At 39.1% G+C, this 60948-nt stretch overlaps 1 protein-coding gene and 2 long non-coding RNA genes across 5 annotated transcripts; 1 reads left to right on the forward strand and 2 right to left on the reverse strand.

Moving 5' to 3' along the window:
• Window positions 1-2568: 2568 nt before the first annotated feature.
• LOC132326413 (uncharacterized) lies at window positions 2569-10191 on the reverse strand. Its single transcript, XR_009486228.1, has 3 exons — window positions 9016-10191; window positions 7545-7725; window positions 2569-3597 (listed from the first exon to the last, which is right to left on the reverse strand). It is a non-coding gene; the product is annotated as an uncharacterized LOC132326413 (long non-coding RNA).
• A 3229-nt stretch (window positions 10192-13420) lies between these two features.
• LOC132326422 (uncharacterized) lies at window positions 13421-32253 on the reverse strand. Of its 3 annotated transcripts, none has more exons than XR_009486236.1 (4): window positions 32042-32253; window positions 26977-27068; window positions 16956-26597; window positions 13421-15985 (listed from the first exon to the last, which is right to left on the reverse strand). It is a non-coding gene; the product is annotated as an uncharacterized LOC132326422 (long non-coding RNA). The 3 variants fall into 3 exon arrangements; XR_009486230.1 differs by having other exon boundaries at window positions 16956-26619; XR_009486238.1 differs by lacking the exon at window positions 26977-27068.
• On the forward strand, window positions 31549-59333 carry SP4 (Sp4 transcription factor). The gene is made up of 6 exons (XM_059844531.1): window positions 31549-31907; window positions 32583-32683; window positions 33184-34732; window positions 53947-54175; window positions 54410-54609; window positions 55692-59333. Exons 1-6 carry the CDS (start codon window positions 31901-31903, stop codon window positions 55937-55939), a joined length of 2334 nt encoding a protein of 777 aa, XP_059700514.1. The 5' UTR covers window positions 31549-31900; the 3' UTR covers window positions 55940-59333.
• Window positions 59334-60948: the final 1615 nt, after the last annotated feature.

Genomic DNA, 60948 nt, shown 5'->3' on the forward strand with positions numbered 1-60948 from the left:
AGTCTGCTCCCACATCCTCCTCCCTACACCAATTTCAAGTACACCATGCCCACTGGCAGTACACAAAGTGGAGCAGGTGCTGACTGAATGAAAAAAAAAAGAAGTTGCCTTCCCAGCTGGTCACAATAGAGCTGAACAAAAACACACCCATAACAAGGAGAGTGACATCTTTACCCCTGCTATGTACTGCTGGCCTTTGGAGGAAGTGCTTGTGTGTCACAGAAGGACTGGTTTGATCCCACTTTTTCCCTCTCTGGCATACACCCATGGAAGATTTAAGTTAAATGCTCAAGAATATGGTCTGAGCAAAAAGTAATCAGAGCATTATATGTAGAAAGAATAATTAATTTTATGTGGGGTTTGCCTCATTTGTAAGAATCATAGTGAAAAAATGCAGAATCAGCACTGCCTGATCAAGACATGGTTCCTTCATCCAGGTTTTCCTTACTGCTGCTGTGGAGTGGTTCAGCTGTGCATTTGGAAAGTATTCTGGATTCCCCCATGGATGGGGGAATCCAGAATACTTTACATTATGGCAAATGCTCTGCAGTCCCATTGCCAGGCACTGTATTGCCAGAGAGAAACTCACTCCAAAATTCCTAATGCAAGGCATGGAATGTAATTTATGTTAGGCAACCTACATATTGTGTTAAAAGGAGACCATGAGAACAAGGGCCAAAAGTTGAGAGATTTTTGTGATAAAAGACTGGGACCAAGGCAGCTGCTAGAAAATGAACTGCATGAAGAGGCACATCTGTATTTGTCTAATAATTTTACAGTGTACAAAAGAATATTTATAAAATGTGCAAGAGTGATGTGAATGCAGAGCACTGAGTGCTTCTAACACATTGATTTATTATAACATTTGACAATAGTTTCCCAGTAATGGATCCTAACTGTTAGTGACGATTTTAGAATTCAATTGGAATGAAAACAGGCCTTTGTCTCTTTATTCCCTTATGAGTTACACACCACATTGGAAGGGATCACCTGTGTCGTGGTATTCTGCAGCTGGCCAGTGGCACAGCATGGTTTATACAAGGAATGCATAGACCAAAGTTATTTCACACTCTCTAGCTTTCCAGCTGTGTTCACAAGTCTTACATTTATATGTACATATTCTTTTTTAGTGGTACTAATTCCTTGATTTTTTTTTCCTGAGCAATTAATGCCACTAATTAAACACAAAAAAGAAAGCTTTATCCAGCACATTTATAATTAATGACAGTTTAGGTAACTTTAAAAATATTACCCCACATTTTGTCTAGTTAAAAACTACTTCACACAGACAGAAGTTGCAAATGAGTCTTTCAAAATGTTTAATGAAAGGCATCTGAGTCATCTACTCAGTGAACAGAGTGCAGTTCTTAGGAAATTTGGGGCTCTCAGACTCAGGTGTACTGAAGAGGCTGTCAGTTGTTAGGCCCATGCAAGTGATGTTGGATAATGAGAGATGAAGGTCAGGAAACAATTGCTGCACACAGAGGGTTAGTTCTATTTTCTCAACTTCTATCTCCAAGCCTTGCATAAAAGCTGAGGAGGAAATCATAGAATCATAGGCTTGTTAGGGTTGGAAAAGACCTTTGAAATTGCTAAGTCCAGCCATTAATCCAGCACTGCCAAGCCTGGCACTAAGTTATACACCTAAACACCTCATATACACATTTTTTAAGTAACCTTCAGGGACAATCAATTCACCAGTTCCCTGGGCAGTCCATTCCTTTGCTTGGAGCCCTTTCAGTGAAGAAATTTTTCCTAATATCCAGTCAAAACCTCCCTTGGTGCAATTCCTTTCATCTGATCTCTTGTTACATGGGAGAACACACTGACCCCCACCTGGCCACAACCTCCTCCCATGCAGTTGAGGAGACCAACAAGGTCTCCCTGAAGTGTCCCTTGCTCCAGGCTAAAACCTCCCAGTTCCCTCAGCTGCTCCTCAAAGGACTTTTGCTCCAGACCCTTCCCAAGTCTCCATTGCCCTTCTCTGGACTCATTCTTGCACCTCAATGTCTTTTTGAAGTGAGGAGCCCCAAACTGAACACAGGATTTGAGGTTTGGTCTCATCTGTGCTGAGTACAGGGAGATGTACTCTGCCCTTGTCCTGCTGGCCACACTATTGCTGATACAGGCCCCATTGGTATTGGCCTTTTTGGCCACAAGGGCACACTGGGAACTCATATTCCTCAAAGAACCACTGATGGGAGAGAGGAGAGGATAACATTTTTAGGAAAACTAGATTCCAAGTTCAAAGATCCTTGGAATAGCATTACTTTTTATTTCCAATGCTAGAAAGGACTTTCAGATATTTCAATTTGTCTTTCTTGTAACAAACACTAGCCTAGAAGAAGCTGGAGAATTTACCTTCTATATGTAAAAAAGGTAGTAAGGTCTAAAAAAGTAGAGTTATATATATAAATATTCACCCCAAAACTCAGCTCCACCTTCTACTTTCCATCATCAACCCCTAAAATTCATACTTTAAAAACATTCCTTTGCATGAAAACAAAGATCAACTTTAGCAAAGTTGATGGCAGTAGAGATCAGCAGAAGAGGAGATGGGGCACAGTATACTGGACACAGAATTTTATTCAGAAAATGAGAAAAGGTATTTCCTTTGGGAATTAACGTGGCACACAACCAAATTGCAATAGAAAGAAAGCATCTCATCCACTCACATCTTTCCTGGCATAATTTTGGTAGCTATTTTGTTAAATAGGTCCAACTCTTTTTTTGCTGGTTTTAGCTCATTTTCAGAGCAGAAGCCAATGATTTCTCCACAGTTCAATTTTACATCCACAGTCACCAGTCACAAGAGAAAGAGCTCATCTGCCTTGGGATATACCAGGTATTAGTTCCTCTAGTTAAATTATTTTGTTGAATAAAGAAGAAATATGTTCAAATGAAAGTCTCCCATTTGGTGTGCAGGGGTGAACATTAGTACATTACACCCAAATCTCTGCTCACTTCCTCATTCAGAAAGAGGGTGACCTTCTTTTCTGTGTTAAATTGTCCAATTGTAGTTTGAACTCCCATTTCACAGATTTGCAGATCAGATCCACTGCTTTGTCTGTTCTCATTTGTTTCAGTTTCCTTAGCTAGTTTTCCTTATGTGCAATTCATATCTCATAAAGCAGGGGGTTTTTTGTGGTGAGAGAACCCGTTCCCAAGTGCTAATGTACAACTGATTAGAAATGAGCCATATGCTCCCTTAAATTAATAATTCTTCTTACTAAAGAGAAAAGCAGAAACAGTGTTGAGGTCTCTTGGTGAAAGCCTCGTACTTCTGCAGTCATCTGTGAAGTCAGAGCGATGATCTTGTTCCATGATCCTGACCCAACCCAGTCAGCAGCGCTGCCGAGCCTTCAGTCCAGGACCCTGGAGAGTGCCACCCCCGTCCCCGCGGGACCGCCCGCTGCTCCCGGGGCTTCGGGGGAAAGATGGCAAGAAAACACCTCTTTTCAGTGTATGGGTTCGGCTATCCATCCTGTTAAGCGGGAGACAAGGAAGATATGTGTGCTGGTGTTTTACGTGAGAAATTTCCCTCAGGGAATGTTTTCTTTGTTCAGCATACATTCCACACTTCTGCCTGTTCTTTGCCTGCAATGGGAAAATAGTTTGTTTAAGGATATTTTGTACACACAGTCCTTATTTTTTTTTTTAAGTTGTCTGTTGAAATAGGACTTTTAAATCTTTTGATAGCATAGAAATGTCTCTGAATCCTTCCTTCCTCCCTCTGAGAACTGCATAGAGACACTTTACCTGTCACTTACCTTTGCCTGCATTGTTTACATCCCTCAACCGCAGTCACACAACTTTCTTGAGACAGCAATAACAGCTGCACACATGGGCAGAGTTTTACAGAAAGTACAATGTGTTTTTACCTGGCAGCTACACTGGAGAACGCTCCTCTCCAAGGATGGTCTGCACTCTGCAGATAACAGGGTGAAAACTTTGAAGTTGAGTTTAAGTATGATTGACTTTGAAGATAGAGTCTAGAGCCTATTCTGGTTTTGGAGTCTCTTTCTCTAAGTGATTTTCCTGATAGGGATTTTACTAAAAATCTCTTCATTGGAATGACTTGATAGAATCCTAAAAATAGGTGACTGAGTGGATGTTAGCATACATGTTTGGAAATATGTGCTCAGTTTTTAAATTGAAAAGTAGAATTCAGATCACTTTTCATCTCACAGTTTCATTGTGATGATCAGCTGGGAGAACCGAAGTGTCTCCTGCTTTTTAATGTCTTAGGAGAATAAACTATGCAGAGAAAAGAATGCACAATGGGATTCCTTTTATTACTTAATCAGAAAACAAACCCACACTATTCCCTACGAGAGGTGTTATTCTTCACCAATACAAAGCACAGAAATTGCTTTAGGCATTCTCATAAAAGCAATTTCAGTTATAAAGAGAAACACGAGGTAAGGAGGAAATGTTCAAGAGCTGATGTTTTCTCTTATTTAACTGACAGGTTTCTTGATCACTTGGCTGGCTTTTTATTTCATATCTGTCAGAAAATTTATTCCAGCAGGTAAGATTCCTGAACAAAAAGAAATTTGAGCAGAATATTTGTTTACTAATTAGGTGCCAAATGGCTGACTACTTATTCTTGCACATGGATAACATACATCAATATAGTGCACATGAAAACACACATATTATACATATCAGTAAGCATGTGGGTGGAGGATCAGATGATCACTTTACATCAGTTCCAGCATTCCTTTTTGGTGACTCTGTCTGTGAGAGTGCACACATCCATGCATAAAACTCTCTTGTTGATGAAGGATAGGACATGACAGGCATTTAGTTACAGGTTATTAGTGATTTGAAAGAGTGGGTGTAAAATGGGGCTCTAAGAACAGCTGCAGAAAAGATTTTTTTATTTTTGTATAGAAAAAAGAGAATGCTTCATAGTACTATAAAACAACAGATTTGAAAATGTTCCAAAAGAATATCTGAAATTCCAGATCCTTTTCTAAGACCTTGAGCAAAAACCTCTTTGTGGTTGCTGGCATTAAAGACATGCTATACAGCTTGAGCAAACCTAATGCTTCTATTCAAGACTGTCTCAAAGGAATGAAGCCAACTAAAAGATTAGATGGAATCTGAGTTTTAGATCAGAGATTCATTTGTAACAGGATTCCCTTTAATAACAAATGCTATTTAATATTATTGATGTGGGCGTTACGGTCCCCAGAAGCATGTCATCTCCTTGAAGGGCTCTGTATTTCCTTTGGTAAGATGACTGTACAGAAGTCCCCTTCCCTTTTGATAACTGACCCAGAGGGCATTTACTGAGTTCAAAGAAAAGGTATATTTTTTTCGCCTTGCAAAGGCAATCTATACAGAAGAGAGAGCACAAAGAATTTCACTTTTTTCCCCTCCTATGGACACTTTATTTAATATGCATACTCATGAATGTTTCTTTTTCTAAACTGTTGACTCATCTTTACTTAGGTGTATATTACCATACAGCATTCTGAGCAAGTGATGGCATAATCTTATCTGTTATATAGGCTTACCCCAAATAACATTCTTTTTGAGTCAGCTGCCCAAGAGAACAAAACTAATGGCATAATAAAAGATGCAGACAATATAGGTGCTGACTTGCAGGCAAACATAACTAAAAATTAATACAACACTGCATGGAATTCAGTACAGCCATTTCTTGTGATTCTGTGATTTTAGCCCCAAGAAAAACACAGGACTAAACCCTTGAAAATCAGAATGAATCTGTGATTTTTTTTCTTTTTCTTGATTCCTGAGTATTGGTTAAATCTCTGATATGTTCAGATGTCCTGCTCTCCACAGGGATAAGGTTGATTTTTTTTCCTAATAGCTGGTACAGGGCTGTGTTTTGGATTTAGCATGAGAATAATGTTGATAACACACAGATGTTTAGCTGTTTCTCAGCAGTGCTCATACTTCTTCAAGGACTTCTCAGCTTCCAGTTCTCTGCCTGAGAGGAGGTGCAAAAGAGGCTGTGAGAGAACACAACCAGGACAGCTGGACCAAACTGGCTGAAGGGATATTCCACACCATGCCTGGGATATAAACTGGGCAGGAGCTGGGCTGGAGGGTCTAATGAATGCTTAGGGCTGGGTTGGGCAGCAGTCAGATGCAGTGGTGAGCAATTATACAGTGCATTATTTCTCTTCCTTGAGTTTTATTCCTGTCTCTCTTTTTGTTGTCTTCTCTTTTTGATTACAATAATTATTAATGTTATGTTTTACTTTATTTCAAATATTACACTGCTTTAATTATGTTATTTATTTTAATTTTTAAAAATAATTTAAATAATTTAAAAATATGTTGTGATTATTTCTCTTTGAAGGGAAAATCTAAACTTTATCTCTTAGTTATAATCCCCCCATACCTAAAGTTTTTATGGCAAATCTAACACTGTGAGGCAAGAACTGCAGCATGTGTTAATCCATTTATTTTTTCTTCATACTGTCCTGTGGCATATTCATCACATATGCAAGCAGAATTTGAATGGAATTAATTAAATTTAAAGGTAAAAAATTTCTCCTTACAATTCAAGAACAGTACACAATTTCAGGTTATTAATCTCATATTTCAGGTTTTAATTTTTAAATTTCCAAAGATCTCATTCCAGATTTATGCTGGAGATTAATTGCAAAGAGGCAGCATAAGTAATTTTCAGTTATTAATATATTTTGTTTCTTATCCTCTTCATAAATACTATATTCAACATATGTAACTGTTGAAAGTACACAGGCAGTAAATTTTTCTGTGTCGAAATGCATTAAAACTCTTCCTGGATACCTCTTTTTTTACAGGCAAATTAGTAAGACTTTTTACTACTAGACTGTCAAATAGTGCCACAAAGACCAAAGCCACTTCAGGAAAGAAGACATTATTTCAAAAGGTCATAATTGCCATTTTGCCAAATACTACAGATTTTATGGACATTATGTTACCATTCATGAATTTACCATTCATCTGCATTAAGAGGGACAATTCTCAGCTGAGAGATCTCGGCTGCCACTGTGGTTGTGTCAGATTTAATGGGAACTGGTGGTGTTCATCACCATCCTGGGGTAAGATTTGGAGAGAACAAAACATAAATCACTGCATTTCACTATGAACTCTGTAACCTGTCTGGGTTTTGAATCAGATACCACATAATCTAAGGTAGGAAAACATTTCAATTACCTTTAAAAAGTAGGTTCTAACAAATAACCAAGCAAAAAGGCCACAGTAGTCTCAGCTGCTAAAAGGAGTCTGATGCTCAGCTCCTGATCTGTGCTTAAGAACGTCCTGAAATGGATCAGCACGTTCCTAATGTAAAATTTCCTGGAGTAAAATAATCACCTTCTAGAGGTGCTAAATTAGTCTGTACAGGTCACTAGCTTCCCCAGTGCATACAGAAACATCAGGTACTAAAGACCAGAGAGCTGTACAGTTACACAGTTACTTATCACCTGTCTATCCATAGGTGGAGACATAGATCTTCCAGGGATCTCTCCAACTCTGCTGCTGTAACTTGGTTTTTGTAAAGCAGAGGTCACACATACCCTCAATAAAGCTCATTTTCTCCTTTCCCATAGCAACAACAGATCAGGTAAAATGGGGAGCATGGACCAACTTCCCCTGCTTCTTCAGAGAATTCACTGCACAGGCTGATAAGGAAAATGCTGGTGCCCAGACATGTCTATCACTATCCTGGTCCTGTTTCCCATCCATTCTGTGAATTTTCTAGAAAAGAAAAAGGCAATAGATTTTTATCATATCGCTTTCATATCTTCTTCACCTTTGCAAGATTTTCTATGGTCTTCCCAGCCTTACTTCGTGCTCCTACCCCTTTTCTGCTGTCCCACCTTGACATCAGCAAGCTTTTTTTTCAGCAAGATGATGATATTTACTTCAATATTGGAAGCAAATGCTTTAATAACAAATTAAGCAGTAAGAGTAAAGTTAAAGATGCATGCTAAAGACACAGAAATATTTAGATGACTAAACTGAAACTAATGCGTGTGGGTGGTTCATGAGTGATATGCCCTCTCAGACTGGAGGACAGTTGTTGGAAAGAGCTGTCATTCTCTCCTGCTACAGCCTGAAGTAAGCCAGTTCATTTTTCTGCCTTCAGAGCTTGATAAGGACTGAAAGGTTGCAGAAAAAGCAAAAAGTTTGGGATTCAATGAGGAAACCAATCGTTTCTATTTTCCCAGTTTTACAGTCAAATGTAGACCCTTTGATCTAGGCTACTAGAAGATAGTAACTCTTTGAAGAAGACATTAGAAATTTATAAAGTATCTCAGAGATTTGATGTCAAATAACAGATAGCATTTATGCAGCAATTTTAAAACAAATAATCTTTCGTTTTCTTACAAGCTTCCTTTAGAAATTAACCCCATTGCTACTAAATTTTTAAGCACATTTGAGTAGCTTGTGTACCTTCTTGTACATCTATGTTTTCACATTAGTCAAATGAAATATTTAGGATAAATATTTATCACATAGTAAATACTAGCAAAATAGGCCCAAGTAACCTTTCAGTTTGATATATCTTGTTTCTTATCCTGATCATAAATACTATATTCAACCATTTAGCTTTATATATAGTTGTGCTGTGCTAAGGTTAGCACAGACATGAGGATTATAAAACCAACATCTTTATACACAATTAATTTTAGCCAAGTTTGCTCTGTTAGGATGAAAATAACTATTAAAAAGAAAATTGTTAAAAGACAGATCATTATTTCTCTAACTTGAATAAATATTGTTTGGGGGTTTTTTTGCATTCTGAAGGGCAAAAATTGAGATAAAACCTAGTGTAATGTATGCAGAGGTGTCTGTGGCAGACTGATCAGTATAAGACAGCATGTGAACCAAGATATTTAATAATGCTAATCAATTCAGAATAAAATCCTTGCAATGCTTATGCTGCTAACACACGTGAAAAATACAGAAAATGGCAAGATTGCTTCTGCAGAGCCAACAAATAGTTGCAGTAATAATATCAATCATCTTTCATATATACATCACCTGTTTGTGACATACAGTTTTCCAGGTTGCACCCATGGTAAAATATACATTTATGAAGACCAAATGTTTTGTGTTTTGCCATGAGCTCTTTAGTTCCTTTTTCAGCTGAGACCATTTGTTACAAGATTTGATTGGGAAGGAGTTGTTTTCATCTGTGGCCTCATGGTGCCTGTGTCCATGGAAATTCCAAAGAGTTTCTGATATTCTATTCTACCAAATGGTTAAAGAAGAATAATGGATTGTTTACTTGTCTTCAATATATTTTTCTCATCTGCCTGGAATTTCCTGCAGAAGACACCTGTTTTATTTCTCTGAAATAGATGGGAACGCTGAGGCACGTCCTTCCAAGGGGATGCTGTCCTGGTTCTAGGTACTTAAAGGGGTAGGTTTAGGTTTTCTTTCACAGAAACACAGAATCACATAATGGGAAAGGCTGGAAGGGTCATCCTAGAGCATACTGCACAGAATTGCATTCAGAGAGCTCTTGAATATCTCCAGTGAGAGAGACTCCACAGCCTCTGGACAATCTGTTTCAGTGCTTAGTCACTGCACCGTGAAGTTCTTGCTCATGTTCAGGTGGAATTTCCTGTACAGCAGTTTGTGCCCATCACCTCTTATCCTAGTGCTCAGCACCCCTGAGAACAGGCTGGGTGCATCCTCTTGGCACCCTCCCTTCAGACACTGACAGACATTGGTGAGGTTCCCTCTCAGTCATCTCCTTTCGAGGCTGAAGAGATCCAGCTCCCACAGCCTTTCCTTGAAACAGAGATGCTCCAGTCCCTTAATGATCTTTGTAGCCCTCTGCTGGACCTGCTCCAGGAGCTCCATGTGTCTCTTGTGGTGAGAAGCCCAGACCTGGATAATATTACCACAGATGCAGTCTCACCAGAACTGAGAAGAAGGACAGGATCACCTCTCTCCACCTGCTGGAAATCCTCTTCCTGATGCCTTCCAGGATTCCTTTGGGCTTCTGGGCCACAAGGGCACACTGCTGTCCTTACAGAGCAGTGGCTAAGGAAAGGCTGGATAGATCACCTTGCTGTAGGACAGCTGGAGAGCCCAAGGGCACACTGTGTTTACTGAGTCCTGTGATGCATTTTCATCAATGGCAGTTTTGCAGGGTCACATCACTACATGCCTCATTCTCGCCTGACCACTTCCTTGTCTTTCAGCTTCTGCCACCTGCAATTACAACAAATGACTATGACTTCTGATGCTCCTTTGAATTTGGCTTGAGCAGTATAAACAGGTTATTAAGGAAGCTACAAGAAAGTTGTACATGCCTACTGACTCTGAACAGGTTTTACTTATGCAGCGAATCAGAGCCTGCCCCAACATCCAGGCTGTGATCAGAACTAGTTTAAGCATAAGCTACTTTGGAGAGTATGTCCCAGCTTGAATAAAGCAGGGAAGCACTAACAAAACTAAGAATTATTCTAAGTAAAAAGTCTTCATATTTGCCTTATGCAAAGAGTACAATCTGAAACTAAACACAGGTCAAGCTTGTGGTTTTTTTAACATGGTTAGCTCAATCTCTCTGTGATTAGATGTTGCTTTTATAGCCACTAAAGAAGCAACTGAAAGTGTTTTTGATATTCTCTGGAAGCATCTGCCACATAAAATTAAAACATAATGTTTCCAGAAAACATTGGTACGTTGACTTTGCTATCTGTCATTAGAGGATAATCTCTTGTGTTATTTGCAATCTGATATACTTGTAACTTTCCTCTTCTTCATAATAATTGTTCTTCTTTCCACCTTGAACTTGTCATTCTCTCTTCATTCACTCTTCCTTTCAACCAGGCACACAGAAAAATACTTCTTGTTCAATGCCAAAGTACTGGATCCTATCTTTTCAGTGCTGAAAAGAAAAACCACTGAATTTTTTCTTTTAAAAAGCCACACTTGTCATTCCTCCTGTTCAAGCCTAATCACAGATATTTAAGGCGTCTGACAGCCACAAGTGACATTGCTTACAGTCTCTTGAAACATGCACTTCTTAGCTTTAATATCCTTTCAAATAACTGTTACTTGTTACTTTCATTTAAAAGAGAAAAGTGTTCATTTTTCAACAGTATTGCATTAATGCAAAACAATTTTTTTTGGATCTGGATGAGATATCTGTCTGTAAACCCAGCTTCTTCTTGTGCCTTCTGTGCAATTGGCAGGGAAGCTAGCTGGAAGGGCAGAGCAGGCCACCTTTCCACAGCCCATTGTGCAAGGACCCAGACACACAGATGAGACTCAGATGATCAGCTGTTCCAAACTGGTGCTTTGTTTCATTTATTTTCTACTTCAGTTGGAAAGAACCTACAAAGTCCAATGGCCTGACCTCTTCAGGGCTGACCAAAACTTAGAGTATATCATTAATGGCATTGTTCAAATGCCTCATAAACACTGACAGGGATCCACCATGATGTACCACCTCCCCAGAAGGGAATAGAATAGAATAGAATAGAATAGAATAGAATAGAATAGAATAGAATAGAATAGAATAGAATAGAATAGAATAGAATAGAATAGAATAGAAATAGAATAGGTTTGTGTTGGAAGGGACCTAAAGGATCGTGTAATTCCAACCATTCTTCCATAGGCAAGGACACCTTTCACCAAACCGGATTGCTCAGAGCTCCATCCAACCTGGCCTTAAACATTTCCAAAGATAGGGCCTCCTTAACTATTCTGGAGAACGTTTCCATGTCTCATCACCCTCACAGGAAAGAATTTTTTTCTCATCTCTAATCTAAACCTACTCCCTTTCAGTCTGAATCTAGTCCCCCTTGTCCTGTCACTACATGCTTTTGTAAACAGCCCCTCTCCTTCTCTCTTGTTTGTTAACTTCAGGTCCTAGGAGACTGTAATTAGGTCACTGTGAAACCTCTTTTCCAGGCTGAATGAAGCAGAACTTTGACTCTGCTTTAGCTTGTTTTCATGCCTTCACTGATGTATAACTAATATTTATCACTGAAGTTACAAACACCTTATCATTCTGAGCAGCAATTAGAGGCTAGTTTGGGAGGAGATGAAGGAGCTGCTGTTTCTAGCACATGGGTTGGAAGGAACAAGCCATGTCATTTTATGTGGAATAGAAGCTAAAGACACTGAAAAATATCTCTGCTTCCTTGCAATTTTAATTTCCCAGTTGCTCTGAGCACCAGCTATGTAATTAGCTCAGTATTATCCAGGAACTAGGGATACAGCTTGGTAGGTGCTCACTGTGCTTTGAGCACTGCCCTTTGAATAGGTAGTCATACTTCTGGGAGAAGACTTGCTTAATCTTCAAAACTTTGTTAGGCCGCTGTGAAAAGCTGATGTTGTTAGTGTGTACATTAACAGAATCTCAGAGAGCTAAAAATCACTTCTGTTAGGAAATGTGGGACAGCCTCATTAAAAAAAAAATTGCTTGTTGTAAAAAATTCTTCATTAGAGTATCTCCAGCTAAATAATTTCAGAATAAAGCTGATCAAACAATTTCTGAAATTTCTTATTGGGTAATTCAGTACCATATTAAATGCCATATCAACACAATGCCTTCATTATTAACAACCAATGCCATGGTCGTCATTCCATTGGGAGTCTCTCGAGGGCTACAGTCCCTCTAGGGGTTTCCCTGTCTGTCTTCACAATAATTGACTCAGCAAAAAAAACATTTCCTTTTTCACTAAATGAACTTAAAGTTACATTAAGCAGGGTGAGCTGATGAAGCCACTCCTCACCATGGAAAAGGGAAAAAACACTTCTTGTGTTTCCCCTCCTCTCTGTCGCCTGCTGCCACCAAGTAGGCAGCACCGGGCACCTCTTTGTGACCTATTCAGCTCAGTAACACAGCATACAAGCACAGCAAAAGAGAACATTTTCTGTGAGCAGTGAGCTCAGTTGGCTTGGGGAGGGAGCTGATGAATATTAGAGCAAGTAGAGAAGGAGAGAGAACTCTGGAGGAGCCAACAGTGCCTGCAATGAGGCCCTGTGAGCACAGGAGGAGCAAAACCTCCCCTTCTCAAGGGACAGTGAAATGTTAGAAAAAGGGATTGTGGAAATACATGCCAGAAAATTTTACCCTCTGTTTCTTTCTCAAATGTGTCAGTGTTTACTTGTGTGAGTCTTATCAGGAATACTGGTCAGGGAAAGGAAGAAAGATGAAATGCACTGGAAACCGATCGTTATTTCTATAATCACTGGAATGGTATTAACCTGGACAATATAAGAATAAAAACTCACTGCATAATTCCAGAATGGTTTTCCTTTTTTAAAATATATTGCTGCTTTCTGACAATTTTCATGTATTCAATAATTTTGTTGTTTCAAGATTATCTAATAATATCTGTCTTTAATTCTAGCATTTAAAACTAGTTTTCAGTCATTAAATCAAATACTCTGAATATCCTGAATAGAATAATTTATTATTATAAAACATATAAAAAGCACATTTATATAGACTATAGAAGAAAATATTGTGAATAGAAAATACATTACTCATGGAACTGGTAAAATGACAACATTTGAATACTCATTTTTCTATATACAATGCATTTCATAATATCAGTTTTATTAATAAAATGTCATAAAAATTAAAACAAAATTAAAATTCAAATACTACAGTATGAAAATATAAAAAGTTCATTGAGTGAAACTGTATTCTGGAAAGTAAGACTATCTGACTAGGTCATGCACAGACCTAAAGTCCAGTTCTGTTACCAATGATACTTCAAACTTCCAGAACAAGGCAGGTCATAACAAAGTATATTCTGTCTATGCCACCTGTTGAGAATTAACCTTCTTTTCTTCCTTTAGGCTGGTCTCCCATATCAAGCATAGGAGATTAGAGGTCCCTCCAAGAATTTCTTTATGTCAGGGCAAGTTCTTTAGGAAATGCTTGCTCCTCATTTTATGCACTTAAATTTAAAATTTGCTTTCTTAGCCATAAAAATTGCAAGAAGGTCCACTAATAATATCTCAACCAAAATTACTTCATATAAAATAGAGGTACAAAATTTAGACACATGATTATATTCATAAATGATCTTAAACACTGAGAAGTAATTTAGCATCAATACACAAAACCAAGCCCATTACACAAATGCAGCATTCTTATTTCTTCACATTTAAGACATACAATTAAAATTTATTATTTTATACTTTTTTCCATGCTATACATTCTTAGTAGGTGCACAGGCTGTCAGCACAATGGCTTTCTAAGCAACAACATCTTGTTCTAGAGCAATGCTAAGTTAATCTATGGAGTACCTCCTTTATTTTTCCAGTGGGATGACTATTCTCTACTGACTTCAGTCCCTTAGGGCTTCAGTATAACCCAGTATTCCTTAATTTAAGCTTGTTTTTCATGTCATGGATAAAGTTGTTTTTTTTCCTCCAAAACATTACAGGTTTCATTTTCCTTGCCCGTAAAAGCCATCATGTGCATCAGCAGATATTCTATATCCTTTCTGCCCTCCTGTGACCTACATTCAAAACTTGCCCTAGAAGAAAATCTTTCTTCCCACTCAACAAAATACTCTAAACCCAGCTTTAAAGAACTCTTTACTGCAATCTTAGTGAGACAGTGAAGTCCAGTAGTAAGGAAGATCCTCTTGGATTTGGTAGACATAAGTTCAGTGCTTGTTACACAAAAGCTTTTCTTAGCACTCTAGGCAAGTCATCTAGTGGGATCTGTGATCTTAAATAACCTTTTTGAGTTACAGACTTGAGCATCTCTGCGCTTTGATATCCCAGCTACATCAGGAGAAATAAAACTCCTGGTTTTACCTGACAGTTGTAAACATAACAATGTAAAAATTAGAGGGCTCTTACACATCCTGGAGTAAACATTTAGTGATAAGATCCTCTTTATGAGCCTTGCAGGGATCTCACAGATTACAGACACAAGCAAATTTTCAGAATGTGTGTATACCAGAATGTACTCATTTTTTACAAACAGAAGGAAGATCTTGATTAAATACTGGTGCAAAATGGGAACTGCACACAAAAAAAGTGCTACACAAAAATACACTCTTGCATTATTAATTAAGAAATAGAAATAATAATTAAATGAAACAGAAAAATGAATACTACTACAATCAGTGCACTTTGTACTATTAAATTATTAAATACCATAAATAGCTCAAGCTTTCCTTAGTGTTCCAATTAAGTTTCAGCTGCATATTACTCCATTATCAGTGGTATACCTGCAGCAAAGACAAGCTTGAAGAGCATTACTTACCAGTTTTTGCCTTCATTAGTAATTTTAGCAACACTGTTAACCAGAGTTTATAGAACCTTATTAGTTAGCATTTTCACTGTCATTGGTTGCCAGACAGACTGTTCATCTTTGAGGGGTGGCTCCACATCTCTAGGAAGCTGACTCAAGACCCCTCCACAGCTGATGCACACACTACTACCTGCCCTTCCTTTCTGCCCCAGCACTGACCACTCACTCCTGACGCTTGCACTATGCCAGCTCCACAGCTAATGAGGTCTTTTGGGGAACCACTGTCAGCCAGCTGTGGGTCATGTCAATTCACAACAAAGCCTGTTATAACCTGAACAAGGAAGGATGGGTGCTTGAGGAGACAAGAACACGTGGATCGGGAAGGAAGGGAGTAAGGGCATGAGGAGTAAGGCTTTCTTGGGCACTGAGATCATTTACAGTCACTGCTAACTCTTGCATTCCTTCACATATAGGCTAAAAAGCTCAAGTAGGTAGGGCAGGTTCATTCATACAAAAGTGATACTTTCAGTGCTTCTTTTCTGGAGTGCATTTTGTGTTTGCTGAAGAGTCACATCCCAGGCACATTCTTCAGATATTTGGGTCTTCTTCTGCTGAAATTAGAAGATCACTTGGGCTAACACCAACAGGTTCTTCCCAAACTATGGCACAGCTAGACAGCTATTGACATAAACATCCTCTCCCCAGAAGCCAAATAGCAGAAGTGGCACCAATAGTCATTAACTTGTGACTGGGATGATCAAGAACCTTTATTTAAAAAAAAAAAAAAAAGGTTAAAAATACCTATAATAAAAAATAATTTAAAAAAAAATCTGACATAGTTTAGACCTGAAATTCTTTAAGAATATTGAATGTCCAGCCAAGGAGCTTCTCTAAATTATAGAGTACTGTGACACTTGTAAACCCAGTGAAATGGAAGGGCCTGATCATTCGGTTCAGCTTTTGGCTTAAGAGAAATGTCTAGGAGCAAGGCCAAAGAGGATACTAATACAATCTGTCTCACAGGCCATAGTAGCTCTCCAGAGGATGTTAATGTTTTGCACCAGTTAAAGCAGCATTAGCCTCTCTTTGTAAATATCTGCATCAGCAACATGATAGACAGGGGATCTACTTTCACAAGTGCTTTGAGAATGGTAACTGTTTCATCCTTCCTGCTTATTTTTAGGCTCACCCATATATTCTATGAAACTTTAATTATATGCTTTAAAATTGCTGTGAGGCCACCACATGTCCTGATGCTGCTCATATACCATGTCTCATGCTGAGTCCTTGTGAGACATTCCTCATTCTGGGCTTATTTGTTCACTTATTATAAGTGAAGTCACTTATAACTTAAGCTAACTCTGCCCCATGTGTCCTAAGGTCAGACTAATTTCTCCTGATTGCATTTCCTACTTAGGTTTTCCTTCCTAGTACATCAGTCAGCTTGTCCCTATACAGACGTTGAGGCTGAAAACCAGTGTGGATAATTGTGGAGTCTGGGCTTGAAACCTGAGCTAAGTAACAGCTATAAGGTGTTCATGTGGGCCATGCTGCCAGCAAAGGCAGCTCAGGAGTCCAAACATCATGCCTCTCTTTCCAGCTATGATGCAAGCACAGCCTCACAGCATTGCTGAGCCTCTTACAAAGGAGAGAAAGAAGAAGAGGCCTCATGAAAACAAAGTGAATAGGTGTAGAGGTGTTCTGCTAACCCCAGAGTGAAGGAAAGGTGTCACACCTCTTGTAGCTGATCTCCACTGCTGCTGAAAGGGTGCAATTCTAGCTTGTGCCTGGCCACATCTTCTCACCTTCCCTTTGTATTGGGGGTGTGCTGCTTCATCACCACAGTCAGCTGAAACAGCTTAGCTGAGAAAATATCTTTTGTGTGGCTGGACTTTCCAGCTGGGTTAAGGGAGTTTCTCCAAGTTGCTGCATGGCCACACCTGTACAACCACAAGGAAATCAGTGGTGATGCACATCTGGGCAAGAAGAATCATTCTTTTGGGAAGAGCACCTTCTCAAATTGGCTAAAGGCAGTAGTGAAGCCACACAGCTGCATATGAACCCAGCACAAGGAAGTACATTGCTGTGAATCAGCACACAAAACTAAATGCCAAACCCAGAAGACTTTAATTAGTTAGTGTAGAATTGTGTTTTCTAATGGCTAGTGCTGCAATGACCAGTGAGATCAGTATAGACCACTATGATTTGAAAGATCATGGCTTTTCTGAGACAAGCATTGTTAAGAACAACCAAACTGAGAGAAAGCACAGATGTTAAATGTTTCTGGATTCTTTCTGTAACTAAAAATGGGAGATTACAAACTCTGTCAAAACAAAAATAATTTTTTAGATAAAAGTAGAAAATAAAGAATCTACAATATGTCCTCTGATACAGAATAGCAGAAGGGATCAAACTGGAATAAGCTCCAGCGTGCCAGTTTTTTGCTTCTAGAGCTGCTACCTGCTTTGCTGTGCCATCTATCTCAGTTTTGCACAGAGACTGCAAGAACTTTGCACAAAATATTTACTGATCACATGAAACAGAAGGTGTCAGGTTTAACTTTGGTCATCCCAGTTGTTTCCCTTCTCACTCTGTTTCAACCAAGAAAAATAGCTAGTGTCAGCATTTGGATGTGGACCAGGGAATTGTACTTAGAATAAAATTTATTGCCAAACTGACAAAATAGTTTAGCTGTTCATAGCCAAATATTTCACCTGAAACTGTGTGGTTTCAGCAGCCACTGTCTGGCTGTTCTCTCTCCCTAGTGATTGAATGCATACCTTCCCAAAGAGGGAGACTTAATGGTACCCAAAGAGTTTGGCACTTCATTCATGCTCTTTAGTCATCTCAGTTAAGCACCAATGCAGAGCTTACTCGAGAGCTGTGAGGTGCCCTTGTGAAGCTTCAGGACAGATGTTACTTCAGTGAGAATATCTTCCATTTTTTAATATGTAAAATATACACATTAATCCAGGAATCTCTTTCTCTCTCTCTCTTAATTATGTTTTAGTTGTTATTTTTCAGGTAAGTAAAGAGAGAAGCAATTTCCATATTATGTTTTATGTTGACCTTTAGTCATTTGTTTGGCAAGTTTAAAGTTTCATTTTAGGAAAAAAAAGCAAAAACACGAAAAGCCAGAAGATATCTTTCACTATCTAGCAACTGAATTTAGCGGTGCTCATACGTTTGTCATTGCCAGTATATATTTCATCAGGAAACCACATGAGATGAATTAGATTTCCTGTTCAGCTTTGAGAGCAGCAGAAGGCATCTAGCCAGTGCAGAATTGTTTATCCACTGTTACAAGAGACATAACTCTGACATTACAACTCTTTAGTAGTTCTTCATGTGAAGACTAACGTGAGCAGGCTGCATGATATCATATTGGTTCTTTCCACTTCCGTGAGCTGTTTATTTCAACGTACAGTAAATTCACTGCCTAGGAAAGCTGTCTTTCATGCAAGGCAACTTTGTCTGTGCTCTAAAATATTAATTTAAATATACATATTAATTTAAACATACAGATATAAATGAAGGTGTTCTTCTAAAGCAGATGGAGAGCTGTTCATGGCCATATTCTTCTGTTAAGAAGGAAAACTCAAACTCTAAAATTTCTTAGCAACAGCTTCTTTGAGCACCACGTAGTACCAAGCAGTATCCAAAAGCAACTCCCTTTTATTAACTCCCATAATAACTGAAGCTTGATGAAAAGAGAAGAATTTTGTTATGATTTAGAATGTGACATTCAACTCTTTGGAAGTGAGTCTTGGCAATCTACATGAAGCACTTTACAAAAAAGAAATCATTTATATTTCCATCATCATAAAAAACAAGGAAAAAAGAAAACACTAAAGAAACCATAATAGTATGATCAATGTAAAATGGCACATTTTCTTCACTGTTTTTCTGATATTTTTTCCTTATAAATGAAGAAGGAACAGATTCCAGTAATCACCTCCCACAACTCATAGCATCAAATACGTGTACTTACAAGACCAGCAGCAAATGGGTGCCTTCCTCCAGAGGGGTCCAAATTTCACTAACAAAAATCATTTACAATTGAAAGGTGACAATTATTTGGTGGAAGAGGGGTGCTTTGGGTTTTTGTTGGTTTTTCCTTCTTATAATTATCTGGAGTTCTATCTGTGGCAGAAGAGCTATTCAGTTGTATGATAAACCCCACCTGCACACCACAAGGATGCTCAGAGAGACAGTGGAATTATGGGGAACTTATATTATGCCCTGTTGGGCTACACTCAGACCCATCACAGAAGCCATCAGATCACTGAGGACCAATCTCCTCAAGTCCAGAGGAATACAGGGAAGGCAGAGTAGCAGACAGGAACTTAGATGCATACAATCAAAGAATCATTTACATTGGAAAAGACCTGTAAAATCACTGAGCTCAATTTTTAATCCAACACTGACAAGTCCACCACTAAACCATGTCCTTAAGTGTCCCATCTACACACCTTTTAAATACATCCACAGATGGTGATCCACTACTTCCTTGGGCAGCCTGTTTAAAGTCCTGGAAACCTTTTCAGCAAAGATATTTTTCTTCATATTCAATCCAAACCTTCCCTGGTGCAACTTGATGCCTTTTCTTCATGTCCTGTCTCAGATTAGCTTGGAAAAGAGGCTGAACTCCACCTGGCTACAGCCTCCTCTCAGGCAGCTGTAGAGAGCAGTAAGGTTCCTGAGCCTCGCTTTCTCCAGGATAAACAACCCCAGCTCCCACATAGGACATGCACTCCAGACCCTTCCCCAGCTCCATTGCCCTTCTTGGACACTCTCTAGCACCCCTGCGTCTTTCTTGTAGTGAGGGGCCCAAAACTGAACACAGGGTTCCAGGTGTGGCCTCACCGGTGCCGAGTACAAGGGGAAAATCATTGCCCTGGTCCTGCTGGCCACAGCACAACCTGAACCAAGGACCACCAAGAAACAAACACTTTATGCAGGCCCCTCCCTGGACTGTCCTAGCAGGGACCCAGTATCCAGGTGGAAAAGACAGCATGACAAGGTGCTGCAAGAAAGCAGCTCTCTAGATCCCCTTTCAGATCAAGCAAAGGTGCTGCCTAGGAGTAGGATACATCATTCAATACAGGAGAAAAGCATTGTCAAGTTATGCAGGATTTACTACATAATGTTTAGGGGAGGATCCAGAGGCAGGAAAAGGGAGATGTTCAGGTGATTTGGGGAGGAGTAAGAGTGGGGAAATTGAGGGGTAAGGGGATAAACATGGCCAGTTGTGTGTAAATACAGTATATTTCAATATTTCTATGTCTTACTACCTCTATTCTTTTGTTCATGTTTTAATTCTTTTTGCCACTGACTTATTTCAAAGAAGCAATTTGGCAACCAGTAATTTATTATAATGCAGTTTGGATAGAGAAAATTAGTAAGTATCTAACTAGCTTCTTCTAATAAGCTTTAGCAATATTTATAAGGAAAAGTCTCTTAAAGCTACAAAGAATAATAATAAAGTAGTTAAGTAGTTATACCACTTTTCTTCTGAAAAGTTGTTTTACTTTATTTTCTGTCTTGCAAATTTTGTCTTTTAAAGTGTTTACATAAATTTCCCCTTTTGAAGCAAGTGTCAAATATTAATATCGAGAGCAGTGACACAATTTTTATGTTCACACTGTATCTAAATATTTACTTCAGATATTTTCTGTGAAATGGTCCTAGAATTAAAACATTTATAACACTGCATTGCCATCACTGCTTTCAAGAATTCTTGAACAACAGGTAGCCTGAATAGGGGAGAATAAAATATCATCTTCAGAAAGGAAAAATCAGCAGTAAACATCATTTCAACATCAAGAACAATAATTTAATAAATTATTAAATTGACACTTTTTAAGCACCTGGAGGGTCAGTGAAAAACAAACAGGCAGGAAAGATTTGTTGCAAAAAAAAGTTTGATAAACTGCTGTGTTTTCTTCTTTTAACAGTTATCTTCTTCATAGCAAAAAAGGCAGTAGAAGAGATGTGTATTGATTTATGGGAATCTTTGGGCACTACCTTACTTGACGTTCTCATTAACAGGGTACAGAAACATTTTGTTCTGGGCTAACTTGCTGCGCACAATATGTGCATAATTGCTTGCAGAAGATACTCCTAGACTTATTCATATTTTGTTTTCAAATAGAAAGGATATATAATATAGAATTCTGCTAGGGTCTGGCCAAAATCTGATCCAACACAAAATTTTCACTTAAGACTTGGTTGATGGAATGGAGAGCGCACTCAAAAAATGCCAAAGAAAAGGGGTGCAAGGAAGCCGAAAGATTGGAATTCAAAACAACTTTGAAAAATGGGAGAAGTGGTCTGTAATCAATAAGATGAAACACAATAATTACAAGGACCAGGTACTATACTGAAGCTAGAAGAAAATCAAATGCATAAATACAAAATTGAGAATACTAACAGCTCTGTAGAAAGAGACCAGGCTGTTACAATAAACCATATTCTGAATAGAATCAATGTTACCACACTGACGGAAAAAAATAGAAAAACTCATCCTGGAACATTCTAATATATATGTCATATGTAAGGCAGAATTAGTAATTGTTTTTCTCAACTCAGCTTTCAGAAGACTCTGTTTGGAGTAGTCTAATACAATAGTACATAAAGAAGAGTACTTTAAAATGGTTTAAAATAAGGAAAATTATTGAAAAAGGGAGAGGTAATATTTGCTCTAGAAAATAAAGGCTGATGGCAGGTATGGAGGTGATATCTCTACATTCCAATATGTAGAAAATTCTGAGAATCAGGGATCCCTCTTCATGGTTGTGCTTCATGACACTGAAGGCATGGCAGAACCTTGCTGGCTTTAATCACAGCTGGAAAGGTTTAGGATAAAACAGGAAAACCTTCTGACTCTATGGATAGCTACAGACAGAAATAGGTCACCAAAATGTTGAGGTATAATCTCCACCATTCAACTTTCTAAGAAGAGGTTAGAAAAATACTCCTCAGAGTTTCTCCATTCTTTTGAGGAAGAGGCAAATAAGTGGATCCTGCTGGATTTTTATTCTTGCTACTTTTATTACAGTCTCAAAGAAACAGAAAGTTGTAACTTGAATTAGCAATTTTTTTTAGTACTAAATATTTTCATGAGAGTTTCTGCCAGTGACTTGCCTTTCAGAAATTCATGCCCTGGTGTTCTGCTAGTTTTAAATGGCAACATCTGCAGAGGTTAGAGCTCTTGCTGACTTTGATTCATTCTCTCAAGACAGCTTAATGCATCTCTTGATGGCTGCAGGTCTTTGATTCCAAATATTTATCCTCTTTCTGATCACTTGAATTTTACATTTCCTCACAGAACTTCTCTGACACATCTATCAGCTACATAATTAAGATGACACTGTTCTCGATGCTTCCCCCTGACATCATGGGGGGCTGCTTTTAACCTTTATAGGCTTATTTATTACTTAAATAAACTATATAATGCAGTATGTTTGTTCTTTCAATCATTATGCTACAGTGTAGTTAAATATTTACCAGGCTGATTTTAAGGATTTTATTTTCTAAAATACTTTGCCTTTGATTTCATGGTTTTATGCCTGTGGACAGCCATTTTACAGTTAAGATTACTACACTAATCTTCACTATCTTGCAGCTACTGTGACAGATAGAGTCTGCTATAATTACTTCTTAAATCAGATCTCATTTGTTACTTAGAACTAAATCTCTTGCACACCAGCAAAGCCACCTACTGCTTAAAGCAGTCCTCTGTGGTAACAAGAATTTGCTACTCTTAGCTACATCCTTCAGTAGTATTTGAGCCATTAATCCTGGGTACTTGAAATTATCTATTAATACAAGTTTACTTCTGTCTGGATCCTTGTCAGTGAAATTCTTTTGCAAGGGTTATTCTTCTACAATAAAATGCACTGAGACTTGGAGCTAAGCAAAAATTGAGTCTATGGCTTATGTTCTCCATTCTCACTCCTCAGAAATTTCATGAAAATAAAACTGTATCCTATTGAAGAGTCAAGGTTAGAAAATATATTTAAGACTATGGAATGTGCTTGTTTCATCTGTATTCTTTTTCATTAGAGTTCAATGAGGAAAAATTCTCCCATTTCCCCCTCCATCTGCTGTATCTGCAGGCTTGAAATTCCAGGTATATTCATTGATTTTTCTCAAACAAGAACCGACACATGCCCCTCATGCAGCTTTCATCTACATTTATTAGTACAAGACCTGTGCAGAACTGGGTCACAGGTACCACATTCAAAATTTGGATTACAAACTGCAAAAAACACAAAACATAGGGCATCCTGTTTATGTCTACACTTATTACAGGCATGTTAACTAGTATCCTGGTTGAACTTCATCCCACTTTCCCATCCTCTGGTATTTTGTAAACTGCCAGCCTGGTTTCACTGCAAGGAATAGGAAAGAGAGGTCATGAGTCCATGAGTTGGACTCAATGATCCTGATGGGTCCCTTCTAATGCAGCATATTCTGTGATTCTGTCTTTGAACTGTTTAAGCTGAACAACTTTAAACAACTAATATAAAAGGCCCTGGACCTATAACCACACCTGCCATCACAGTGTCTCCATTTTTGGAAGATGAACTGAGCAAAAAACATGTATGTGGGCAGAGCAGCAGCTCTTTCGGTGGCAGCACAGATGCAGGCAGACTTCCTGAGCCAGAAGAGTTTCCTGCACACAATGGGCCACATAAAATGAGACTGCAAAGTTGGTTACATCAGACACAACTTTCTCTGTTGTCATATATTGTCAATGATGACAAAGACAAGATCCTTTTGAGCATCACATCAGGCTCTATGAGAAGAGCCCTGCAAATGCAGGTGGGGCAGATCAGCAGCAAAAAGAGATTTCTAGAATGAGAAGTACAATATTAATGAAAAGAAGTTCAGCCCTTTTTGGTGAGAGGACTAGTGTGTAAGCATGTTGTTGAGCAAGTAGAGGAAATAACTAGTCATGAAGAGACCCAAAGTAGAGTTCCCCTATCTCAGTGCCCTGTCAGCATTTTGGGACTGGAAAGTCAATAGCAAGTGAGGCTATTTAGGAAATTAAAACAACCATTTTGATAGGAAGTGGTAGTAGACTTGGATACATCCTCAGTTGTATCTGATGGGGTCACTGATGGGGAAAACATTCTCTCCGCTATCCTGGCTGCTGCTGAGATTTTATTTTTCCTAGTAGGTGGTACAATACTGTAGGGTTTGCATTTAGTATAAGAATAATATTGATAACACGTTGATGTTTTAAGTGTTGCTGAGAAATAATTACTCTAAATCAAGGACTTTCCAGTTTCCCAAGCTTTGCTAGTGAACAGGTACACAAGCAGCCAGAAAGGATCATAGCCAGGACAGCTGACCCAAACTAGACACAGTTATATTCCATACCACAGAATACCATGCCCAGTACATAAATGAGTGGAGTTGACAGGAGGAGGCAATTGCTGCGCAGGCTTGGACTGAATGTTGGTCAACAGGTGATGAGCAATTGTATTGTGAATCATTTATCTTTCTTGGGTTTTATTTTTATTTCTCTCTCTCTTTGTTGCTGATATTTTCATTATTACTATTACTATTATTATTATTATTATTATTATTTTATGTTTGATGTTTAGTGTTTTATGTTTTATTTGACTTATTAAACTGTTCTTATGTAAACCCAGATGTTTCTCCTCCCCATCACATCGGAGCCAGGAGGCAGTGGGAGAGTCACTGAGTGTTACTTATTGCTGTCTGGGGTTAACCACATCCAAGAGGTCAAATCTCCAGGCTCTAGATCAAAAGGAAGGAGTCACTGTGTTGCAAGATTTTGTAACAACCAAGGAATGCAGCTAGGGTTAGGTAATACATGAGGTGTGTGGTATCTGCACCTCCTGTGGCTCTCTCCTGGCCACACTGACACAAGAGGACTATGATCCCTCAAACTCCCAGCACACTGAGATCAACAGACTGACCCATCAGGGCCACCAAGGAATGTGCCTGCATCCTGACAGTCAAGCTCATGAGCTCATCCATTGGTAATCTTCACTAAAGCCTTTTCAGTCACTGATTTAATTACTTTGAAGTGGTCACTGGCTATGTGTACTTGTCTACCTCAAAGAAAAGTTCTTGATTTTCTGTCAGACTTTATTCTACACGTAGCTTTCCCACTTTTTCTTTTTTTTTTTTTTTTTTTTTTTTTTTTTACATATTTAGGAGTATTTATCTCCTCATCAGAAGGAATTACATCTCAAGGTTTTTCCTTCCCTACTTAATCTAGGATTGATGATGGTAGGGTATGTCATACACTTAGCCAACAGGGGCTCTCTGGCTTGGGAGAAAGAAGAAGGCAAGATGTCTGCAGAGACTTATACTAGACAGAAGCTTAGGACAGGAGGAGAGAAGCCAAAAATACTTCATAGCAATGACAAGTAGAATCAAGTAACTCCCTGAGTTCAAACATACTTCAAGCAAGACTTGATTTTAGTTTTCAAACTTGTGATAGGTTGGGCATAGAAAAGAATACAGAAGACAATTATCACTCCCTTAAGGTATGCAGATTATCTCTGTGCTGGATGACATGATCCTGGGTGTTGGAAAAACACATTTTTGACCTGGTAGGGGAAGATCCTCAGTGAATGTCCTGAAGTCAATTTCCACGCTGGGTCATTGGATATGCTGAAATCCTGGATTGCAGCTGTCACCTGTTACTGTGACAAGAAACAAAGTCTGATGTCTTGAGTAATGTCAGGTAGATTTCACTTTCCCTTTCTAAGCTAAAAAGCTCGCTTTCACAGTGTCTGATACAATGTCGTCCAATAGTCAGAGCTGATACAGTAGCAGGGTGCAGAGTGCATGGGCCCTGTCTAGAACCACATAAATCCTGTCCAGAATAAGTATTTGATTCAGTGCCTGAGACATACCTGCTTTCTCATAGTAACTGCAACACAGTAATGACATCAGAAAATCTTAGGAGAACATCAGGTGAGTAAGAAGCAGATACAATTGAATGCAGTACAAGGAAGGGAAGCTTTGTGTTTCAGACCTGGAGGAGTTAGGGCCATGGCATTCAGAACTGAAGAATTCATTTTTGCTACTTGTCCTCCTGAAGGCAGGATTCCTAATCCAGTCCTGGGCTGTCTGAGGTTCCCCAGGCTGATGCATTTGCAATGAGAGGATGCTACAAAAGAAATCATTGCTCAAGTTCCCCTGGTGTTGTCAATAGATATTTTCCACAGAATCCAAGTAGGTCAAATAACTCTTGCTTGGTTCACTTGGGATCATGTGGAACAATGCCGAAGGGGCTTGCTTGCCAAGTACACGATTTCCACTGTGGCTCTGGTCCAGGCTCTGTCTGATCAGGAAGGCTACGCCATCACCAAATTCTTCAAAGATACTGTTGATGGAGTTGAGACAGTCTACAACAAAACCACCAGAAGCAGAAGAGTAAATAGGCACCCAAACCTGCATATATTTCTTGGGAAACATTTGAGTTCCATGGCAAAGCAGCACCAAGAGCACAAAGGGAACATGAAAGAACTAGCAAAAGAGCCTTTGGGCTGGCAAATAAGCTTCACTCAGAAATATGGTTATCTGATACTTGGTCTCACACAATCCTGACAGACAAAAATTACTCATTCATATGTTTATATACATATTCTCACCACCACCCCCAGCTTCAGTCAAACAGTGTGGTCTTATAGTAGTTCAGCACCTTCTGTCTAAGGGCTACCACATTTTTAATCTAATACAAGCTCCCCTGCAACTGGACTTACAGTTTTGTGAAGCCACCATGTCATTACTGTCTCTGCTGTTAGCAGCTGCCAGCCTCTCATGTCTCTCTGTCCAAACACAACCTATGTAAGGGCTGGCAGAGTAGAGAGGGGAACCAATGAAACTGGAGCACGCAGACAGCTGTCTTTCCCTCCCCCTTCACGCCCCCTCTTTTTTTTTTCCCCCTTTGTAAAGATATTTGATGTTGTTCTGTTCAGTATTACAAGCCCCACCGTGCTTTAGAGAGTCATGCCTAAATAGGTTCAAAAATATCAGTCAGTGTGTTGGATGAAATATCAATGAATGCTAAAGTCAGCTTAAAGAGCAATCCAGAAGTGATAAAGAAGAGAGTTTGAGAGTTTAAAAAGGGGGGGGGGGGGGGAGGGGTGAAGAAAAAAAAAAAAAGAATGCAACATACAGGTGGGAATTTGGGGGGAGAGAATATTTTTGAGGTGGAGAAATGGGTGGCTATTAGAACAAGGAAAGAAAGTAGCAAAAAATAATGGGAAAAGCAAGACCCAGAGAATTTAATTCACACAGAAAAAAGAAAGTTGGAAGAAATAAAGAAAATGAAAATATTAAGAAAAAACATAGAAGAACTGACAATCAAGAGAGACAGAAAACTGCACATATGGATAGAGGGAAAAGATAATTAAAGTATCAAAACCATGGAGCTAAGCTCTTTGTTGTTAAAATATATACACACTGTGAGAAACACAAAGCAATAAAGATTAAGCATTAAGTGGATTTTCTTAGTTTGGGCTGTTGTGCAAACCAGCCACCCTCATGTGATACTATGCCTGAGCTACATCTTGCCAGGAACCTCATATTTCAGTGGGTCTCTGCTCACCCACACATTTCCATGTTGTGCTCTTTTCCTGGGTGACAACACACTTCTAAAGTTCTGAGCCTGAAAGAAAGCGGTAATGAAAGCCTTTTGCTTATTTTTTCCTGTTTCTTGATGTTTTACTCTCAGAGATCCCCATTAGCAGTTGGAACTCCTGTGCCAACAGGATATACATCCTCAGACCTGATCTTTCTTTCATATAACTCAACAGGTGACTACTGCTGACTTCAATCAAAGCCCACAGAGAACAAGCATGTCAGGGTGCAAAGGGAAGGTACTGGTTCACGTGGGAACAATGCTGAAAGGGGCAGACTCAGAAAGCTTACGCTGGCAGAAAGAATTTGAGGAAGAGTGACATTTGGAATTTGGGAAAGAGTAGGTGGTATAGGAGTAACTATGGATGGTAAAAATAAAAAATGAAAATCGTGGTGCCCCTACTGAAACCACCTACACCACCACCACCATCTTTTATCTGTCACTTCAATCACTTGCTGAGTTGAGAGAGATTTTACACTTTGCACCCTAGAGCCAATTTTTCAAAAGCACTGTACCTACAGTTTCAGATGGAAATCCAGTGAAAGTTTAGTAGATTACATAGGACTTAAAACCTCCCTTTCTCACCAAAAAAAAAAAAAAAAAAGTGACCTTGATAGCACATAGCACATTTTCCTGTTCTTCATATATCCCTTCCTTCAGGAGGTGCCCCATACTCTGCTTCCTGGAGCTGAGTGCATGCAAAAGCTCTGATGCTCTGAACAGCCTGACCATACACTGCCACACACTGCCCAGGGGCTGGAGCTCTCAGGGAGCTCAGCCCTGGCCCTGTGCTGGAGATGGCCCAGTCTCCTGCTCCTCTGATCACCACTGGATCACCAGCAGGTCCTGTCACTACCTCAAAGCTGCTTGGATGTGAAGGGTGGTGCCCTGACCAGGAGGGCACTGCCCTGCCTTGGCAGTGGACTCTTTAAGGAGGAAGCCCTAGTCTTGCTGCTCCCTGGTACTGACTAGGAGGCACTGGGATTTGGCTGAGCTATAAACTGTGATCTACTACCCTTGTTGTCTGAACACAAATAATTCAGCATTTGTAGGGTCATGATCCCTTCCCAACTGTTGTTGCTGTGAAACAAAAAGAAAAATTGCAACGAAGATAGAGCAGGAATTCAAGCAGTTTTGGGAAATTTATAGATGAAAGAATGAAATTTTAATTATGTTATTTGAAAGCACAATAGTGGGATGTCCTTAGAATCCCAGTTCACAATAACTGGGCTGGACAGTTTGGGGGAGCGAGAAGTGAAAGTACATTTTCACAGTAAAAAATTTTCTGAACTCCAGAAGAAGCAATCTTAACTAGTTATATGTGATACCTTTTTGGTGTACTTTTCTTTGGTACATTGTTAGGAAATGGGTCAATTTCAGGAACATAGTTTTTAATTTTCACTACTACAGTGGGTAAGCCTTTCAAAAGTATGGAGCAATGCTCTGAGGATAAAACCACACCACAGTGACTGACACGCAAGAAAATTGTCTCTTTAGAAAATAGAAACCTTTAGAACTACAGAATTGTGATAGAGTTCAGAAAATTACTCTGTCTAACCCTGCACTGAGATGGAATCAAATACTCCCAGAGCAGCCTGGTATATGCACATCCTAACTTCCCAAGAACTGCCTGTGAAGGAAGTTCCTTTGGCCCAACAGTTGGTCTGTTCTGGTGTCTCACCACTACAATACAACCTAAAAGAGCAGAGATTCAGATCATAGCTATGTTATGTTCATAGTAGGGACAAACATCATTCATTCACAGCTATGACAATGTAACACTTGAGTTGGATTCGATGATCCTTGTGGGTTCCCTCCAACCTAGACTATTCTGTCCTGTGATCTTCTACTTGTGACCTGTTTTTTCTGTCTGTACAATGTCTGGAAACAGCCTGCATCATGCTTATGTCTATCACTTTCTTACTCTAAAATGGTATTTCTACATTTCCTCTCTTCCAAAGGGTTTGTTGGAGGCCTGGAGTAGGGATTGAGGGGAGGGTAGCCTCTTCCCTTTGAAGGATGAAATTGTTGAACAGCTGGTAAAGAGCTTTTGGTACCTTCATCTTTGACTTATCCTAGAATTATAGAATGGCCTGCATAGGGAGGGAACTTAAAGATCATCTAGTTCCAACCCTTCTGCCATGTGAGACTCATTCCACTAGGCCAAGTTGCTAAGAACTCCATCCAGCCTAGCCTTGAACACTTCGAGGGATGGAGCATCCACAACTCCTCTGGGAAACCATTTCCAGTGTCCCATCCCCTCCACAGTAAAGATTTTTTTCCTAGTACCTAATCTAAACCTACTCTCAGACTGAAACCGTACTCTGGTGTCCTACAAATAGTTCTTGCAAAGAGTGTCTCTCCATCTTTCTTGTAGGCTCCCTTTAGGTACAGGAAGGTTGCAAAAATGTTAACCCTTAAGCCTCCTCCTTTCCAGGCTGAAAAAACCCAAATCTCTCAGCTTTCCCCTGTAGGAGAGGTGCTCTGTGCCACTAATCATTCATTTGGCTGGTGATTTTGCACTTGCCAAACAACTCGGGCATATAGTACAGAAAATTTTAACTGACAAAATTTGCACCGGTGTACCAATTTTTTTTTTCCAAATCTGAGTAAGGCTAACAGGCTTTGCCATGGAGATGGTTATTGTAGATCTACCATAGCTGCCACGACCAGCTTCGGCTTGCCCAGCTATGGCTCCAAACCAGCCAGGCTGAGGGGGGCCGAAGCCGCAGGGAACAGCGGCACAAGCTTCGAGGGAAAACAACAGCACCACGGTAATTCATCTGGTTTTAATCCAGCAACAACCAGCCTAGTCCAGCACAGCGCGCAGGGGAGTGCCTCCCGCTTTGTGAATCTACAGCGAGGCTGAGCACTGACGCCTCAGGGCTGACCCGCCCCGAACCGCGCCTGAGGCACCTGCCGCCCACCGCCGCCACGCATGCGCGCTCGTCGCCGCCGCCAGCCGAGAACTACATATCCCGGCGTGCCGGGTGAGACCACCGCTGCGGCCGAGCCAATGGCGAGAGAGAAAGCAGTTCCCGCCTCCACGCAGCAGGTGTGGACGCAATCCCCGAGCCGCCCTTCCCCCGCCCGCAGGCAGAGGGCTGGCGCGGGAGGCTGTTACAAAGGAGCACAGAGGCGGCCGAGAGAACAGGCCCTGGCTGCCGTGTGGAAGCCGCAGGGGCGTCTCCTCCCCGCTCCCTGCGCAGCCGGGGAGGAGGGCGCGGGGGCCGCGCCTCAGGGCAAGCGGCAGCTCGGGGGCTTCCCGCGCGCTGTCAGTTACAAGAGGGCCAGGAGGGCGGGCGCCACCGGGTTGGCCGGCGGCCGCGCGCGGCCCCGCCCGCCCCCTCGCCGGATTCGCTGGCGACCGGGCGCGCGCTCCGTCCATCATCGGCCCGAGCCGCGGCGGGACCTGGGGCTGAGGGCTCGGCCGGGACCCGCCCCGCCCCGCCCGAGGTTCCGCCCCCCGCCCGCCCCTCCGCCCGGCGCTGTCAAGCGAGCGGCGCGAGCGCGGAAGCCGGGGCCTGCCGCACGCCCCCGCGGAGCGCGCGCGCCTCAGCGGCCACGCCCCCTCCGCGCCGCGCGGACGGGCAGAGGGCCGGGAGGAGGAGGAGGAGGAGGAGGAGGAGGCGGCGGAGGCCGAGGGCCCTGGGCCGTGGCCCGCCTCCGGCCCGCCCCCTGTGCCTGCGGCGTGGGGAGCCGGGCTGAGGCGGAGCGGGGCGACCGAGGGGCCGGCGGCTGGGCTCGGTTTCCTGCTCAGTGGGCGTCGTTGGGGCCCCGGCGGGCCCCGCCCCCGCGCCTCCCACCCCGGGCCCCAGCTGTCACTCAAGGCGGCGGGCTGAGGCCGGCGGCAGCGGCGGGCGGAGAGAGAGGCAGCTACGCCACAGCCCAGCGGCGGCCATTCGTGGAAAAATAGGCCGTCCCGCTCCTCCCAGCTCCGGCTGCGACCGGCCTTCTCCCCGCTACCCCCACCCCACCCTCCGCCTCCTCCTCCTCCTTCTCCTCCCCCCTAGAGCGGCGCCTCAGCGGGGCATTAATGCGGGATGAGCGGTATGTAACCCCCTCCCTCTCTCCCTCCTGTGCACACCCCTCCCTCCCACTGCTCCTCCCTCCACCCTTCATCCCCCCTCTATCCCGCCCTCCCGGGTTCCCCCTTTTCTTCCCTCTGTTCTCCCCCTTCTTACCCCGGTCTTCTCTCGCTGCCCCTCCGCCCATCCGTGCTGCTTCCTCTTATGCCCCCTTTCTTCTCCTCCTATCCTGCCTGCCCCTCCGGCTTGCCTCCTCCGTACCTCCCTCCTCCATTCCCCCTTTCTTCGCTAACCCTCCCTCCTGTGCACATCCTTCCCTCCTTCATTCCTCTTTTCCTCCCTCTTTCCCTCCCATGCACAACCCTCCTCCTGCCCCCTAAAGCATCGACGGCCACTGAGTGGCCGCCGATGCTTTAGGGGGCAGGAGGAGGAGGAGGGTTGTGGGTGGTTTTTTTCCTGCTGTCTCTGGGAGAGGAAACCAAACCTCCCCTTTCTGGGTGTTAACTCTCCAGCCCCCATGGGTTGGGTTTCAAACCACGTTTCTTAGGACTCGTTCTTTTGTAATAATGATTTGTACTGTTGTTTTTATGAAGAGGCAAAAGCGGCAAGCTGGGAACCGAAAAGGATATGCTCGTAGGTTTTGTTATTGTATAAGTGAAGGTGAATAATTAACCTGTTACACTTGATATTTTTTCAGATCAAAAGAAGGAGGAAACTATGCCCACAGAGGGAGAGAAATCTCCCGAGGCTGAGAATAACAACAATAATAATAAAAAAGGGAAAACTGGAGGCTCACAGGTAAAGAACACACACCCGAATAGGGAAGTGCCCAAACTATTAGCATTTAAAATGAAATGTTCAGCTAACAGCATTTCCTGCTCAGGGCATCTTTCTTTGGGTTGGATGAAGCGCAGTTGGTTGGGTGCAGTGTTTTTACTGCCTGGACATGTTTGTTTGGTTGCATTTTGCAGCGATCAGCTGGTTTCCACGTAATAGAAGCATTTTTAATTTTTTTTCTTTATTTTGAGGGGGGAAAAAAGACTGAATTGATGATGCAGTTGAGGTCTTGGCTGTCACACAATCGTTGATAATTAAAGACTTTTAAGAGCACTATGTTTAAAGATTATTAACAGCAATTCATACTTCCTTATTCAGAGCTGTATCATTGGTCTCTGTGCAGAAGCACCTTGTTGGGTTTTTTTTTTTTGGCTTCCTGTGCAAACGTTAATGCTGACTTTTGATGCTTCATACTTGCACTCTTGTCCTGAATCCTTTCTGTTTTCTCTTTTTATGGATAGGATTCTCAGCCTTCGCCTCTCGCTTTGCTAGCAGCCACTTGCAGCAAAATAGGAACTCCTGGTGAGAATCAAGGAACTGGACAGCAGCAGATTATTATAGACCCAAATCAAGGTTTGGTGCAGCTTCAGAATCAGCCACAGCAGTTGGAATTGGTTACAACTCAGCTAGCTGGAAATGCTTGGCAGCTTGTTGCCGCTGCTCCTTCTGCTTCAAAAGAAAATAATGTTGCTCAGCAAGGATCTTCTGTTGCTTCAAGTGCAGCAAGTCCCTCCAGCAGTAACAATGGAAGTACATCTCCTTCAAAAACCAAATCAGGCAATTCTTCTACAACGACCCCTGGACAATTCCAAGTCATTCAAGTACAGAATCCAAGCGGTAGTGTCCAGTACCAAGTGATTCCACAGATTCAGACAACGGAAGGTCAAATCAATCCATCCAACACTACTGGTCTACAAGACATACAGGGTCAAATTCAGCTTATTCCTGCAGGGAATAATCAAGCTATCCTCACAACTGCAAACAGGACAGCTTCAGGAAATGTTATTGCTCAAAACCTAGCAAATCAGACCGTTCCAGTCCAAATTAGGCCCGGTGTTTCCATACCACTGCAACTGCAAACTATTCCTGGTACTCAGGCACAAGTTGTAACAACGCTACCTATAAACATTGGTGGGGTAACTCTGGCTTTGCCTGTGATTAACAACGTTGCCACTGGAGGAAGTTCAGGGCAAGTTGGCCAGTCTACTGAGAGTGGAGTTTCCAATGGAAATCAGCTGGCATCTACACCTGTCACTTCTGCCTCTGGTAGTACCATGCCAGAGTCTCCTTCCTCATCTTCCACTGCTACAACCACTGCCTCAACATCTCTGACGAGCAGTGACACACTGGTAAGCTCTGCAGAAACAGGCCAATATACAAGCACAGCTGGCAGCAGTTCAGAGCAGGCGACTGAAGAACCTCAAACAACTGCTACAGACTCCGAAGCCCAGAGCTCCAGTCAGCTTCAGTCCAATGGACTACAGAACGTCCAGGATCAGTCAGGTTCCCTTCAACAGGTCCAGATTGTAGGTCAGCCTATTCTGCAGCAAATACAGATCCAGCAGCCTCAACAGCAGATTATTCAGGCTATTCCTCCACAGTCATTTCAGCTCCAGTCAGGGCAGACTATACAGACCATCCAGCAGCAGCCTTTGCAGAATGTTCAGCTGCAGGCAGTGAGCCCAACTCAGGTGCTCATCAGGGCTCCAACTTTAACACCATCAGGACAGATCAGCTGGCAAACTGTGCAGGTTCAGAATCTGCAAAGCCTTTCAAATCTGCAAGTTCAAAATGCTGGGTTACCCCAACAACTAACCATTACTCCTGTGTCTTCAAGTGGTGGCACAACCATTGCCCAGATTGCTCCGGTGGCTGTTGCTGGTACCCCCATCACTCTGAATGCTGCCCAGCTTGCTTCAGTACCTAATCTTCAAACAGTAAGTGTTGCCAACCTGAGTGCTGCAGGTGTTCAAGTTCAAGGAGTTCCTGTTACCATTACCAGCGTTGCGGGTGAGTGGTTTGACAAAGTTTTGGAGTTTTGCTTGTTTGTATGATTGTTTTGTTTTGTTTTATTTGTGGTGGTTGTTTGTGACTTTGATTTGTTGGTTTGTTTTTTTTTTTTATTATTACAAGACTACCAGATGATTTTAGATTAGCACTCTTTCTTCAGAATTTTCTGTAATGAACATTAAACCCTTAACTGTGAGGAAATATCTCACACTTATCACTAAAATTCAGATTTTAAAATAGCTGACATTTTTACTATACATTGAATTAATATTAACCATGGTGTCAGTTGAAATGGAACTGTTTGTATTTGATAAACTATACTTAAATATTTCTGTCCTCTGTCTTACTAAAAACTTGTGGGCTCCAGAAGTGAACATGATAGAGCTTTGGTATGTTTAAAAGCCAGCACAAAATAGCTTTTTCCAACCAGGTGGTATTCTTAATCTTCTTTTGAGGATGTAGAATGAGAAGTGACAATGTGTGAGTTGGGATACTTTGTGTCCTGGCATGCATTCATATGGAACTACTCATTGCATTCTGCACTAGCTCATAAAGTTGTTCCCTAAAAGTTTGAGTTCTGCAAAGAGATTGAGTGGAATAAGGTGTGCTTGCACATAGTTTCTGTGGGTTGCTTTAAAATCAAAAGATAAAGCGAGCTGGTGACTGTAGTTCAGTACTTGCTGTTGAACTTTTGATATGTGCTATGAAATATCTGTTTGGTTATGCTGGTCTAATAGTTGGGAAAGGAGCTATTAAGGTTCTAGGCTAGATAACTGAACTTAGTTTTACAATAAACTCTGTGCAAGGTGTCTGCAGTGTCCCCCGAGGACATCTCTTTATGTAAAATTTGCTGACTTTTAATGTTTTAGATAAAACTTGATTTAGGCAGGAGTTATCTTTGTTAGCTTGATAACTACTTATCTAAACTTGGGTTTATGTCATATAAGTAAAAGTCTTCTATTATAGTAGTTACAATAAACTCTTCCCAACAACAGCCTGACTATAGGCACAGATTTTACTATGAAATTGTTAGAAAAAGCACATCATGTTTAACTGCTGTCAAGTCTGCATAAGCAAATATTAGAATCATATTGACTCTTAAATGGTTTGGTTTTTCTAATCATATGCTAAGATGAAAAAGGGTTTAACTGGTCAAAAAATTGTTCTTTTTGATTGAAATGTTTTTGAGGAGACATAACTACTAACATAGTTTAGTAGTAAGAAATTTGCTGTTAGGAGAATTTTGTCTGCTATGGTGCTTCTCAGCATGGAATGGCATGTTGAAGTACTAAGAGCTGAGTTAGATGGCACTAAACCTGGCTTGTTTAAGGAGTGTCACACAAGCATTAATCTGGGTAATTAGAATTAAAATCTTGACCTTGTGTTTAGCTCTAATGGTTCAAAGAGAAGTTTGGTTAGCTGTAGCTGAGCACCTGCAGTCCTATTTACTTTGGAACACTTTTTTCTTGATAGGAAGGTGCTGGTTGATGGTTTTCTTAGACAGAAGTCTCTACTTTGGTAGGGGACTCCATAGGAAGCCTGCTTTGGGAACAGCCTAGATTTGGGGGTTCTGGAAAAACCTTTCTGCATGTAGGTTTTTTTCTCTGCTTACTAATGGTGTACTACTATTCAGTACACACTAGCAGGTATTAGAGCAAGAGATTCTGAATATCATCTTTGTTGGTTATATTGACCCTACCTGTGCTTGCATATGACATCTTTTGGAAAGTAAAGGGATTGAGATTGGTAATTTGAGGATGGAAAAAGGGCAATGAATCACAGGTAAGGTCCTGGACAAGCCAAGCCTTAGTCATACAGTGTTTGTATGCTAACTAGACTGCATTTTGTGACCACTGAATTCCTCCTCAGTGTGCCCACTGTCTCACGCCCTGCTCCTGGTAGGCCTTACATCTGTTTCCATAATTTTTTGGCTGCAGTGAATCATAGTAGCATAGAATAGTTTGGATTGAAAGGGACCTTTAAAGGTCATGTAGTTCAATCCCTCTGCAATGATCAGGGACATCTTCAACTAGATCAGGTTGCTCAGAGCTCCATCCAACTTGGCTTTGAATGTTTCCAGGGATGGGGCATCCACTACCTCCCTAAGCAATCTGTTCCAGTATTTTGCCACCCTCATTGTAAAAAAACTCTTTTTCTTATGTCGAATCTACACCTAGCTTCTTTCATATTAAGGCCATTCCCCATTGTCCTATCACTACATGCCCTTGTAGAAAGTTCCTCTTCAAGTCTCTTGTAGCCCCTTTAGGTGTTGGAAGGTGCTATAAGGTCTCCCCAGAGCCTTCTTTTCTTCAGACTGAACAACCCCATTTCTGTCAGCCTTTCTATAGAAAATGTGCTCCACCCCTATAAGTATTCTGACATTTTTTCCTTTCCTTTGTCAATAAGGTACTATTTCTCCTCCAGGACTTGATGTTATGGAGGAAGAACAAGGTTTTTGAATGCAAGAGATTAGTTGTAATTTCCTTCTCTTGCTTATCTCTGCTTCTGTCCTATGAAACTTTCTGATTCTACACTCTGGGAGTGGGAGACATAGTGGAATGGAAAGGGAAGGGAAGAACATGATGTGCAGTCCTTAATGCTAATGTATTAAGATTCCAAGGAAGGAATGGTTATGAAATAGAAAATTACAAACATGCTAAGATCTAAACTTTGCTTGCTGCCTAAATAGAATAAGCTGACTTGATCAGGGCTGTTAACTTCCTTGGGTTTGCTGGTTTTTATTTGAAATGTTGTTGGGTTTTTTGTTGTTTTTGGTTTTGTTTTTTTTTTTGTTTTTTTTTTTTTTTTTTTTTTTTTTTTTTTTTTTTTTTTTTTGTTATTCCCAGGCATCATTACAGGAAACCTTTTGAAAAACAAACAGCTCAGCTACCTCAATATCTGCAGACTGGTATTTCTTTTCTGCAGTACCTAAGCTTGGCAGTGTGAAGTGTCTTGAAAATAAGCTGAACTCTCCACAAGTAGTTCATTTGTCACAAATGAGTGGTAGAAGTAGGTGTTAGAAATGAGCTGTGTGGAGGATGTCCAGAAAATTTTAAGGAGAAGGCTGAGTGAAGAACTCATCCCATGCATTGATTCAGGTGCTCTGACTCAGTTAGGGAAAAGAAGTTACATTGTCCTTCAATCAAACACCTTCAATCAAGCCAGTTGAGTTTCTAGGAAAAAACCTTTTAAAATCACAATAAAAAAATCACAATAAATAACTGCTTTTGTATTTGTGTCATATTTCTGTTCCACGAACAGTGGTTTTTCTAGTTATTTCCACAGTGAGATATTTAAGCACTTTTTTATTTAGTATTTCAGTAGTAAATGAAATAGTAAAGCAGGAAAATACTTAATTTAAAATTATAACAGAATTGTCAATTTATAGAAAATTTTGAGAAATGGGGGGAGTTGTGTTTTTTGTGGGTTTTTTGGGGTTTTTTTTTTCTGTTGTTGTTTTGTCAAATAGATTCTAAATTCCAAACGAGAAAAATTTCACATTGGGAAGAAAAAACTTAAGATCTTCTGGTAAATACTATATTTTGGTCTACCTTTCATAATTTTTGTTACTGAAAGTCTACAGTAAACCTAGCAAGATGTATAAGTGTGTTTGGGATTTCTTGTTGTGTTTTTTCAGTTGAAAGTTCAAAAACTGATCCTGGTAAGTACCATACTTAGGGTTATTTGTTGCATGTGGTCAAAAACTCAGGGCAAAGCAGAGAAGTTCTCACAATCTTTCATTTTCTGGCCTGAGAGAAAACTTCAATGTCAGTGATGAAAATTTTTTTTTTACTGTGAGAGGTGCTGAGTACTGACACAGGTTGCTCAGAGAAGTTGCAGACTCTCCATCTTCGGAGATATTCAGAAACTGTCTGGACATGGTCCTGGACAGCTTTCTGTAGGTGGCCCTGCCTGAGCAGGGTGATGGATCCAGACGCTCTCCAGAGGTCCCTCAAAGTCTACGCCAATCCGTGATTCCATAAAATTTTATTAAGGTGTACAAAGTGTCAGTCAAAGGCATAATTAAATGTACAGAAGAAAGTTTTATTCTCATCCAGTTAAGTTTCTGAGCATTAAAACCAGATTTTAATCAGTTGTTTAAGAGGAAGACAACAGGCTACATAAAAACCATTGTGGTTGCTTGAACATTCAGGAATCTACTAATACCTACCTTGCTGTTAGATCAGTACCTGTCTTAGCCTTTTGCCAAGCTACTTCTGCACTAAGAATTTCTTTTCTGCTGTCAGTTGTTGTTTTGCACATGGTTCCCTGTGGAGGGGAATAGCCTGAAGTGTTATAGGTGGCAACATCCTAAATTTAGCCCCTACGGTCTTGGGGAAAAGTAGATACTGCAGAATACCCTTGCCTTTTTTCAAGACTTCTGCTGTGAGAGTTGCAGATGCAAGTTCAAAGGATTCCTGTCCCCAGCCCCTTTTTAAATTAAAGTAGATTTGTCTAGATGAGTTGATTGACAATGTAAGAGACTATGTGAAAGGCGCTGCTTTTAGTACTAGTTGATTCTAAGAAAAAGATACAATTTGTAAAATAGTTTCCTTGTGGTAGGTGGAGTTATTTTGTTTGGTTGGTTCATTTTGATGTTTCTCTCTTGTTCTTGGATGGGTTTTTTGGTGGGTTTTTTGTGGGGTTTTCTGGTTGGGGTTTTTGGTTTTTTCTTGTCCTTCAGAAAAATTCCCTCTTTCTTTTTGAGAAAAAAAAGTAATAGATCAAACTTATATCAACCTTAATGGGACTTCTTAGAGCACTTTTGTTTCATGATGGTGGAGGTGTTTGCCCTATACAAAAGTGAATTAGATTATTTTGTTTTAAAATAGTGAAAAATATTACTTGTATTTTATGCATACTTGTTCCAAAATATTTTTTTTAAGCAAAATTAATCAGATTCCATCACCTTACAACGCAAGTTCAAGCCTTTTTCTTGAACATGAGTGGTGACATGGTCTGAATTATGGGGAATTTGGAGTTCATCCACCCAAAATAACCTGGGGCGATGACTTCTGTTCAGTGGAACAGGCTGTTGCCTGGCAATAATAAAGCTGGAGAGTTTAAAGTCTTTTGTAGGGTGTGCGATGGGCTCCAAAATAGTTCTTAATGACAATGAAATCCAATGTCAAGTGTTCTTATTAGGATACTTAAAAATATATAGCGACCCTTGCCATTCTGTTTCATACTCTGTAGTAATGTGAGCTACTAAGGCATTTCTCTCTTTGGCCAGATACTTTCACATCACTGTGACTAGTAGTTATGCAATTTGTCAGTACCTTGAGGTCTCCTGATTTCTTTTGCTGTCTGCATCCAGCTTCAGCGTTTCTTCAAGGCTTTCTCTTCCCTTTCCCTCTTTATTAAGTCGTCTTGTGTGACAGTCACTAGTTTTAGGACTTGCAGTTCAAAGACTCACTATATTGTTTAGACATGACTGTCATTCTGGGTCAAAGTTTGATGAGGACTTTGAAGCACTCTACCCAATTCTTTAAACAGGAAAAAAATGATGGATTAGATTAACTGTATGTCACTCAGTGACTGGAAAAAGGGAAACATCACACCAATTTTTAAAAAGGTAATAATTAGGCCCCTGAGAACTACTAAGCAGTCAACCTAATCTCTGTGTCTGGTACAATCATGGAACGCACCTTCTGTCAGCTATGTCCAGGCATATGGGTACAGAGGTGGTTAGAGACAGCCAACATGTTGTCCCAAATGTACACTAAACGTGGCTTTGCAGAGGGCAAATCGTGCCTGACTAATCCAGTGGCCTTCTGTGCCAGAGTGACTGTATCAGTAGGTAAAGGAAGAGTTGCTGACAATATCTATTTCATCTGCTGTGACTTTTTGTAAGGGTTTTTAACATAGTCCGTCGCAGTAGCCTTGGAGAGATACAGATTTTATGGATGATAGGGAAGTGGCTGGATGGCTGCATTCAGAGTTGCCATCAATGATTCAATCTCCAAATGTAGGTCAGTAATCAATGATGTCCCTCACAGGTCGGTACTGGGACCAGTACTGTCAGTATCTTTACTAATGATGTTGTGGACCCTGTGCACCCTTGTCAAATTCGCAGATGGCACCAAAATGAGCAGTGCAGTTGATGTGCTTGAGGGAAAGGATGGCATCCAGAGGGGTCTTAGCAGGATGGAGAAGTGGGCCAATGTGAACCTTGCTGTACTTCAGCAAGGCCAAATGAAAGGTCCCCCACCTCTGATGATGGAGTAATCTCAGTATAGATTGTGTGATTAAGTAATGGATTGAGAGCAGCTCTGTGGAGAAAGGCTTGGGGATATTAGCAGATGAAAAATGGGATATGCACTGGCAATGTACACTTGCAGCCCAGGAAGCCTATGGTATCCTGGGCTACATAAAAACAAACAAGGCCAGCAGTTCAAGGGATGTGATTCTCTCTCTCTTTTCCACTGTTGTGAGACCTCATACACAGTAGTGTTCTGGGATCCCCCTAGAAGACAGACATGGATCTGTTAAAGCTGGTCCAGAGGAGAGCCATGAAGATGATCAGAGAGCTGAAAGACATCTTGTATGAAGATGGGCTGCAAGAGTTGGGGTTATTCAAACTGGTGAAGAGAAAGCTCTGGGAGCCTTCCAGATATACAACAGGATCTTATCAGAAAGACAGACTTTATACCAAGACCTGAGAGCAGTAACAGTGCAAGGGGCAGCAGTTTTAAGCTGAAAAAGGGTAGGTTTAGATGGGACATGAGGAAGAAATGCTTTACTCTGAGTGTGGTGAGACACTGGAACAGGTTTTCCAGAGAGTTTGTAGAAGCCCCATCCCTGGAAGTGTTCAAGGTGAGGTTGGGTAGGTCTTTGAGCAACGTGATCTAGCTGAAGCTGCCCATCGCAGGGGGATCAGAGCTACGTGGTCCTTAAAGGTGCCTTGTGACCCAAAACATTGTATGATTCCACAAATATAAGATTCAGAGGTGTTTCTGACCCTGTCTCATGCTGACTGCAGGTGATGCATACAAAGACCAGTGCTCAGATTCTCGTCCCTCATTCCTGCATATTTCTGAGCCGAAAGTGGGATTTTTTTAAAACAAGTTTAATAGTTTTCAATGGATTTTTTTTCTCTGAATTTGTCTTTCTGAGTCTGCCTATTTTTTATGCATTCAATATTTGTCTGCAATATATTGCGTTTTAATTGTTGCATAAGACATGTTTTTATTTAAAGTTCTTAAGTTCCTCTATTATGAAAACTTAAAATACCTGATTCATCTTCATACTATTCACAGTCTTCTATTACTCTCTATTACATATGCTAGATTTTGAGGGAAGGGAAGGTGTTTAGTCTGAAGTCCTAGAATATTACCCTTACATTATTGAACAAATGAAAATGCATTTTTGTGACAGCATATCCTGTGGGACTTCTCTCATGTTAATGTAATAGTATGTCTAGAAACAGAACTCAGTGAGTGGTATAGCTAAGCAAGAAGGGATTCCTGTCGATGGTTAGAAGTTGAAAGGGGTTTAAAATAGCCACATTACATACAAGAAAACTGCCAAGTATAAACACCAAAGGTGGAAGTCAAAGGAGCTGAAGAATAGGATTTTTTTTTTTTAAGTAACATGCAGTGTTTTCCTGGATGTTCATTGACAAGCAAGATGCAGCAAATATCTTGAAAGAAACAAGCTGCAAGCTGTGGAATCTGTAGTAAAAAGATAAGTACAAAACATTGAGCTGTATTAAAAAAAACCAAGCAAGTAAAAAAAGGAGTCTGTCTTGGTTTTTTACTTCATAGTATGTGACTTGGCATTCTGAGAGTGTAGATGGGAGGAGTATAGAAATGTAGCATACTTTTTCCAAAGTCATGAAAGGTCACAACTGTTCTCAGGCTGCCTTGAGCTGAGAATTATTGCAGAACCACAGTGTTGTAAATATTATAGTGCTATCATCCTTTTCAAATATTTCAAAGTAATTACAGGAGAAGTATTTAGTCGCCTAATGACGAAATTACTTTGGTTATGGGATTTTTTTAAACTGAAATTCAATACAGTGGCAGAAACAGTTTGACAACAAACTGCAGTTGAAAACAAACATTAGCCATGGTGATGTTAGCATAAAAATAAAAGTGTCAATATAGTGGTTCTGAACTTGATGCCTAAGAAATGTGCAATCTGCCTGTTCAGATAAATTGCCAGTGGAGAATAACCTGGTAAATATGCTTTAGTAAAACTAGTCTTTTCTGCCTGATCTGTGAGTAGCAAGGCATGACTTCATCATTACTTCTAAAATAAAGTGGGAAGGGGAAGCATTTCAAGTACCAGCTTTGCTCATAATTGCAAGGTAAAATAGGCTTATAATGAGCTATTTTTATGCTATAAACTTCAAGAACAAAATGTAAGCCTTAAATGTAAGCCCCGTCTTGAGAATATTGGGTTTTGCTATCCCCTCTCTCAATCCCTGTTGTCAGAAATTGGAGCATATAGAACAGGAAAAGAATTGGCTGAGCTTTCTTGTTCATAAAATGCCAAGCAAGTGAATTGAGCAATAAGGCACATCGTCAACAGCTTTTTAGTATTTTTTTCTTTGTTACAGCATACTTAGATCTGCACTAAGCCAACCTTCTTGTTCTTCCATTACCACCTGGTGCGAGGGAAAGACAATAAGCATATTCAAAATTCCATTTCAACAGCTTCCTCACTGTAACTTAAATTTTGAAGTTCTAAGTCTCATATGATTTTGGAGCTGGTAGATGAAATAAATAATTTCTTACTGTTTTTATATATTAAAAAACATTTTGATAGCAGTGGTGATTATTGAAAAAGCTAACTGTATATGGAATGGGATGTTGTATTCTAAGAGGAGTATTAATTTCAAGTGAAACAATGTTATTATTGGAGGTTGCCCTGTGAAGAGCCAGGAGTTGGACTTGATGATGCTTGTGGGTCCCTCCCAACTCAGGATGTTCTATGATTATTGAAAAACAACTCATTTTTTTTAGTGGTCAATGATTTTTAATGGATAATTTATTTAATAGAAGTAGCTTGATTTATATGCTATAGCATAGTAGCTTTGGAAGTAGTCAGGACTGCATAATGATGTATAATTTTTTTAATTAATATTTTACTCTGGTTATGATACATACCAAAACAGTAGTTCTGGACATCTGTAGTCTCTTGAGAAATGTAGCATCAGAGCACATGCTTAGTTTAGTTTGAGGTATGGTTATACAGTTATATTGATCTCTGTATTCATCTGTTCCTAACGGTGGAGTCTCCAGTGGTGTTTAATGCTGCTGAAGTTGATAACAGTCATACACCTTGATCAGTTGGTCATTGGAAAAAAACTGTATCACCCCAACATGCATATTTAATCTTCATAGATTGGAAGTCTAGTATTATTTTGTTGTAAAGAGAGACTTACCAGTTAATATCTTCCTGCCGAAAAAACCCTTGGGATACGCATTAAGTACAAGCCTGAGTTTCCTTAATTATAGTTTCAAGTGATGATGTGACCGCTTTTCCCTAGAGAAAAATACTGAAGTTTAAGAAAAATGGGCCTTGATTTTCTTGTTTCTCTGATCATCAGGAAGAACTGACAAAAGCAATGAAGTCTTCAGTTTGTTCCAATCCAGATAAAAAAGGCTAGGTAAACAGTTTTGTAGCATTAACAGTGTTACAGAAAATGTCAGGACTTTCATGGGTTTGGATCTTACTTATGTGGCCCTTCTTTTGTAATTCTATAATATGTGGTTTTGTTGGTCCTTGCCTGATAAAGCATACAACAAAGTTTCAGGTTTTGCATCTTTAATAAATGAGTTAGTTTTAATATTGGTCAGCTTATTCATCCATAGGCTGTTAATAAAACCAAAGCTTGATGTTCGTGTTTAGTTTTGCTGTAGAAGATCTTTTAAAATGTTTTATGAATCTTGGGTTTTTTTCCTGATAATATCCTTTAAATTCATTTTAATCTCTTTGCCTTTTTTTTTTTTTGCATATTTACTTTTATCTTGATCAACATAATATTTCATACAGGCAAAATATTTACATCAAGGAAATTCATGAGCCTTCTAGTCAAGTTTAAAATAGGTAAGCTAGCTAAAGCATAGTCAAAATCCCATAATACCCACCCAGAAAAGCTCCCAGCCTACCTCCCAAAATCCAAATAGAGTACTGGAACCTTAGCTTATATATTTTCATATTAGCCTACTTCTGTTCTTTCAAGATTCAGTTATTACTACTTCATGGCAATACCCATAAATTGAATGGAGGTGCAGAAAATGCCACTTTCTCAGTGTTACCATATGGCAGAAGTGTGTAAGATAGAATTTGATTTTTGGTTTGATTTGGGATTTTTGGCTTTTTGGAGATTGTCAGATATTGACCTCCTCTAGTCAGACTGCGGAGACAGACAGTCCACAGGCTTCTTTCTAGTCCTACCCCTGTTTAAGAGTTAGGGGGAAGAGTTGAAGGAAAGAACTGGGCCACATTCTGCTGTGGCTATAAGCTGTAGAATAATCTGAGAATTGGGGCAAGGGGATGGGGAAGAGGGAGATGTTCCAAAAAGTAAATCTAAGAATCTCAATTTCTTGCATGTGCTGCTAGTATCTGTGCAATGTGTCTGGTACTTTGCAACACAGCTGGTGCTTGGGTTTTCAGCTGTTGCTCTAAGTTTCAGCATGCAGGAAACTACTTGTGTTCATCTGCAGAGAAGTGTTCTTGGACCCTCACTCTAAATATACTTTTTGACTATTAATTCAATAATTATGAAAATCAATTTTTTTGGAAGACACTCTATTCATTAGTGTAACAAGTTACTTTTCTGATTCCATCTTCTTCTTTAGAGTACTTAATAAATTGACCATATTTTCTTTTTATTTGAAGTCACAGTATCCAAAACAACCAGAGACATTACCTTGCTTTAACTGAAACCCCCAGTTGGTTGTTCAAGACTAAATTTTGAGAAATTGTAGCTCTGTGTTGATTTTTATATTGGTTTTGTATGTGTCTTTCTGTGTTGTATTTGTGGTAGCTCTTTCCTATGTTTAATAAAGTAATAAAAAGTAAACTTGCTTTCAGTTTAATGAAAGATCTTACCAGCTGGGAAAACTTATTTTCTGGCTCAAAGTACTGAAGTGCCCTCAGGTTGTCCTAAAGCACTTGGGTAAAGCCTTACATTTTTGAAAAATCAATAAAGTAACTTGGTGAAATTTTTGGGTTTGATTTTGTTTTGGTTACCAATATGATTCTTGCACTAAAGTAAAAAACTTCATCTTTTTAAAGATACTTAAACCCCTCTAACTTTATTGCCTTAAACTTCACTCTTGAAGTGGAACTTTTACTAGAAGTGTAGTTATTATAAGGTTTAGTAATTTTCTAACACACTGAGACTTAAAAATCTCTTGAAAAAGAGTATAGCAAGTTCTTACAAATCTTGACAAAGTTAGCTGTGGACTAAAGATGGAAACTTGCTGCAGTGCCCCAAAGGAGGTAGAAAAGACAGATGTCTATTTGATGCTGCAGTTTGCACTGGAAACTTTCTGCTTCTAGTAGCATCTGGACAAAATGCTGTGATTTCTGATGACCCTTGTAGTAGCTGGGTGAATCCAGTTCCTCTTCTTTCTTCAAACTGATCTCTACAGAATGTGTGGGTCCCTTGTATCAGTGCTTGCATTATGTGTTCTAGGGAATTCTTCTTTTGTCGCATATTGTTTCTTCTTAAATCTTTATTAACCACTGCTTAGAAAAGAGAGCAGAATTGTCAGCATACTGTATCATCATCTTTGCAAATATTTAAATTCAGTGTTGTCTTTACATATATGTAATTTTAAAATGTGATTTGTGCTTCTTTTTTCAGCATGAAACCTCCTTCATAGTAGTTTTTTTTTGTTTTTTAAAAATTGAGGATCTCTAATTATATTGATGCATAAACAATATTTAAAACTTGGCTATACCTTAATCAAAGCATTATTACCAAAGCATTATGTCATATAGACATGGTATTATAAGTATATTGCATTATAAATAAATATATGAAGTATATAGATATTATCTTAGTGTAAATTATCTTTATGTCTTTGTGGAAAAAGAATATTAAAGGATGTTTTCAAGCTTACAGTATCTGGTGTATGCAGGGCAAGAGAAGATGAGAAAAATTTTTCCCATTGCTTTCTATCAGTGCATTGTTAATGGGTGAGTTGCTGCATCAGCTCTGATGCATGTAGAGCTTTGGAACTTTGCAGGCTGTCTTGTACTAATATGCATTGAATTTTGGATTCTAACTGCAGCCTTTTCTTTGATTTTTAGAATTTACAGTTGAACAAATTTTCTTCTTTGCAGCATTAGCCACTGTAGCTCTAGGTAGACTTTGCCAAGTGTTTCTCAGATTTTGCTGTAAGGTGCACCCTACCGAGATAACTCTGTCATTGATGCTCTCATCTTTTGGCTGCTAAATGTTGTCGGCACAATAGCAACAGGAAATATATACATTTCTTTTCTGAGGAACTATGTACCAGAACTTAGAAGAATCCTTTTCTTAGTCTTAAATTTCTCTTCTTTCCAAGATCCAGCTTTCTAATGCTTTGCTCTCATGATTTCTGCAATAAAGTTAAGTCCTTTTCTTTCCCTTCTGCTCTATTTGCCTCAGAGAGTCATCTGAGTTTTGTGCCTGCTACTTCAGGTGAACAAGAGTAGGAAAGCATGTGTAGTCTCTGGTAAAAGGAAGCTTGGTTTGACTTATAATGGATGGTCAAGCCTAATAACCAGCGATCAATTACTCTGTAGGAGCGACTTAGGTACCATGCATCAGCTTTCTTAAATCATTCAAGTGCTGTTGTGGTTTTATGAATTAAATTCTAACTGAAAATGTGATTGGTGTGTGTGTGTGTATGTGTGTGTGTATTATTTGGTTTCGTAGTAATTACTTATAGTTGTTAAATTTTCTTGTGTGAATGTGTTACAAACTCATGTATAAGAAAGTATATGTGAGTTTTACCTGCTAAGATGCAATTTTACTGCAGGATTGGAAAGCTGAGCAAGTGATGCTGAAGAATAAAGGATGTGCAATCATTTATCTTGATAATCCTGTATCTCGTGTTAATAAGTAATGCAGTTACTTAATGGCTTAAATGGGAAAGATTAATGACTAAACCCCTTGATAAAAGATCATGCTGGTTCTTTTATTTGAGCAGCTTAAAAAAATTCTATTCAGTCATAATCAAATTTGTAATATTGCAATAAGTGAGACGTCTGTTGCACTTGATTTGTAATTAAATACTATAACAGGTTTCCTTACTGTATTCATTTTGTCCTATGATCAAATAAACAGTTGCTATTCAATAGCAAGAGAGAAGGTAGGCCTTAAAGGAAATGAAATACAATTTAGTATCAATGTTATTTTGTATCAATGTTATTTTGTAGCATTTGGTTGTAACTTACCTTTCTATCCTGACAGTATGTACAATAAAGCTCAGACATATGCAAGTTCAGCGATAATTTTTTTAATCAAGATATTTCACAATTTCAGAAAGCATTATTAAAGAAATCATGGGAATTTGAGAAGACTTTCTCTATTCCAAAAGCAGGTGTCAGTGTGCAATGACTGCTTTCACAGCTCATACAGAGTAACATACATGAACTGAAGTGTAACTTTTTTCCCTCACATAGTGACTTGTTTCGGCCTCTCTGAAATGTGTGCTGAAACATGAGAGCTCTTGTTACTGAAGGGTTTGATTATGAATGGTGAAGTGTAGTGATATCAGGTCTTGTGGTTTGGAGAATGTCAGGAAGAAGCAATTTCAAGTGATCTCCTGATTGTAGCAGCATTTCTGGAAGGCTTTAAATAGCATTTAATCCTTCTAGTAGGACTTTGAAAGGAATATTTTTAATAAGCCTTTTTTTCTCCATCTAGATATTGTCAAGAGATCATTCTCTTCCTGTGTGGATAACATTATCTCAACCACCTGTTTTTAGAGTAAGCAGGTTTGTTTATTGAGTTTGTTGGGTTTTTTCCTCCAAATAAGAAGCCAGTTTAGACCTAGATCCTCTCGACTGAAAAATCCTCTCTGTTTTGAACTTCTAGAAGTTGCCCTCATTTAATTTAGTAAACTCATATCAACATTAAGTTTTCTCAGTATCTTTTCTTTGGCAGAGGTAATTTAAGAAATAATTAAATTCTTTTGTCTTCCCTTTATATTCCCTTTGTTTTTCTTCCTCTTTAATAAGTGCTAGTGATGTTAAAGCTCCTAGTGATCCACAGAATTCTAGTACATAGTTTACAAAGAAATCCCATACAACTCAAGACTATAGCAGACTCACTTTGAGATTTTGAGCATGTTCTGTCAGTTGTTTTGTGAAAAATTTCTGATTTTTCTTCAGGAGAAAAGATATTTCAACTGGTCTAAAATACACTCCTGTTATTCTCAAAGAACAAAGACTTTTATGTTTAACAGCTTTAAAATGAGAATAGATACATTTCTACCCTGTGCATTACTAGTGTACTAGCTTGTTGGGGTGCTCTCTCGGGAGTACAAAACAAAAATTAAGTCCAGTAATTACATAACTGAACTTCCCACTGTTTTTTCATAGCTGTGTAAAGCTCTTACAAAGAATATTTATAGTGTATGTGTGCTTTCTTCATTTACTCTTTTACCTCAAAAAACTAGATTTGCTTATTGAATATTGTGGCTTGGTTCTTCAAATAAGCCAATTTGCATGATATTTTGAGAGCTTCAGAACCTTCTGTTCTGAATTTAGTAAGTGGAATTCAAGGGAAGGGAGTTTAAAATAGTGACTCCATGAGATTATTTTAAAGAAGAAAAATCAATATGCATATTAGAAAATGTTGTAACTAGTTAATGTTAGCTAAAGAGCAGTCAACTTATTACTGCTTAATTGAAACCATGTGGGGAGTGTAATTGTCTGCCTGAGCAACCTTACTTGGCATTGTCCCCTTTGTATTTTTATTGTCATTTTTCTGGTTATTGTGAATAATTTCTACTCAAATGTGTCACTGTATTATGTTTAATAAATAGATTAAGGTTGTAGCTCAGAAGTGTGTATCCTGTATTCCAAGATATGTTCTTACATGAGAGAAGGAAAGTTCAGAAAGGTAAAGTGTGTGTCAACAGTGGTATTTGATATTCTGAAGAAGTGTCAGAATACCCTTGTGTAGTTGGTCGTCTCATTACTTGGACAGTGAAGGTTGATTCATATGGAATCAGCAAAATATATTGGATTTTTAGAAATGCTGAACGGGCTTCTCTATAAATGTCGATTTGTCATATCCTAGAATTATATCTTGAATATTAACCAGTAATCATGGATGAGAAAAGGAGTCATCCTCCTCAGGGTTCAAGTGTCTCAATTCACATCTTACTTGAAAAGCCTTGCTTTGGCAGCTGTCTTGGTTTAGGGTAAATTTAGGGAGGAAACTTTTGAAGGGGTCTCTTTAGAAAGCAGATTTAAGCGATCCCTCCCCCAACCAGTTTGGGAGGTAAATTTTCATTGAGAGAAGTAGGAAAAACTGTTTATTTAATGAGCAAAATGCTCACAAACATTAAAAAAAGGATAATATTAAACAATAAAACCTCTCTGTGCTCTGAAGAGATGGTAGATTCAGAGATTCAGAGTCTAAAGTTTTTTTGTAGGCATGGCTTTTTTCAGGTTAGGAGATGGCAAGGCAGCGTCCAAGGGGGGGGTGATGTGGCAGTGTTGGTCTTCTGGACAGGAGCAGCAGAGTTGAGCAGTTCCTCTAAAGAAGCCACAGTCTAGAGAAAAATGTTTTGTCTGGGCTAATGAACTGGAAGCTAGTTTAAAAGTAAAAAAAAACTCTCCGTTTTCTCTTTCCAGCTACATGGCTGCGAACTCCAAGAGCACTCTGAGAGCTTTACCTTTCTCTTGTTAGGCAGCACAGTCAGTGAGAAAAGGAATTTCAGGGGAGTAAGAATGAAGTTTGTGCAGATAAATGGTGCACATCTTCTCCCTCCCCTTTGCTCTCTCTGTCTCTCTGGGCCTAGTTTTGAGCTACAGAGCCCATTTCTGAGCAAAAATACAGAACTATGAGGATACCACATCATAAAGTCACCTCAGGACAGCACAGGGAAAGGTTGCTTCAAAACTTTAATATCAATTCAAGAAAATCAGAGAGAAAGAGATAAATATATTCTTCAGCTGAGTTCTGACCACAGACTGATTAGGTCTCAGGACTTAGTTGCTCCAGTAGGACTTTTTGGCATAAATGGAGTCATCCTTCTAACAGATTGTAATAAAAAAGTATAATTCTTAATATGCTCAAAAATGTGACTGATAATGAAAATAGAATAGGGGGCTGCAGTAGGTCACAATATCTGTTACATCTTTAACTTTCATAGTGACCATTCACAGATGCTTCATTTGTAGTGCTACTCTGTGAATTAGAGGAGTTTGCACATTGGGAATGTTTAACAGATGGGGAGTGCACTGTGCTCTGTGGACTGCACATTGAGCAAGATCTTCCTTTTCATTTACCTTTGGCTCACCAGAAAGTGCAACTGGCTTTTTATCACAAGCAATCGCATGATCATATTAATATTATGATATTAAGATAAGCATTAGATACAAAAAAAACTAGCCTTTTTTGACTCTGGCTGTTTATAGCACTCAGTGTTCCAACAGCTTAACAGCCTGACAAGGAGTTGCCCCAGGACTAGCACTTTCTTTGGAAGCTCTAGTATCCTCTTCAGCCACTGATATTACTATTTGCATTTATATTATGATGTTCTTCTTACCCTATCATATTCTCCCTCAAGGATTATCATGAGTGCTTTTCTTTCCTATTAAAGTATGGGAAATAAATATGTTTCCAGTACATTGCTATTCTGAAAATAAATACTTGGTTCTATCCTAAACATATGGGGACTGTACACTCAAGGTTAAGCCCGTAATTATTTTTACTTTGCTGCTGATACCAGAATCCTAGATTTGTTTGTTTGTTTTATCTGTCCAATAACAAGTGGGGTTCAAACACTATCTCTTATGGGCTTGTCCTTGTTCTTTTCAGAGAACTGAAAACACTCAGTGTCTGTCAGTATTTGTGGCCTTCTTAAGAAGACAAGGAATTCATGTTTTTTCATATCTAGGCAGATCAGATGCGACTTCCAGTCATAAACTAAGGGAAGTAACTGGGAAAATTTGATCAGTGCTTCAGGTGAAAATAACATGGTACTGACCTAGTCAGAAACCAGATTTATTCCATTTCCTGTAGTCAGCAGTGGCCTGTAGATGACAAATCAAGTCACTTTGGGAGGTTCTCTGTATGTCATGTTCTTCAGTACTAACCTATGTGCTTCTGTGTGGTGGTGTTAGGTGGTGTGTGTTAGATTTCATCTCTGGCTGTTACACAAGATAGTATGTGCAAGCATCTGATGCCCCTCAGCAACCATGTGAATGAAGCAGTCATTGCCCCATGCTGGGCTGTGTGTCAACTCATTCAGTAGCTAGGCAGTTTAGGCTTCAGAGAGAGTGTTCTTATCCCCGTTGGTGGTGCCTGTTATGGATGCTACAGAAGCCATTAAAACCCATTCAAATATCTCTGAATCATGTTAGCCCTGAGGAATTGCTACATTTTAAATGAATGTTTCAATTCTGAGCACTTTCATGTCTTAAATATTGTATTCTGCTCTAAAGAATTCCGGTTGCCCTTTTACCTTCTCTAAATAAGGAGATAGTATTTCCTTTAATTTCACAGTTGTATGAAAGCAGTGAATTTTTGAAAAGAGCAGTATCTAATTATATTCTGTCCCATTCCTGTTACTAAGAGGGCTGGCATTCAGTCATATTGTCATATTGTGCTTGGAAGTCATCTCTGTGTCAGATTTAGTTTATTATATGTATTTTCTAAGTCTGTATAGTACTAACTTTTAGAACAAACATAATATTACTTTGTTGTTCAAAAAACTACACTTCTTGCCTATATTGGAATAGGGTTTTTTTGCTTTAATATCAAGCCAGTAATCCAGATTTCCTTAGATCAAGAAAGCCAATGAGATAATGGAATTACACAATGAAGCTGAATTCTTTGTTCATTGAGTCAGTCTTGGAATTATATTTGATCCCTTCCCTGGGGAGGCTGTTCTGGTGATTGACCACCCTCTCAGTGAAGAGTGTTTTTCTTAATGTCCCACCTGAACTTTCTCTGGTGCAGATTCATGCCATTCCCTCATGTCCTATCACCAGTCACCAGAAAGAGAAGAGAGGAGATCAGCACCTGTCCCTCCACTGCCTCCCTTGAGGAAGGTGTAGACTTTGTGGAGGCCACCCCTCAGCCTTCTCTTCTCCCAGCTGAACAAACCAAGTGACCTCAGCCACTCCTTGTACATCTTGCCCTTGAGACCTTTCATCATCTTGGTCCCCTCCTCTGGACACAGTCTAACAGTTTGATGTGCTTCTTCCACTAAGGCACCCAAACCAGCTCAGAGTGCTCGAGGTGAGGCTGCCCCAGTGCAGAGCAGAGCAGGACAGGCACTTCCCACTCACTTCCCTCACTTGGCTCACTGCACTCTGCTGGATGCATCCCAGGGTATAGCTGGCCCTTTTGGCTGCCAGGGCACTCTGTTGACTCATCTTCAGCTTGCCATCACCCCAAACACCAGATCTCTTTCCCCTGGGCTGCTCTTGCTTCTTTTCCCCGCATTTATACATCTAACCAGGGTTACCCCATCCTCAGTAGAGAATCCTGCAAAGCAACAGTCTCAAAACAGCTTTGGTTTGTTACCTTGTTCAAGTCTAGTCATAAATTTCTTTTTCATTCAAAAGTTCCTTTCTGGCTTGATGTTGATTCAAGACAGATTGTAAGAGAAGTAACAATTCTTTAAGTGCTATAAAGCAACTTCTTAATTAGCTAATTGTAGTTTTCTGAATGCAGGTATAGTTCAAAGGTTATTAGGTAGACATTAATTGGCAATTGACTGAACTATATTTCTGTGTAAGATTTTGCCTATCTCAGCTTTTAAGAAAAAAATACATTTGTTAAACTAATTAAGTTTTCTTAGTATCAGTAATTTGCAGTCTTGTGCTGTTTTAATAACAAATTACATTAAACTAGCAGGTAGGTAATACTTCAGGAAAATGGCTGGATTTAATATTTTGTTTGTTGCTTCCCTTAACATTAGGTGGATTTTTGTCCACCTAATGTAAATGTGTAAAGTTTATTTGTGCATTTCACTTATTGGAATAACTAATAAAAGGTACAAACAATTTTTGTTTTACAGGTCAACAGCAAGGACAGGATGGAGTAAAAGTACAGCAAGCCACAATAGCTCCTGTAACCGTAGCAGTAGGTGGCATTGCTAATGCAGCAATTGGCGCTGTTAGTCCCGATCAGATAACACAAGTGCAGCTTCAACAAGCTCAACAAGGTTCTGACCAGGAAGTGCAGCCTGGCAAGAGACTGAGAAGAGTTGCCTGCTCATGTCCTAATTGCAGAGAGGGAGAAGGAAGGTAAATGTAACTTTTATCAGTATATATTTAAGCATCTTATCACAGCTTGCCTCATTTGGGAATGAGAATGTTCTATATTGCCTAGATTTTGAATGCTTTTTATTAGAAAGTACATTTGTGTGGGCTTTTTTAGACAGGCATTAAAATTGCCTCTGTTAGCATGAAATGTTTCTCCTAATAGCTGGTAATGTTTTAGAATATAACTACTTAGCTGTTTAAATATGATCTTTTTAGAGGCAGCAATGAGCCAGGAAAAAAGAAACAGCATATCTGCCATATTGAAGGTTGTGGAAAAGTTTATGGCAAGACATCTCATCTTCGGGCACATCTGCGCTGGCATACCGGTGAAAGACCATTTGTGTGCAACTGGATTTTTTGTGGCAAGCGATTCACAAGGAGTGATGAGTTACAAAGGCATAGAAGAACCCACACAGGTTGGTCATCCCTCTCTGTAGCCATAGTACAGCAAGTCTGAATTGTAGTGGCCATAGTTAAGCAATGGTATCAAGGTTCTCACTTACTAAGTTAGCTAAAAATTACCCTTAAATGTGAGTAAAGTAACTTTAAAATAAGGAAGTGGTAGATTCCAGCTTTCATTAATTTAGGCTGACTATGAAATCATATAAATAAAAAGGGGTCTATTTCAACTGTTCTTTTATATGTAGGCTAGAAAGAGATGACCATTTCATCATAGATAGTTGATGTACGTTAGCTAGTGCCTGATATAAATGTAACAAATTTACATCAGGCACATAGGATTGGCCATGGACCAGGGTTATCGTTTCCTCACTTGGATTAGCTCAGTCCTTAAGGAATTTATTAACCTAGTCCATACATTAGATTTGGTCTTCTTGGGAAATTTCCTAGTTTCAAGTGGGAATTGATAAAGCAAAGTCTCTTAACAGTTCAGAATGGAAGAGTTGGTCTTTTAAAAGCTGAAAAAATTTATCAGCCTTCATATTTTTAGCCCCAGGAGAGTATCTCCTCCTCCCTGTCCATTCTCCTCCAACGTAGAGCACCTGATGTCTAAGCACTAACTACATCTGAACAGTAACAGGACCTTTTGGTAAATTGAATTTGTCTCTCTTGGTGTAGATTTCATACATCTTCATGGAGCATTGAAATTCACGTTTCTGAATTTATTTCCCATTGCTGTAATCTAAATTTAAAAAGCATTCTTAAATAATTCTACCAAGTTGTTCTTTGCATGCTTTTACCTCCCTCGCTCTGGTAGGTTTATGGAAGTTTATGAAAATTCTCTGCTGTCCTAAAATTCAAACTTCTCGTCAGATGATCACAGCATAGCAAATACTTGTTGAGAGCATTTTAGTAGTGAAGAGTAGGTGACCAAAAGCCTGTGACTGAACAGAACACACCTGGAAATGAGACAGATGGAAAAGGTGTCCTTTTAAAGACACTTTGAGTGTTGAATAGAATAGGATAAGATTCAGATGATCAAACAGTGTTCGGTGCTCTCTTTCAGTAACATTTTTGTTTTCTTCTTCTTTTTAAAAAGGTGAAAAGAGATTTGAATGCCCGGAATGTTCTAAAAGGTTTATGCGAAGTGACCATCTCTCGAAACATGTCAAAACTCATCAAAACAAGAAGGGAGGTGGAACAGCCCTTGCTATTGTTACCTCAGGAGAACTGGACTCTTCAGTTACTGAGGTTCTTGGTTCTCCAAGAATTGTCACTGTTGCTGCCATTTCTCAAGATTCAAACCCAGCAACCCCTAATGTTTCAACAAACATGGAAGAATTCTGAAAGGATCATTTATATGGACACCTAGTGCTGCACTTAAGTTTACATACCTTTCAGGATATGGAAGTGGGCTGGTAAAGTGGATTACAGAGCAGGAAATCTTTTTTTCAGTCATGACTTCTGTAAGTGTTCCAGGTTGGAGGGTCAGCATGGGAAGTGTACAACGGTGCAACAAGACAAAAATTTCAAAAATACAAACAGCGCAAATTGATGACTGGATAAACAGATAGAGGAATAATATTTCCATACTGTACTTTTTTAGTTATATATCTGTATATTCTGTAATGATTTTAAGTGAACTTTACCCCCCTATTTTAGCACTGTATGTTAATGTGTTTATAAAATCTGATAGTATCAATGTAAAACTGGGTGGACCTTGACTAGGATTAATACCATTTGATGAAGGCACTTTGTTTTTAACATAAATTTGTAATATTTTAATGAGAGCATCCTTTTCCCATAAGGCGCAGCAAAACAGAACACAGGATGAACAACAGTGGACATATTTTGGGGTTTTGCTCAGTCCATACAACACATCAGTTAATTTTGGCCATCTTTTCTCAAATTTTGGAATTACTCAAATAGCAGATGGGTGATGCATGCTGCAAAGTGGTTCTGAGGTGGGCCTCAGATTAATTTTGACTACTACATTATGGTAGTGTGTATAAATGACAATCAGTGAGTTCTAATTCCTCTCTTCATGTGGAGAGCTAGGCTATGTAGAATTAGTGTAAACAGTAGGAAAGATAAAACCATAGGAAGATATTAACAAATGATTTACAAAAGTAATGGTATCTTTATGTAGAATGAAAAAAAACTTGTGTCAATTTCTGATAATTCATTTCGTTTGTATTTCCCCGTCTATGGCAAGGAGGTTGGAACTAGATGATCTTTAAGGTCCGTTCCAACCCAAACCATTCTGTAGTTCTATGATTCTGTATTTTAAAACATCTGTGGCCCATTTCTAACTCATAGATAACTTGAATCTTAAAAACTCGACCTTAGGTGTTTGATCGTTTTAATTTTGTTAGAATTCATGGAAATCAATTTGACAACTGAGTATTGTCCGGTATCTCCTCTCTGTAAATACTAGTTTATTATGTTGTGGTTAATGTGCTGAGTTCTTTGTGCTTTGACTTAATAGCCAAAGAAAAAAAAAAATTATCACATTTTAATAAGGAATGAAGTAAGTAAACATTTTCTCTCTCCGCTTAAATATTACCATCTCTCTTCTCTTCAAGGATAATATGTAGGCTGGTAATAAATGTCTGTTACCTATCAAGTCTTATATTGACCCTCCAACCAAAAAACAAACTGGGAAAAGAGAAATATTATCATTATTCATTTTGGGACATGACTTTGGGTTTCAAAGGTTTGGTTAAATTTTCAGATGTGACAGTGAATATAGAGGAAATGTAAAAAGAAAAAAAAGAAAAAAAAAAGAAAAAACAACAACAAAAATTGCATTTTCTATGTGAAAATTAGTAGTAGGTACGAGGAGGAAAGATGGCCAAATATTTCATACTCAGGATTTTTAATTACTCCCCCTAGGCATAAATACAACATTTTACATCTACAGTCACTTGTTAATAAATTCCCATGACCAGTTTTTAAGGAGATTTATACACCGAAATATTTTAATGTAATTTAAGGAAGTACAGTGCAAGAAGAATAAGATGTTTTTCTTCCCCCTACAAATCATGAAAGGAAGAATGTGTGTGGTAGCTGTTGGTTTGCAAGACGTAACAGGTACCCTGAGCATTCCCTAAAGATCATATACTTGTCATCTGAACAATTTATCAATCTTGTGGTGTTTTCTGTATTTTTGAAGCAAAAGAAATGCCATTGTTTACACTGTGTACACTTTAGGCCAGCCCTTTGTAGCAAAATACTAAGCTGAGGGTATTTTATACTTTCAGTTTACATAAAAAGCTTTGAGATTAAAGAAAAACAATTTTACACTGTGGTTATAAATTTCAAGTTTCTTAAAGCTTTTTTAGACTTGTAACAGAGTCTTTAAATTTTAGTTGGGTTTTGTACATTATTTTGTATATTTTATTTAAAGTACTCTTAACTGATGTATCTGGATTTAAAACGTCAGAAGCAATTAGGTGTTACATTTAATACAGAGGAACATTAGGTAGTATTAACTGTTAATTTTATTATAAAGGAAATGAAACGTCAAAGATATATTTTATCATTACGCTTCACAATCAGTGCTCTACATTACTTTATGCAAAGAAGAACTTTCCTAATGTTGATATCATATTTCCTAAAAGTTAACAGTTTTGTAAACTGAAGTTACAAGCATTCTGCACAACCATTTCATATGTAATTTTTTCATGCATACTTATGTATGCAGATAGGAAACTGAAGTAATTTTTAATCTGCAATGAATCCCTATTATAGATGTTTCCAAATCTAAATCTGGTTGGCTTCATAGCATCTCAAGTACATTAACTTGTGTTAGCAGGTGCACATTTTACCGCTGGAATTAGAAACATTCTGCCAGTCTGTTCTGCATACCATTCTGAATCCACTTTTCTGTCTGAAAAGGATCGTAAATTTCAATGTCCTTTATTTGACTCAGTGGGATATAGCTGTTGTAAGTAATAGGGCACAGATGTGCAGTAGTATCTTGTTTAATGGCATTTCACTGTTCATTCCCTTTGCCACCATTAAAAATTTTGCTTTATTGTAATTATCAGTGCAAAGTGTATTTACCATGGTAGAACTCCAGTGTTAGAATAGTTTTTTTCTTACAATATACTTTCTTTGGTTAGGTTTGTGTATGTGTTGCCGATTACATTAGCAATTGGTGTTAAGTCATTATTTATCACATTCTTTCACGAGAGCAGTAATAAAAGTGTGTAATCTAGGAGAAAAAGTTAATTTGTCAAAGTTAAGTAAGCATGATGTTTAGGTCCTATTTTTCAATTTTATAACTGTTTTATTGCAACAATATTTGTATTTAAGTCTTCATTTTAATGCCTTGTGGTGTTTTTTTATGCATGTCACTGAATTGTCATCCCGCAAGAATTGATGTGCAGCATAGGGTATTAAATCTACATAATGATTTTGAAACAGAAAAATAGTTGATGGTAAAAATGTAAATGTTTTGCAAAAATTCCTTATAAAAAAAAAGTTTTGTAGTAATATTTCACTTGTAAATTTTTCTAAAAAAAAAATGGAAAAGGAAAAAAATGAGAGTAATGTTTCCCCACATCTAGAATTTAGAAATTAATTCTGCCAGCAAAGCCTGTAAGGCATTAATCTGACACTTTTACAATGCTGATTTGTATAATTTTTTGGTGGGTTTGGAACTAAAATCATGTACAAGTTGTTGCCTGCAATAACATTTTGCAAGTAACCTATTAAAATTCCCTTGAGTTTAAAAGGTTTCTTCATTTAATTGCTTACAATATAAAGCAGCAATAAATAATGTTTGTATGATAATCTGTTCATCAAGAAGAACACTAGAAAACAAATGCTTCTCAATGGGGAAAGGTTGGCAGCAGCTTCTGGATTTGTGTAATTAAGACCTGTACTTGCTGGTCAGCGTTTCCCAACTGGCAGACTCCCAGCAGGGAATTAAACCAGCAGATTCTAGCTCAGCATGAATTCTGTGGGGTTTGTTCAGCTCTTGCGAATGGAAGCTACGGTTGTTCCTGAACACACCAAAGGAATAACCAAAGGGAAAAAATTTCTAAGGTAAGGAATATGTGCATACACACACACACACACACACAGATAAAATACAAATTTAGAAAATGGAAGATAATTCAGTTTGATAGAGATAAATAATTGAAGTGTCACTGTGTTGTACGTGGGGAATGAATATAACAAATAGGTGGAAACCTGAAAGTACTGACTTCAACTCAGAGAAATATATTGAGCTTTTCTTAGTGAAATGTCAACAGGCTCCTGCATTGTGTTATACTAAAATAAGTTTCATGGCATGCCAAATGATAATGATAATGTTATACTAAGTTTTTTTAATGCTAAAAATTTTTATGGTAGTCTTTACTGTACTTCTGCAGTGAATAAGTAATGCTGTTTCGCAAAGGAAGAAATACATAGAGAATCACAGGATCATTTAAGTTGGAAAAGACCTTTACCATCGTTGAGCTCAACTGGAAAGCTAACACTGCAAATCCCACCACTAAAACATGTCCCACTAAAACATGTCCCACCACATATACACAAAAGAAGGCCACTTCCTTCCATTTTCTAAAAGATGAATTTATAATTTGAGACTCCTAACCTTGTACTGCAAAACAGAATTATCTTTCCTGAGATATAAAATAGATTATCTTTATTATATGTTTTATTAAATACCTGTTAAAGTCTCAGTAGCCTCTATTTGAATGTCAAACTTCTGAAGTCAATCTATGTTGTAATTCAAAGTAAATGGACATCTGACCAACTAATATGTCTTTATTGACCAATTTTTTAGTATGGTGGCAGTTGTATGTTTTAAAGCAAATTCTACATTACTGGTGAGAGACTAGTTCTCTGCTTACACCATTTCAAATATACAATATCAGAAAATAAATTCTTACATAAGGACATAAGGATGAATGTGCATGTTACATTTTACCCTTTTAATCCTTCAAATGTGATCATTCTACTCTGGGAATCATGAAGTGTGACATCAAACAGTATTTCTGTCCACAACTGTAAATTCACTACCATTGCTAAAATTATCTAAAGTTACTTTTTATATTTATTCCATTAGCTTTATTTTCTGTCCGGCTAGGTAACAAATATCAGGATTAATTCATATTGAACTTCCTAATGCCTTCCATATCCCTGTTTCCCATTCCTTTTCCTTTCCCCAAAGCTACTTGCATCATTTCCTGATATCCTGAGATTTGACAATGAAAATGGAAGTGCTGTGGGGACCTAGAGCTGGCATGGGCTATCTTTGCTTGCTAGAATACCTTCCATGGAGAGAGCAGCGAGATACCTTTCCTAGAACAGCCTCACCAAAAATGACCAGAGATTATCGC

This window comes from Haemorhous mexicanus, chromosome 1 (genome assembly GCF_027477595.1).
Source record: "Haemorhous mexicanus isolate bHaeMex1 chromosome 1, bHaeMex1.pri, whole genome shotgun sequence".
NCBI classification, from domain to species: Eukaryota; Metazoa; Chordata; class Aves; order Passeriformes; family Fringillidae; genus Haemorhous; species Haemorhous mexicanus.

What these genes read in the sequence shown, in the direction of transcription:
- SP4 (XM_059844531.1), top strand. An exon ending in TACCATTACCAGCGTTGCGG is followed by an intron (nt 34,733 to 53,946) that starts GTGAGTGGTTTG and finishes TTTGTTTTACAG; the next exon opens with GTCAACAGCAAGGACAGGAT. An exon ending in TGCAGAGAGGGAGAAGGAAG is followed by an intron (nt 54,176 to 54,409) that starts GTAAATGTAACT and finishes TGATCTTTTTAG; the next exon opens with AGGCAGCAATGAGCCAGGAA.